The sequence below is a fragment of the Hylobates moloch genome, unplaced genomic scaffold (assembly GCF_009828535.3).
Source record: "Hylobates moloch isolate HMO894 unplaced genomic scaffold, HMol_V3 SCAFFOLD_1, whole genome shotgun sequence".
NCBI classification, from domain to species: Eukaryota; Metazoa; Chordata; class Mammalia; order Primates; family Hylobatidae; genus Hylobates; species Hylobates moloch.
The window spans coordinates 215371771-215443421 of record NW_026652276.1 but is presented as its reverse complement, the minus strand read 5'-3'; the positions used below and the strand labels follow the sequence as shown (position 1 = coordinate 215443421).

The 71651-nt window shown below is 44.1% G+C and overlaps 1 protein-coding gene, 1 long non-coding RNA gene and 1 pseudogene across 5 annotated transcripts in view; 2 read left to right on the top strand and 1 right to left on the bottom strand.

Moving 5' to 3' along the window:
- Positions 1–24796: 24796 nt before the first annotated feature.
- Positions 24797–25322, bottom strand: LOC116811662 (suppressyn-like; annotated as a pseudogene).
- Positions 25323–33934: 8612 nt separating this feature from the next.
- On the top strand, positions 33935–50925 carry AKR1B1 (aldo-keto reductase family 1 member B). 2 transcript variants are annotated; one of them, XM_032761795.2, is made up of 10 exons: positions 33935–34052; positions 41447–41614; positions 42302–42418; positions 43378–43455; positions 44063–44185; positions 44698–44804; positions 45129–45210; positions 45807–45890; positions 47859–47941; positions 50504–50925. In XM_032761795.2, the coding sequence occupies exons 5-10, from the start codon at positions 44066–44068 to the stop codon at positions 50544–50546; spliced, it is 519 nt and encodes a 172-aa protein (XP_032617686.1). In that variant the 5' UTR covers positions 33935–34052; positions 41447–41614; positions 42302–42418; positions 43378–43455; positions 44063–44065; the 3' UTR covers positions 50547–50925. The 2 variants fall into 2 exon arrangements, with proteins under 2 accessions (XP_032617686.1, XP_032617685.1); XM_032761794.2 differs by lacking the exon at positions 33935–34052 and adding an exon at positions 34059–34177.
- A 10192-nt stretch (positions 50926–61117) lies between these two features.
- The window catches only part of LOC131382983 (uncharacterized), a 17300-nt gene continuing 6766 nt past the window's right edge, over positions 61118–71651 (top strand). For all 3 annotated transcript variants that reach the window (XR_009212626.1, XR_009212630.1, XR_009212628.1), the window contains exon 1: positions 61118–61222. This is a non-coding gene — a long non-coding RNA (uncharacterized LOC131382983). The remainder of the gene's footprint in view (positions 61223–71651) is intronic.

Sequence of the window (71651 nt, the reverse complement as noted above, 5' to 3'; positions counted from 1 at the left end):
GTATAAATCTCATTGTAATTATTTACTTCTTTAATAGTATAGTCAAGGGTTGCTTCCAGCAGTGGTATGGCTGCTGGGTTAGATTGGCATAGCTCCAACAAAGTAAGGTAGTTATATGGAGTTTGTTCTCTCCTATTAAGCGGTTTAACAATACAACTTATGTAATAGGTTAGCATCCAAGCAAGACCCATGCAATCATTGGGGTGTACACTTTCAGCTAAACCTTGAATGGCTGCTGATGCTGCATTTAATTCATAAATGTAAGGAGTAGGAAGGTGGCAGTGGCACTTAGGTTCTACAAAGTCTGGTATGAAATTCCAGCCTCTGCCAGCCTGCATGGGCCAGTCTGCTTTAGTTAATTCCTGAAAGAAATTGGTGAAGTGGGTCTGAGAGCTGTAGGTGGTGAAGATGAGGCTGAAACTGAAGAGGAAAGAGGGCAAGACAGGATACATGAGGGTGATGGAGATTCTGGAGAGGCTAAATCCTTATGCTGGGAGTGCACTACAGCTCTCAGTCTGCAAATGGGTAATCAAATAACGCTCTTAAGAAGCAGACAGTGTAATTTGTAATTTGCCTGCAAGGGGTGTGTTTACTTGCATTAGTCTCATTTGTCTGTTTACAGTCTCTCTGGTGGCAATGTAAGTAACAAGACAGCAAAGTCACTATGATGGCTAGTATGAGGTGAATGAGAAAGGTGATAAGACCAGTTGAGAAGTGACACAAATTTGTAGCCATTTTAATGTCTTAAGTGGGTATGGTATTTAATTATTTCGGTGATGACTAGAAGTGATGTTTTTTTTGGGGGCGGTTTTGAGACAGTCTCACTCTGTCGCCCAGGCTGGAGTCCAGTGACGTGATCTTGGCTCACTGCAACGTCTGCCTCCTGGATTCCAATGATTCTCCTGCCTCAGCCTCCCGAGTAGCTGGGATTACAAGTGCCCGCCACCATAGTCAGCTAATTTTTGTATTTTTAGTAGAGACGGGGTTTCACTATATAGGTCAGGCTGGTCTCAAACTCTGGACCTCAAGTGATCTGTCTGCCTCAGCCTCCCAAAGTGCTGAGATTATAGATGTGAGCCACCGAACCTGGCTGAAGTGATGTTGAAGTTAAAAATATTAGGTTAGTCTCAAGTAAAATTGGATTGAATTGAAGCATGCCTTCACTTATTCTTACGGAAAATATTAATGCATGACTAGAAGAAAACAGTGTAACAATACTGCAGAAAGTGTGATAACATGTCTAAGTTTAGTGAAAATTTGGAGACAGGTTGAAGATTTTGTGTAATTGTGATTCTCCTCTGTTTCCTGTAATCCAATAAGTGTTTCTGTGTCCATTGGCCACAATATCCTGTTGGGAGATAGTGTTGTTATTTAGTTTAGTGCTTGCCTTGTAAGGTATAATATTTGCATTATGTCCTTCCTTATCTTTTGTGACCATTAAGGTCAGTTGATTAAGATATAAGTGGGAGCTGCTTTTGTTAAGTCTTTCTCTTTGATTTAAATGGAAACATGCCAGGTTAAAGCTTATTGGAATGCACTCATTTTGTCTAAGGTTTTTAATTCTCTTTAGTAGTCCATTCAATCTTTCTCTATATCCCACTGCTGTTGGATTATAGGGTAGGTAATATTCCATTGTATATCTCATTGATCTGCCAATGCTTTTGTTGTCCTTAATGTAAGATGAGTTCCCTGATCATGTTCAGTTATTTTAGGGGTTCTATTGTAGCTGCCCAATTTTCTAAGGATGTGATGGCTTATTTAGCAGGTGGGTGGCTAGCTGCTATTGCTGCACCAATTCCTGTATATGTATCCATCATTGTTACTGCATATTTTTGTGGATAGGAGTGATTTAATGGTGCTATAAAATCTATCTGTAAGCAGAAATTAAAGACATCAGGTTTATATTACCATATATCTATGAATTTAGCATATCTATATTTGTCTAGGATAGTTTTACATTGCTCACAATTAGCTTTTGCCTTTTTAATTTGGTGCCATGTTACTTTTTGATTTCTGCCTATTAGCCACCTATACATTGACTATGTGCTTAAATGTCCTTTTTGCTTGGGTAATTGTAGGAGTGTTTGTGGAATGGTGTCTGGTGTCTGTCTAATTTTAAAGTCATACCTTGTTTCATTATAGTTATTAGGGGTACTTAAGGTATCTCCTATTCACTAGCTGATTTTTCTCCTGAATTGTGGAGGTGTAATGAATGTCTCCCTGAGTTGTCTGGATTTCTGTGTAGTTTTAATTTGGGTATGTTTTGAATGTCAATGATTATGTTTCTTGTTAATGCACCTGCCTGTTTGTTAAATTTTGTGGACTCTGAATTAGCTTTTTGGTGTGCTGAAACATGTGCCACAAATATCTTAATTCTGCTTGATAATTCATGCAGTTGCTCCCAGTAAGATTTGGACCATATACCTTTACCATTAATTTTGAAATTATTTTGTCTTCATTTATGTGGCTGCAGGGCTATGCCCACAAGTCTGTAAAAATGTAAATTTTCTTTTGATTTTTGGAGTGCCTGACTGCTAGAACAGCTGTAATTAGTTCTGCCGAGAGTGACTGACCTGCCTCTTTCAAGACTGGTTGGTCCTGAGGTCTGAGTGTTGCTGCTGTCCATTGAGCCTGGCCTTGGGTCACAGAGGCCTTTTTGTCTATAAACCAGGTGTTGGGTAAGACGTTTGACTAGCCTGGGCCCCATTTTCCTATATTAGCATAAATTATACCTACTCTCGGAATAAATTTCGGCACATCTATTTCAGTGTTGTGAGTTTCCTCAGTGAGGAGACCTGGTTGACCCCTAAAGCCTGTGTCTCCATCCTGGATATACCATTTCCATATGAACAGCTTTGGATCAATTGGATACCTGTCAATTTTTTTATTTTTCAGGACTCAGTTTTATCCCTTGAAGGAGAGGCATATGGTATCTAATGGTAATATTGCTGTTGCCAGTCAGAGGCTCAGTGTTTTTGAGGGCTTCGTATTTAAGCCACACACACACACACACACACACACACACACACACACACACACACACACAACACACACACACACACACACACACACACACACACACACACACACACATATATATTGTTTTTTTGAGAGACAGTCTTGCTCTGTCGCCAGGCTGGAGTGCAGTGGCATCATCTCAGCTCACTGCAACCTCTGCCTCCCAGGTTCAAGCGATTCTCCTCCCTCAGCCTCCTGAGTAGCTAGGACTGCAGGTGCGTGCCACTACGCCCAGCTAACTTTTATATTTTTAGTAGAGGTGAGATTTCACCATGTTGGCCAGGATGGTCTCAATCTCTTGGCCTTGTGATCTGCCCACCTTGGTGTCCCAAAGTGCTGGGATTACAGGTGTGAGCCACTGCCCCTGGCCCCATATATATTTTTCAAATGGGCTGTATTTATTGTTAGAATATGGAAACTTTGTTGTCCAAAATCTGGCCAGTAGGATTTAGAATCTGATTTCTTTGTCTATAATGACCATGTTCCATGTTCATTGCTTGTTAAAATTTCCAACCTAAGTTCCGAATCTGGAGATGGATAATGTCATGTTTGGAATGTGGTGATATAGTCTTTGAGTGTTTCAAGTGCTTGTGTTTGTTCTTGTCCCCATGTGAAGTCTTGGGATTTCCTGATTATCTTTTTGATTTTAGGAGGATGTTTAGGTAAGTTACAGGCTGTCTCTAGTATCCAAGGAAACCTACTAGTCTATGCTTCCTGTTTATTTTTTGGTGCCCTATGGGCTTTTGATCCATCTATCGCTGTGGTCAGAATTTTTATCCCTTCTGATAACCACTGTACTCCTAAAACTTTGCAGTTGGTGTCTTGATTTGTAGTTGTATCTATAATAAGCATCCATCTCAGTGATCTCAAGTGTGTTGAGATTTGTTTTGGGTAAGTTTTTTTCTTGGTATTGTTTGCCATTGTAATGTCATCTATGTACAATATTATTAGTGATGTGTATTTTGATTGATGTATGTGTGATAATAAAATGGAGTGAGCTGTTATTGGACTATTTAAATATCCTTGTGCTAATCTTTTAAATTGGTATTATTTGCCTTCCCAGGTAAAAGTAATATATTCCTGGTCTTCTTGGTCTACTGGTGTGGCAAACAACATGTCTGACCTGTCTATGGTTACAGAGTATTTGCCATTATAGTTAGTGATCTTATTTATTTATTTTTGAGATGAAGTCTCGCTCTGTCGCTGAAGTCTCACTCTGTCACCCAGGCTGGAGTGCAATGGCATGATCTTGGCTCACTGCAACCTCCACCTCCCAAGTTCAAGTGATTCTTTTGCCTCAGCCTCCTCAATAGCTGGGATTACAGGCATGTGCCACTGAGAGGTGAAGCCAGCTGGACTTCCTGGGTCGAGTGGGGACTTGCAGAACTTTTCTGTCTTACAAGGGGTTTGTAAAATGCACCAATCAGTGCTCTGTAGAAACACACCAATCAGCACTCTGTAGCTAGCTAGAGGTTTGTAAAATGGACCAATCAGCATTCTGTAAAATGGACCAGTCAGCACCCTGTAAAATGGACCAATCAGCACTTTGTAAAATGGACCAATCAGCAGGACATGGGTAGGGACAAATAAGGGAATAAAAGGTGGCCACCCCAGCCAGCAGCAGCAAACCACTCAGGTCCCCTTCCACACTGTGGAAGATTTGTTCTTTCACTCTTCACAGTAAATCTTGCTGATGCTCACTCTTTGGGTCCGTGCCACCTTTAAGAGCTGTAACATTCACTGCGAATGTCCACAGCTTCATTCTTGAAGTCAGTGAGACCACGAACCCACTGGAAGGAACCAACTCCGGACACATCTTGGGGGCTCGTCTGGGATATTGTCACGTGGTGAGTACCATCAGACCCCTTTCACTTGCTCTTCTTCCTATTTTTCCTTAGAATTCGGGGGCTAAACACCAGGCACCTGTCAGCCAGTTAAAAGCGACTAGCACAGCTGCCAGACTAAAGACACGGGTGTCAGGCTTTCTGGGAAAGGGCTTTCTAACAACCCTCGACTCTTCAGAATTGGGAGCTTTGTTTTGCCTGGAACCAGCTTCCACTTTTCCTGTACTTCCAGGCTGAGCCAAGGGTCAACAGAGAGAAAAGCCATTCAGCTATGGGGTTCCGATAAAAAGTTGGTTGATCCTGCAGCCATGAGCGGAAGTCTCAAAGTTATGTCGCCCAAGCGATACTCACCCATCCATCCCATCTATCCTGACCCTTGCATCCTGGGTCCTAATGCCTGTCAGACAAACTTTCTCCCACCTCTCTTCTCCAAGACTAGTCCTGCTTCTAAAAACCACTCCCTGTCTCTGGCGCTTTTCTAGTTTCTCCTTTAAGAATGATTTCTAGTATAAATTTCGAGACTCTCTTCCTTTCTTTAGGCACCCAGGCTCACCAATCAGTCAGATATAATTTTGGCCCAAAGCCCCGTCATGGGGGAGACTATCTGGAATTTTAGGATCCCTCCTCAGAGGGATGCATTTCTGTGCCTGATAGTGTTATGGTGTTCCATTATCCCATAAATGGCGGAGCCAGTCTGCATCTGTGGTCTGTCTTTAGCAAAAATCTATTCTTAGTGTTTGTAATTCTGCTCTGGTGTATTCTTGTCCTGAGGTCTGCCATTTCCATCATTACAATCTGTAACTCTTTTTCTAGTTATCATAGGTCTTGACTTATAGATCCCACCTCCAACTGGGATTATCAGGTTCTCCTAGGTCCTCTGGATGGAGGTCCTTAAGACACAGGCCTTCCTCCTTAAAAGTTTCATCTGAAAGGGATTGACTTTTCCTTAGAATTCTGTGAGCTAGCTCTTTGCCTTTGTGTTGACCCCTGTCTATCTGTAAGATACTTTGCATTAAAAGTGCAGGGATTTCTTCACTGGGGCTCTGGTAATTAAAAGCTGAATAATTTTTGGGTCCCTCAAGTCTGACTGTATGTCCTCAGAGGATCATACAGAGAGTCTTTTCCTGGCTTCCAACTCTGTTGGGTACCAAGGATCCTCAACACTGGGCACTGCATTTGGGCAACAAGCCCTTCAGCATGCTTGCTTAAGTTTCTTTCCTAGGACCCACATTATGCAATATTGGTAGCTATTTTACATAGTTTCTCAATAATACATATTTCAGTTTCCCACTTGAACCAGATATATGAATGCAGGTTATGTAATAATTGACTTTCTTTGGGCCAAATTAAATATTTGTTTTGCTAACCATCATCTCATAAATTGAGACCCTACTTGGTATGAGCCTTTCTGGCTCCACCAACTTCCCAGCTTGGCATCAGTCAAGACCTTGTCAGCTGTCATTATCTTCATGACCTGGGCAAGGTCCCCTGTCACCCATGGTTTTCCTCAGGGAGACAGATTTTCAAGGTGAAGAGAGATTATCTCTTCTTAGAGAGGGTGGCAGTTTGTTTTGCCAAATGGCATGATTTCCAATTTCAGTTTAAGTGGGGACTTCAGCCTTAAAATCAACTAACTATGCCAATTATGCCAAGTAAGACAACTGTGCCCATTGTGCCCAGTAAGCCAACTGCATCGATTTTGTCCTGAGCTGTGCAAGGTTAGAAATAACCAGGTCCACACATGTTTGTGTCTTTCCGCAGTGTTAGACTTTTATTGATGCTATTTCAATCACAAAATCCACAAGCTACATGGAGTTCTCAAGGAGGCAATTCTCCTTAGTACTTCCCATTGACTTGTAGTCAGAGCTGTGGGCACACAGACTCAAGCCACTTCACAATCAGTCAACATTACACACCATATATAATTTTATACTTAATCAATATATAAATGTTATAGGTTAAACATCCCACAACAAACAGTAACAGTTATCATTAAGAGGAAAAAGAGATAGGAGAAAGAGTAACAAGCCAGTGCACAGAGAACTAAGAAGACAAAAGGAGTCCTGGTCTGGGCCAGGTGGTCCATTGGTCTTGCAAGGAAGAGTCTTTGAGGTGGCAGAGTCTTTGGGGTCAGATGCCAAGTTCTTATCACGAGTGACGGCAAGATGGTGCCAGTTAAGACGGCAGTTTTGAGATGCTGAAGAGCTAATCTTTGATAGTCATAGCTTCCTCTGGTGAGAACTGATAGTGGAAGAGTGTCCTTATCTGGTTGGATGCAGTCTTTATTTTTTATTTGTTTATTAAATGAAACATCTTATCTTTGTTGGCAAAGTACCCTGTGAAATATAAAATGGAGTCTTCTCCTAAAATGGAATTAGTTATGTCAAGGGTGCTCTATACAATATTTCTACTACTTTAAGAGAAGGGCATATCCCCAAAATAACACCAAAATAATCTATTGATCCTACTGATAAGACAACGCTATCTCTGTGACGTCTTATTAGCATCTTAGAGGGAAAGGTCAACATGAAGAAATGTATTGAGATTTTTGAAGTCTGGTTTAAGGCAGGTCTCTCAGTAGAAGAGGGAGGAAGGGTTGGAGCTTGATTAAAATTAGATAACCATCATGACATAATAGATTAGAACTGGTAGATGCAGCAAGGCAAAGATTTTGAGGAGAGGGTTCAAGGAATCTTGAAGTGTAAACTAAACTAACATTTGATGCCTTATATAGTTTCTCAATAATATATATTTCAGTTTCCCACTTTAACCAGCCATATGAATGCAGGTTATGTAATAATTGACTTTTTGGGGGCTAAATTAAATATTTGTTTTGCTAACCAAACTCTTCTGTTGAAGAGTTAATGAGTCATTTAGGAAGTTCCAAGGATCAACAATAAAGTTATCAGCAATTTTTAATTTCTTGGGCAAGAATTTCCTAAAGGAGTTTGGTAATGAAGAAAGCAAACTTATGTTCACGTAAGCTGTGAGATGTGGATAGTTTCAGTTCTCATTGTGGTTTTCATTTAAAAAAAAGAAAAGAAAAAGAAAGAAACAGCCTGGATGTGGTGGCTGTAATCCCAGCACTTTGGGAGACTGAGGCAGGTGGATTATGAGGTCAGGCATTCGAGACCTGCCTAGCCAACATAGTGGAACCCCGTCTCTACTAAAAATACAAAAATTAGCTGGGTGTGGTGGTGCACTCCTGTAATCCCAGCTATTAAGGAGGCTGAGGCAGGAGAATTGCTTGAACCTGGGAAACAGAGGTTGCAGTGAACAAAGATCACACCACTGCACTCCAGCCTGGGTGACAGAGCAAGACTCCATCTCAAAAAATAAAAATGAAAATAAAAAATAACAGAAAACCACACAATTTTTCATAAAGAAAAAGATGCCTCATACATACACGTTTTTTAAAATTTTGTAGCTGGGTATGGTGGCAAACACATGTGGTCCCAGATACCCTGGAGGCTGAGGTGGGAGGATTGCTTAAGCCCAGGAGGTCAAGGTTGCAGTGAGCTGAGATCATGCCACGGCACTCCAGCCTGGGCAACAGAACAGGATGCTGTCTCCAAAAACAAAACAAGAAAAAAAAAAAAGAAAGAAACAAAGAGAAGAGAAACCACAAAGTTATATTTTTTATATTTATTATATATAAATAATAGAAATTATTTATAAAACTGAATACAAATATATTTATACATATTTACTGAGGAGTGAATGAATTAATTAATTAACAGAAACTCTAGACAGGGAGGAGAAGTTGACTAAGCAGCTACCTCTGTCCCCCAGGCTTCTCCTTCCTCTTTGAGTGCTAATATTTAGCGTCCCCATCACTACCATGTCCAGATTTCCCTGAGTACAGTTTACAATTCTAGCTCAAGTTGAAACAAAAATATCCTTTCTTTTGGATTCCCTTAGCATAGCTAAGCTAGGCAAGAATTTTAGAAATTATTGCTAGCTACTTAGAAAACATTGGGAGAATTGAGCAAAGAAATAGCCCCAACATTCAAACAAAGAGAATGACACCTACAATAACCAATGGTATGTCCACTCACACCAATCAGTGCTGAGTCAACAGAACCATCTATTTACGTGGTGAAAATTCCATCACTGTTTCTTCAGGGCAGCATCGCTGATACTACTCTGCAATGCACACCCTCTGATTTTCTGATGTAATTCCCAGAATATTCCACACCCACAAGAAGAAGTTAAGGCTCCTTTGCTTAGCACTCAAGACCTAAACAATCTGTACCAATTTACCTTTCTGGCCATATTTTCTTCTGCCTTTCCCCGGTACCTTCTTAGATGCTCTCCCCAAACTCTTTGCACAGTGTTACTCAAGAGCTAGGACAAATAGGACCCCTCTGTGAAAACTGTCCCCTTCCACCCCCATGCCCCAGTGTCCCCATTGAAGCGATAATCTCCAGTGTGATGGTATTTGGAGGTAGGGCCTTGGGGGTATTAAAAGGTCTAAAACTTAGACACATAAAAAATTTGAAGAGTTTATTTGAACAAGCAGCAATTCATGAATTGGGCAGCACCAAACCCCAAGCAGTTCAGGGCTCTACCAAGAGATCACAAGGGGAAACTTTTGTGAGGTGTTTATAGAAGCAAGACAAAGAAAATATTTGATTGATTGAAGTGGAAAATCCCTAGTTAGAGGATAGTTGGCAGTTTCTGATTGGCAAAGTTGCTAGTTGGAGGTTAGCTGGTAATCTCCAATTAGTTGAGTTTTGTTTTACTATTTACACTGAGTTAGGCTTCAGTTTGCTGATGTAGAAACTCAGGGTGGTAGAGCTGTCTCAGCCTAATGGCCTCCCAAGTAATTATTTTAATGGGGAGGTAATCATGTTTAGATGAGGTAATGAGGGTCATTATGGGACTGTCATTATGGGACTAGTGGCCTTATAAGAAGAGATACCAGAGAGCTTGTTCTTTTTGTTTCTCTCAGTTACGGGAAGATATAGTGAGAAGGTGGCCATCTGCAAGGCAGGAAGAGAACCCTCACTGGCACTGGACCATGCTGACATGTTGATCTTGAACTTCTAGCCTTCAGCACTGTGAGAAATACAAGAGCTGATTAATACATGAGGCTAACTCTGCACTTTTGCTCTAAGCCAGGGTGTAAGTTCGTTGAGGCCCAGGAGGCGGGTACATGGTGCAATACATGTTAGTTGAACTACATTGACTTGACTTGGTTTGGTTTCATTTAGCTTTATGAAGCCTGCCACTTTGCACACTCCTATGGTATTGCTGTACTTTTAACCCTTGTGGCACCTTTTAAAAATTGCATTTACAAGGATGAAGTGATGTATTTAAAAAGTGGAGGAAGAATAAGAACATTTTAAAAGTTTAAGTTCCATGAGAACTACTCCGTATCAAAGTTGTGCTCCTCTTGCTTCTGGTTTCCAGACAGGAGATAAGTAGAATCTTATTTTAAAATAGGTATTTTTAAATACTCCATTTTTCACCTAATGAAGTACACCTACCTCCCTACCTACAGACAGTTTATCCTGGATGTGAGAAATTGATCCAAGGAAGGAGAGCAGATTCCATTTTATGTGCCTTGAGATCCTTGAAGGCTCTTTCTCCTTTTCTTTCAGATAGCTAGGACTGAGGGGTGCATGTCAGACAATGGGGAGCCTTCCAAAACTGGCCGGGGTTTCTTATTGTGAAAAAATGATTTTTACCGTGTCTCTTATTCCCCCATCCTCTTTTAGGAACCCTTGACTGTTTGCCTGGCCAGGGTGATCAGACATCACCTGGGGCTGTGGAGGAAACTGATCAAATATTGAGTTGATCAGATATTGAGGATGGGGGTTTCTTGCACAACTAGGTAGAGCTGTTTGCTAGAACTGGATTTTACAAGGAAGTGCACAGATGGGCCTAGTAGACGATTTAGAAGCCTGACTGAAGTTTGGCCAAGCAAAGAATCCTTGTCAATTTCCATAACATGCTGCCTTTTGTTATCAGTGAAACTTTATTTTATTTTATTTATTTTATTGAGACAGAATCTCAGGCTGGAGTGCAGTGGCACAATCATGGCTCACTGCAGCCTCAACCTGCAGGCTCAGTCTTTTTTTTTTTTCTTTCAGAGGTGGGGTCTCACTCTGTTGCCCAGGCTGGTCTTGAACGCCTATGCTCAAGTGATCCTCCTGCCTCAGCCTCCAGATGTGCTGGGATTACAGGCATGAGCCACCATGCCCGGCCTGAACTTAATTTTAGCTGGGCAGGTGCTGCCAAGTGCGATCATGAAGCAGCTTAATGTAGGAGATGGATGTGTGAATAAAATAAATAAGGAGAGAAAAAGAAGATACAAAATCAGTGCCAATGTCTAGACTTTACAGATGTAATGATTATCTAGTTATGTATCTCATAAGAGCAACCAGGTATATGTGGAGAAAGATCCTCGTTATCTTCCTTAATATCAATGTAATTGATTTGGGATGATGCCAAAGGTTCCAGTTTCCTTTAACAATGCACTCTGGAGCTGCTATCCACAATTACTTGTCCCAAAGGGTTTTTTTTTTTTTTTTTTTTTTTTTTTTTTTTACAATAATGATGTTGGCCTCACTTTGCAAATTTTGATTTTCAAGGTCTAAGGCCATGAACCCCCCCATCTGTCCTTAGGCAGCCAGCTTTGTTCTGTATGGAAAGTTATGACTCACACAGAAAGCCTTCCTGTGGGTGAAAAGGAATGTGTCGCGGATTTCAGTGGAACAGTGGGGCCAGAGCTTGATTTTGGATGTCAGAAGACCTGCATTTGAATTCCAACTCTGCTTTTTACTGCCTGTAAGAAGTAACTTTTTCGAGCTTCATCTTTATCATCAACAAAGTGAGCAATATAAAGACTAACTCCAAGGGGTCAGGTGAAGGCTTAAGAAGACAATGTATGTGAACTGCTCGTTGTAACTCTACAGTGTTTTAAGAAGCTAAGTTTTTGGAATGTATTATATGTTGAAAGTAATGTGGATTTTAGACCTGTCTACTTAGGTTACTTAATCTTTTTTAAGCCTAAACATTTTCATGTGCTAAAGATCAGACAGAGAGAGACGGAGACAGAGCTATTATAACCTACTTTTGTAGGTTCTTATGTGGATTAAGAAGGATAATATATGAACAGTGTCTGGCAAAAATCCCAGCAATGAATGGGCTTCCATCTCCTTATAAAATTACAACTCTTTATTAAATTAATAAACCATTAGTTACTTGAATTTTTAAATAAGAAATGGAAGAGTTGCCCACACCCAAGTTCTATCAAATCATATCCACATTCATCTTCCACTGTTATCCATCACTGTCATTTCTTCCGGCTCAATACAGTTTCTCTTCTTGAGTCCTTCTTGGCCCATCAAGGACCTGTAACTGTGAAACACTGGGCCCTCAAGCTAGTATCACAAAAAAGCTCTAGAGATTAATGGCTGACAGATTTGTATTCTCATGACTACCTGACACTCAAGACTATTACATAGCTAACAAAGCCTCTTTCTGAAGATTTCATGAAAGAAGAAACACATTTTTGTTCTAGGCACTTAGGTGAAACAGGCAAAGAAAGAAATTCTAAATTCATCACATATGCATGGCTCCCTCACCACGGGGCTTCTCTATGTATAGATCATATAACCCATCCTACTTAAGGTGTAGATCAGTTAGTATTGTCACACTCTCCAACCAGTTTCAAGCTCTTGGGAAAGAATTCTCTAGTTGGCAATGAGATAAGGTGAAAAGCAAAGGAGCTTTCTAAAGTCATTCAATCTTGGCTCCATTCCCTGAGTAGCTCTGTATGGTCTTGGGCAAGCTACTGAACCCTTCTGGGCCTTAAATATCTCATCTCTACGGTAGCAACCATGCCCACCTTTCAGGATATCAAGAGGACTACAGAAACCTGGATGGAAATAGGCTGCATGGAGGAGGCAATTTCACAAAACACCTCCTCCATTTTAGAACATCTTTGTCCAGACACTAAAGGTGGAGAGAAGAGTGCATCACTTATGCTTCAGTGGTGATGTGTATGTGACACTCCTGTGATGAGATCAGCCCCTTCATCCAAGCTGACCCCTTGTGACTGCTCTTCCTCAGGGTCTGGAACTGTCCACACAGCCTGGAGGTTTTGTGTGGAGTCTCTAGACTCAGACTACCTCACTACCTGTCACCTTGCCATATGAAACACTTAGCATATTGCCTTTCATGCAAATCATTTTGTGAGACCTCTCTGCTACATTTCTCTAGATTCTACTTTACCCCCATAAAGTACATTCTGCTCTTGGGAAAATCGTTATAAGATAACATCAATTCTCTTTCATCCAGCTCCTCGCTTACTCTTCTCTGGGGGTGGTGGAGTGTTTTCTCTGATTAAATCAGAAAAAGGAATTGTGTGTACTTGGCACAGCCTCTTTAGGATCTGCTCACTCTCTCTCTCTGAGAAAGAATGCTATCTTCAGATTGCACATACTTTCCACCCAGGTGACCTACCTCTGAGAGGGAATCACAGTGGTCCAGTTTCACCTGACACTAGTGGGCACATTCATTCCAGGGGGGCATTTGGTGGAGTCTATTGACAAAGATCAGATTACCTTCTGCAATTCAACCTTGTCAGAAACCAAGCTGATATTTTGATCTTCATTTGCCTGATGTCTGTTACTCAATTTATTATCATTTCAAGAAAGGAAGAGAAGTCCAGCTCAACTTCCAGTAGAGGGTGATAAATACATATTGACTATTAATTTTATGTTTGGTTTTCCAGAGATTTCCATGCATATGAACTTACATTATATTTTGCCTAACATGAAATGAGTGTTCTTTTGTCAAACAAGCTCTGGTACTTGTAAAATAGAGAAATACTAACAGCGTGAATTTAACCAGTTTTGTATCTACCTTTCATCCATTTGTACAGTCACACCTCATTTCATGACGCTTCACTTTATTATTGCAGTTCACAGATTGCATTTTTACAAACCGAAGTTTCGTGGCAGCCTTGAGTCAAGTAAGTCTACTGGTGCCATTATTCCAACGGCAAGTACTCACTTGAGTATCTGTGTCACATTTTGGTGATTCTCACAATATTTCAAACTTTTTCATCATTATTATATCTGTTATCATTATCTCTGATCAGTGATCTTTTATGTTATTATTATAATTGTTTTGGGATTCCATGAACCGTGTCCATATAAGAGGGCAAACTTAATCGATAAATGTTGTGTGTTCTGCTCCACTGACCAGCCATTCCCCCATCTTTCTTCCTCTTCTTGGGCCTCCCTACTCCCTGAGACATAAGAATATTAAAATTAGGCCAATTGATAACCCTACAGTGACTTCTAAGTGTTCAAATGAAAGGAAGAGTCTCGCATCTCTCACTTTAAATCAAAAGCTAAGTCGATTAAGACATGACTAAGCCTAGCAAGGAAAGAATGTCAAAAGCTGAGACAGGCTAAAAGCAAGGTCTCTTGTGCCAAATAGTTAGCCAAGTTGTGAATGCAAAGTTCTTTGAAAAAGTTCTTGAAGGAAATTAAAAGTGCTGCTCCAGTAAACACATAAATGATAAGAAAGCAAAACAGCTTTACTGCTGATATGGAGAAAGTTTTAGTGGTCTGGATGAAAGATCAAACCAGCCACAACATTCTCTTAAGCCAAAGCCTAATCCCAAACAAGGCCCTAACTCTCTTCAATTCTGTGAAGGCTGAGAGAGGTAAGAAACTTGCAAAAGAAAAACTTGAAGCTAACAGAGATTTGTTCAAGAGGTTTAAGCAAGGAAGCCATTTCAGTAATAAAGTACAAGATGAAGCAGCAAGTGCTGATATAGAAGCTGCAGCAAGTTAGAGAATCTAGCTAAGATCATTGATGGAGGTGGCCACACTAAACAAAAGATTTTCAGTGTAGATGAAACAACTTTATATAGGAAGAAGATGCCATCTAGAACTCTTCATAGCTAGACAGGACAAGTCAATGCCTGGCTTCAAAACTTCAAAGGACAGGCTGACTCTCTTGTTAGGAGTGAATGCAGCTGGTGACTTTAAGTTGAAGCCTATGCTCATGGGTCATTCTGAAAATCCTAGGGCCCTAAAGAATTATGCAAAATCTGCTCAGCCTGCTCAGTCAATGAAACAACAAATCTGTTTACAGCATGGTTCACAGCATGAATATTTTAAAACCACTGTTGAAAACTACTGCCCAGAACAACAACAACAAAAAGATCCTTTTCAAAATAGTACTGCTCATTGACAATGTACCTGGTCAACCAAGAGCTCTGATGGAGATACAAAAAGATTCATGTATTTTTTTTCTCGTCTGCTAACACAACATTCATTCTGCAGCTCATGGATCAAGGTGTAATATCAACTTTCAATTCTTATTATTTAAGAAATACATTTTGTAAGGCTATAGCTGCCATAGATAGCTATTTTCTGACGGGTCTGACCAAAATAAGTTGAAAACCTTCTGGAAAGGAATCACCATTACAGATGTCATTAAGAACATTCATGCTTCATGGGAGGAAATCAAAATATCAACATTAGCAGGAGTTTGGAAGAAGATGATTCCAACCCTCAGGGATGACTGAGGGGTTCAAGACTTTAGTGGCGAAAGTCACTGCAGATATGGCAGAAACAGCAAGAGAACTAGAATTAGACATGAAGCCTGTAGATGTGACTGAACTGCTGCAGTCTTACGAGAAAATGTGGGCCGGACGCAGTGGCTCACGCTTGTAATCCCAGCACTTTGGGAGGCCGAGGTGGGCGGATCACGAGGTCAGGAGATCGAGACCATCCTGGCTAGTACAGTGAAACCCCATCTCTACTAAAAATACAAAAAATTAGCCGGGCGTGGTGGCGGGCGCCTGTAGTCCCAGCTACTTGGAGAGGCTGAGGCAGGAGAATGGCGTGAACCCGGGAGGCAGAGCTTGCAGTGAGCCGAGATCACGCCACTGCACTCCAGCCTGGGTGACAGAGCGAGACTCCGTCTCAACAAAAAAAAAAAAACGAAAATGTGAATGGATATAGAGTTGCTTCCTGTGGATGAGCAAAGAAAGTGCTTTTTTGAGATGTAATCTACTCCTAGTGAGGATGCCCTCAATATTGTTGAAATGACAATGGATTTAGGTAGAGTATTATATAAACTTAGTTGATAAAGCACTGGCAGGGTTTGAGAGGACTGGCTTCAATTTTGAAAAAAGTTCTACTGTGGGTAAAATGCTGTCAAACAGCACTGCATGCTATAGAGTAGTCTTTTGTGATAGGAAGAGTCAATCAATGCAGTAAACTTCACTTTGTTCTTATTATAAGTAATTGCCACAGCCACCCCGACATTCAGCAACCACTACCCTGATCAGGCAGCAGCCATCAACATGAAGGCAAGAGCAAAAAGATTATGACTTGCTGAAGGCTCATATGATGGTTTAGCATTTTTTTTTAGCAATAAGGTATTTTTAAATTAAGGTAGATACATTGTTTCTTAGACACAATGCTATTGTACAATTATATTATATAATGTATATTGTATAATATAATGTAAACAACTTTTGGGCCAGGCATGGTGGCTCACACCTGTAATCCCAGCACTTTGGGAGGCCAAGACGGGTGGATCACGAGGTCAGGAGATCGAGACCATCTTGGCTAACATGGTGAAACCCCGTTTCTACTAAAAATACAAAAAATTAGCCGGGCGCGGAGGCGGGCGCCTGTAGTCCCAGCTACTTGGGAGGCTGAGGCAGGAGAATGGCGTGAACCCGGGAGGCGGAGGTTGGAGCGAGGATTGCCCCCCTGACTTCCAGCCTGGGCAACAGAGCAAGACTCCGTCTAAAAAAAAAAAAAAAAAAAAACTTTTATTTACACTGGGAAACCAAAGAAGTCATGTGACTTGATTTATCATGATAGTTGTTTTATTAATGTGGTCTGCAGTCAAGCCCACTATATCTCTGAGATATGCCTGTACTTCTTAAGTGCTTGGAATAATTCCTGGTATAGATTAACAGAACCAGTTCTAAAGCCAGGCTGCCTGACTCTCACATCTACTCAAGCCCTGTAGGTCTTGTTTCCTTAACTACAAAACTGGTGCAATAATACTTACCTATGGGTTATAATGATGCATAAGTGAGATAACGTGTGCAGAGTTTATGGTAATCCTTCAAACGTTAGGGTCAGTTTCAGCTGTAATACAGACCCCAAAAGAGTAACATTAATACGATGAGAGTTTTTTTTTTTTTTTTTCTATCTCGAAAAAGGAGATTGGAGGAAGGCAAGTCTGACATGGCAGCTGCATCCTTTAACAGAATCTAGGCTCTATGAAAGAAAATAAATTTTCTTTCTGAGGAATGGTAGCCCCCTTTAATGATCAGGCCCAGGGAAGAATTGAAATGCAACAGCAGTAACGTCTCACTCCCCCTTGAGCTAGATAATTACCTCTTGAAGCCACTTGCTACGTGGGCTCTGGACTAACTGATGCCAAATAGCCATAAAATACCATATGCTGGAAGGGCGTGGTGGCTCAAACCTGCAATCCCAGCACTTTGGGAGGCTAAGGTGGGCAGATTACCTGAGGTTGGGAGTTCGAGACCAGCCTGACCAACGTGGAGAAACCCCATCTTTACCAAAAATACAAAATTAGCCAGGCGTGGTGGTGCATGCCTGTAATCCCAGCTACTCACGAGGCTGAGGCAAGAGAATCACTTGAACCCGGGAGGTGGAGGTTGTAGTGAGATGAGATCATGCCATTGCACTCCAGCCTGGGCAACAAGAGCGAAACTCAGTCTCAAAAAAAAAAAAAAAAACAAACAAACAAACAAACAAACAAAAAAAACAAAAAAAAACAAAAAAAAACTACCATATGCTGGACATCACAGCTCATACCCTATAGTTTGACAATGCATAAGCCAGTCACCAGCCGGTGTTATCTCTGTAAACCAATAAGAATTCCAGTTAAACAACATTTTTATCAGGGTACTCCTCATCCCCCTTTGCCTTTAATACCCTGCTTGTAACAAAGGCTAAATGAGCATTCCCCAAGGCAACTTGAAGTGTGTCCCAGGCAGTTGTCCTCAACCTTTGCCCAAATAAATTATCTACATTAATTTTTGCCTTAGTTTCTTTCTTTAGGTTGATATCTCTTTCTATTCTGCTGCTTTAACCATGCTGTCTCATAATCCCAGCTGGCTGCTTGAGCTCCAGCCATTACATCCACATTCCAGGCAGTAGAAAAGAAGAAGTGGCAGAGAAGGGCTGAAACAACCCTTTACTGATTTCTTGGCTTACCAATGTTCTCTTAGAAAACTCAGTTCCCCTTGCTCGGTTGGCATTAGAGTAGATTTCTCAACTATAATTTTACTTCCTCGAAAACTTACTAGGAATTTTTCTGCACTGATCATCAGAACTAAGTATAGAGTTTCATGAAACATTTCCCCCCAAGCTGTATTACAGATATTTACTAACAGTCTTACAATTCGACTTTTAAATAGGAAGCTTACGTAAGCATTTAGCCACAGGTATCTATGACAAGTTATGTATGTGTATGTGAGTGTGTGTGTGTGTGCGTCTGTGTATGTGGAGAGACAAAGAGAGAGGCATGTTGCAGTCTATGGACTTATAGTGTGTACTTTTAGCATGTACATTTTATAGAGGATGCTCTCTAATAATCTTAACCTTTTTGGGTCAGAAACCCACTCTAGGATCTGAAAGAAAGCTTAGAACTCTTCTCTGGGAGAATGTACATGAAAACATACACCCCAAATTATAGTCATAATGGATTTTTATTGCATTGGAAATGTATTTCTTTCACACAAATTATAGAAAAAAATATTTACAAGAATTTGTGACACTAATAAATGTTCAAGCTTGGCAAATGGTTTTAACAATGGTCTTTCCTCTTCTCTCAACAAAAGAGAAAAGTGCTTGAAGTTCAATTTTGTGCCTCCAGAAGGCCTCTGCACAGTCAGTTTCTTAAAGTCTGCTCTCATTTCTTGACAAAAAACCTCTCAAAAAATGGTGATTCAAAGCCCTGATTCTGATGAAACTGATGACTCTCACAACAGTAAACAAGACTTCTTTCAAGATTTCCGCAGAGTACTTGAAATTTTTTAATGAAATGCGAGGCCTCCTCACTCCCTCCCCGGTCCCCAGGCATTCTCCACCCCATCATCCTGTTTTAACTCTTTCGATGTTGAAATCACTCTATGAAATCATTGTATTTGTTTGGTTGATAAATGTATTACTTTGCTTAGCATTTATCTGTCTCTGCCACTAGAATGGAAGTTCCCCTGAGGCCATGCTATAGCCCAATGCCTGCAGCTGTGTGCAGAGTTATTTGTATTCCCGTGAGGATCATCACTCACTGGCCAGCTGGAGCCCATTGCACAGGCTACCGAGAGGCAACTGGGCTCATCTCTCCTTGACTCCAGGTTCAGAGAAGCCAGCAGTGCTGTATGAAATCATATTGGAACCTGAGTCAAGAGGAAAAAACATGCACCCCTATATACAGTTATCAAAATATCCTCTCATGTGGTAAACCAAGTGGAAAAAACTAAGTGCTATGATAAAGAACAAAAACAGGCTGGGCATGGTGGCTCATGCCTGTAATCCCAGCACTTTGGGAGGCCAAGGTGGGTGGATCACCTGAGGTCAGGAGTTCAAGACCAGCCTGGCCAACAATGGTGAAACTCCAACTCTACTGAAAATACAAAAATTAGCGGGGTGTGGTGGCACACGTCTGTAATCCCAGCTACTCAGGAGGCTGAGGCATGAGAATTTCTTAAACCTGGGAGGCAGACGTTGCAGTGAGCTGAGATGGTGCCACTGCACTCCAACCTGGGTGACAGAGCAAGAACCTGTCTCAAAACAAAACAAAAAAAAAAAAAAAGAAAAGAAAAGAAAAAAGAAAAACCATGATTAGCCAGGCACAGTGGCACATACCTGTAGTCTTGGCTACTGGGAACGTTGAGGCAGGTGTATGGCTTGAGCCCAGGATTTCTAGGCCAGCCTGGGCAACAAAGCAAGACCCCATCTCTTAAAAAAATTAAAAAACCAAACAGAAAACCATGATTATGTATAAAGCCCTGCATAAGTAAATTAGAGATATGTAGAAATATAAATTTGCCCAATTCAATCTGTTCCCATGCCACTGTCAACTCTCATAAAACCCCCTGTTGGGTGACTCAAAAGCCACTAAGACTGAGGAGCCCCGGGCTGACTGGAAACAACTGTTGCCATTGCACAATCATGCGGGTCCAAAAACACAAACAGCAGCCCATCTTTAGTCCATGTTTTATATTTTGTTTGTCATGGATTTTTTTGCATTGATTTTGATTTTTTAGACTATTGCATTAAAACCTTAGTCATTATGATTACTGAGATTGTCCAAGCCCCAGTCTTGGCACTGAATGTCAGACAGCTTAAAATAGGCCACTGTGGGAGCATTAATCCCCTGGAAACTGGCAAGGGCTGCTAATCAGGACTCCACTCCACCCGTCCCAGAGAACTGGTTGTTGAACTTTATTTATCAACAGACCACTGCCAACAATCCTCATTGTCAACATTCCTTATACCTTACCTTCTATCTCTTCTCTGAGTGTCCATTTCCTGTTCTTGCTGTAACTGATAACATGCATTCCCTTGTGGACATTGCTTCACCTGCTGTTCTCTTAAGAATTGGCTTGCTTTTCTTTGTCCATCCTCATACCAATGATCCTAAAAGTAAGGTAGATATTCTGTTTGGATATTGCAGCTCTTGGCCTATTTTTTGTCAATATCCCAGGTACTTTGAAGTACTCAGCATCAAAACTATAGACGCTACTATTATTTTAATGACCTTAAGGTCACACTCATTCATCAGAGATTTTATCGCTTTTCGCTACGAATTTTGTAATCATTCTTGGGGACTTACCTTATCCATATAATTCTCTGTGACTTTGTTATCTCAGTTAATTTACCCCCTCAATTGTTAAGAACTTTTCCTCTCTTTACTGTCATTACAAACAAATCTACTACCATTGAGTCTCAAATTTAAGCATCATATTCTGACCAGTACCTCTTACTTTTCCATCTTATTCCCTGTAACACTCATACTTTATCAATTCTTTGACACCATTAAGATCTCTGATCCACTAATCTTATCTCATTTTACTGTCCGTCACCATCTTCCCGGACAATCAACTTCTTCTTGTCCCTCTTTATCCAGTTAAGATGCTGTAATTGATCCCAGCAGTTACTCCTTACATTTATGTTTAACTGGCAAATGGATCTCTTTCTGTTTCCATCAATAAAGAGGATCAGAGACAGTCTGCATTCAGATAGAACAGACAATAGTATGGTTTTACAGCTTCATCCAAAGGCTAGGTTAGCTCTCTTACCTATTGTCAGAGTTCAAAGATATCTAGACTATCCGGACATCCCACATTGATCCATCATGTTAATAACATCATGCTAGTTGGATTATATGAGCAAGAAATGGGTAGCACACTGGACACTTTGGTAAGAAACATACTCCAGAGGGGTGAAATAAATCCTATTAAGACTCAGGATGTATGTCACACCAGTAAAACCTTTAGGAGTCCAGTGGTTGGGACATTCTGGGACATTTTCCCCAAGTACAAGAAAGGATAAATTGTTGCATCTCCCTATCTAAATCTAACTGTCATAGATGAAGATGGAAGTATAGCTCTTGGTAGTTCTCTTCAAGCCCTGGTGGCAGCATATTTCACACTTGCGAATACTGCTCAAACCCATATCCTAGATGTCACCAAGGCAGCCAGCTTTGGGTGAGGCCCAGTGGAAGAAAGAGCTCAGCAGCCAGATAAGGTTGTAATGTGAGCAGCCCTGCTGCTCAGGCCGCATAACCCAGCAGACCCTATGGTATCAGTTTCAGAGTATCAGTGGTGGGAAAGGATGTGTGTAGAACTTATAGAAAGCCTCAATTGGGAGAATCACAATGAAGACCTAGGACTCTGGAGCAAGTCCATGCCATCAGCAGCACATAATTTAATGTCTTTTGAAAAACAACTTTTGGTGTGCTACCAGACCCAGACAGAGGCAGAGTACCTGATCATAGGACAGAGGTGACAATGTAGCCACAATTTACATCATGTCCTGGGTTCTATCAGACCCCCCAAGTCCATAGGTTGGGTAGGCTCAGTAACAATGCATCCAAAGCAGAAGTGTATATCCAAGATCAAGCATAAGCAAAACCAGAGGGCACAAGTAAGCCATGTGAGCAGGTGACTCAGAGCCATGTCATCCACTGTTGCACCAGCACCTCTCCATCGCTTCACCCAAGTGGTAGTGTGGGGGATCCCTTATAACTAGGTAATGGAGGAGGAAAAAGCCTGAGCTTGGTTTCTGAGTTGGTGAATTAGTTATGGGGGTGCAAGTCAAAAATGGATGGCAGCTACATGATGGCCCACTTGGGAATAACTTTGGAAGACAATGCCAAGGTGAAGTCCTCCCAATCAACAGAGCTTCAGGTGGTGCTGCACTTTGTCATCAACTCATGGGCAGTGGCCAATGTCTTGGCCAGTCTCTAGAAAGAAAGCTTCATATAATTGGAGATTTTTTTTTTTTTTTTGAGCTCACTCTGTTGCCCAGGCTGGAGTTCAGTGGCACGATCTCGGCTCACTGCAACTTCCGCCTCCCGGGTTCAAGAGATTCTCCTGCCTCAGCCTCCCGAGTAGCTGGGACTACAAGCTCCCACCACCACACCCAGGTAATTTTTTATATTTTTAGTAGAGATGGGGGTTTCACCATATTGGCCAAGCTGGTCTCGAACTCCTGACCTTGTAGTCTGCCCACCTCAGCTTCCCAAAGTGCTGGGATTACAGGTGTGAGCCACTGCGCCCAGCCTGGAGACTTTTATTCGCTTCATCTCTGTAATCCTAGGGCCAAAAATAGTTCCTGTTGATATTAAATAGTGAATGCTTGTGGGATGAATGAATGAAGTTACTGAATAATTGAATGAATGCACCTCTTCCATAAAGGTGCCAAACTTGCTAATACCACAGGCTCCTCACCTGTGCACAGAAATCTTTTCTTCTAGGAGGTTTGCTTAGCAAAGTAATTTTTCACCATCTCAAAGGTAGCCATGGCCCTAGTAGTTTCCAAAAGTTGCTCCCAATATTAGAATGCTTCATGAAAGGCATGGATCTGGCCATCAAAGAGGAAAACAGGAGCTGGTGGCCAGAAAGTGCAAGGTTCTAATATTGGTTGGAACCCCGAGAGCTTGCCGACAAACAACACAAGGCAGTGGGGAGCAACACGCTGTTTTAATGAGCGCCTGGGTGCAGATGGGCTGAGGCCTAAAATGATGTCAGCCCCAAATGAGGATGGGGCAGAGGTTTTATAGTCTCCTGTAAACAGGAAGTGTCCCAGTCTGATGTAACTGCTACATGGTACCCCCACGGCCTCTCTCTCGGTCTTCAAGGGGTACGTGTCTTCTGGCCAGCTCTCTTCCTGCTTCTGCTATCTTGCTGACGCACACTGCTGGTGCAGGTGACCTTGTGCCTTGGCACTGGACCTGAGAAGGGAGGAGTTATTCATTCCCCCAAGCTTTCAGGACCCAGGGAAAGTCTTTCATTCCTGTCTATTTGGTTACAGAAAAAGGGAAAAGGGATGACTTTTTAAATAACTACTTCAGGTGTGACATAGAGGGTGGTGTGGGTACCTCGGAAAAAAGAAAATCTTAATTTTGGGGGTATTCCTAAGAGACGGGTTGGTATCCATTGTGTTGTTGTAGCAGGATTGTCTGGTGGTTAACTATAGTTTCAACAAGACTTTTAATGGCTTTTATCATCAGTGGGGTAAATACAGGGGAGAAACAGGAGGAACCCAATGATGAAGATTACTGTCCCTACCAGCATTTTAAATCCTTCTAAATTAGAGAACCACACTCCTAGGTTTGTCGGTTCCCATCCCTTCCAGGTTTGGACTGGTACATGGGCTACTTTTCTGATGTTTGAAGCGATTTCTAGAACTGCTTTTCTGTTATCCTCTATGTTAAGACAACAATTGGAGATATTAAACTTACCACAGACCCCACCTTCTTCTGCTAACAAGTGGTCTAGTGTTAGCCTGTTTTGATAAATTGCCACGCACATTTGGTTTTGTTGTTGCACGACCATTTCCAGGGCTGAGGCCGTTTGGTTAGTGTTTATTTCTAGAACAGCCTGTAGTCTAATTATTCTATTTAGCAAATATATGGGAGTGTGATAACCCTATGAACCATCCTCAACCCAAGTGGCTGGACCATAATATTCAATGATCTGTTGCGGAGGCGCCTCATCCTCTTGCCATCTTTGGCTTCGTCCTACCTTCAAGGATCGTTTTTCTTTGTTTAGGTTATCATACACAGGGACTTCAAGGGTGTTGCCCACCTGCTTTGGAAGTAAAAAGAATCCGGGTTTAATTGTTCCTAGAAAGAAAGTACATTGCCAGTGATAAGGTGGCCACAAGTAAGCCCGGGTTCCACATATCCAAAGGAATCCATCAGGGGCAATCAATTGTAGGCTGGTGTTCATAAGATTGTTCCATCATGCACTTAGGCGGGGGTATGCGGCATAAGGGTTAGTGGTGTTTGTACAGTTCCAGCCCCTTTTGGATGAGACATGATTGAGGTAGCTTAAGTTAGAAGGAGACCAGGCTCTGTGGAGTAATCTTTACCACCACTCTGCTGCGGAGGTGTTGACTGTTAGGGTTTGGTGACAGGGACTTTCACGTACGGCACAATGGGTTTTATTAGTCCACTTGCGGGATATGCACACCGTCCCTCTTACCGGGTTGGTAAGTGTCCAGGACTGCAGGCATTCCTGAGGCGTGAAAGTGAGGCTGGAGTTTTGGGATGCTAGTAAGTAAGGGAGAATGTCTATCGCATACCATGGCCACTGTTCACTCATACGAACTCCCCCCCACCGCATACCCAGCAATTGCACACATTCATGGTAAGCATGATGCGTTCTCCTAGATCTACAAACAGGTTTTTTCCTGGCTTGGGAAGGGATAGGCTTGCTTGTAGTTTTGTATAAAGGGGTGGAAATACCACGGGTGATTTTTTGGGGGCGGGCGTTGTTGATTTTGGCCTTTGCTTTGGCTACAATCTGTTCTCTCTTCATGTCCTCTAGCATTTGAGTGTTTACTCCCCATTGTCCAATTTTGGTGAAGCAAAGCCACTGCTTACCTTTTACACATATAGCCCCATTACGACTGCCAGATACTCCTAGATTTTTCACTTTATAATAACTTTTCCCTGATTCAACACATTCCTTGACTAAGGTTTCATAACAGGATTTTCTATATGATTATGGTAAGTAAAGGACTGTTGCATTTTTCCTCCATAGTGGAAAGACTGATAACACTCACAGCAGCTTGGAGGGGCTGCTGTGGACGGCAGGGTAGCTACTGACAGTATTAGGATTGTGGTGAGGGTTATTCCTGTATTAAGACCTTTGGTTGGAAGTGAGGCACAGCAAGCGGTTGGGTAGATACAGGCCATCTCTGGAAGCAGGTGATTAGTCTTCCTCGCTTTTAGGCTTTCTAGGGGGTTTTTGGCTTTAAGAACATTTTTTGGGTTAATTTAAGCTTGGTAGGAGAAATTGGCCTGGAGGACCACTTAGCTGTTAATGTTTTAGAGGAAGAAATAGCCTTGGGGGTGAGCTTGACCCTGGTGCGATGGATCCAGTGGCGAAGTCTAGGACTCTCCTTGCAGTTGGTGTACTGAGTACCACAGTGTAGGAGTCTGTCCACTTCAGTTGTAGCTTTTTGCGAGGGTCAGGTTGGCAGATAAACACATCTGTGCCTGCAAGACAGTTATGTTGAGAAGACAAGGAGGTGTCGACAGGGAGAGGCATGGTCTCATTTACTGCTTCACGAATGAAAATCCAGCGTCTAGATTAAGGAGAGGAGGTAATTCCCGAGTGGCTGAGAGTCTGGGAAAGGGGGAGGCTCCAAGACAAAAGTTCAGCCACACATGATTTCAAAGGGACTATAAAAAGAGGGTGGCTTTGGTGTTGCGTGGAGTCTCATGAGGGTGAAAGGGAGGTTTTTTGTACATGACTGGCAGGCTTCTAGAGCCAGCTTGGTGAGTTGGGCTTTAAGGACAGAGTTAACTTTTTCAATTTTGCCTGAAGATTGAGGCCTGTAGGGTGTGTGGAGAACCCATTTTATACCTAAGGATGTAGAGATGCCTTGGGTAATTTGACTGATAAAGGTGGGCCTGTTATTGGACTTGATGGATGTTGGGAGTCTGAAACGGGAAATTAGATGCATGATGAGAGTTTGTGTGATGATACTTGCCCTTCTGAAGTTGTTGGGAATGCTTCTACCCCCCCAGAGAAAGTACAGACAAAGACTAGAAGATAGCAGAGCCCGTTTTTTGGGCAGCATGTGAGTGAAGTCTACTTGCCAATCTTGCCTGGGTACCTGGCCCTGGGCTTGTTATTGATTTCTAGTTTTATTCCATTGTGGTCAGAGAAGAAAGTTGATATAATTTCAATTTTATTTATTTATTTATTTATTTATTTATTTATTTATTTATTTATTTATTTATATGTTTGTTTGTTTTATAGTAACAGGGTCTCATTCTGTCACCCAGGCTGGTTGGAGTACAGTGATGCAATCATAGTTCACTGCGGCCTTGAACTCCCGGGCTCAAGTGATCCTCCTACCTCAGCCTCCGGAGTAGCTGGGACCAGAAGAATGTGCCATCAGCCCCAGCTAATATTTTTTTCTTTTTGGTAGAGACAGGATCTTACTATTTTGCCTAGGCTGGTCTTGAACTCCTGGGCTCAAGCAATCCTCCTGCCTTAGCCTCCCAAAGTGATGGGATTACAGGCCTGAAGCACTGCACCCGGCCTTTAAAAAAATTTTTAGAATCTTATTTTGTGTCCTAACATATACTGGAGAATGTTCCATGTCCTGACAAAAGTAATGTGTATTCTGCAACTGTTGGGTAAAATACTCTGTAAATATTTGTTAGGTCTACTGAGTCTATAGTGCAATTTAAATTTGATGTTGCTTAATTGTTTTTCTGTCTAGATGAATCTGTCCAATACCAAGAATGGGATTGGAAGTCCTCAGCTATCATTCTGTTGGAGTATATCTCTCCCTTTCAATCTAATAATGTTTGCTTTATATATCTAGGTGTTCCAGTGTTAGGTGCACATACATTTGCAATTGTTATATTCTTTTGCTAAATTGATTCCTTTATTATTACATAATATTTTTCTTTTTAGCTTTTTATTTGAATTATGTTTTGTCTGACATATCTACTCCTGCTCATTTTTCTGTTTCCTTTTGAGTAGAGTATCTTTTTCAGTCACTTTCTATGTGCATCTTTGCAGGTTAAATGAGTTTCTTGTAGGAAGCATATAGTTGTGTCCTCTTTCTTTTAATTAACTCAGCTAGTCTATATTTCTTAAATGAGAAATTTAATCCATTTACATTCAAGGTTATTATTGATAGTTGAGGACTTACTCCCGTCATTATTAATCATTTTCTGGTTGTTTTGTATATCCTTTGTTCTTTATTTCCTTGCTTATTATTTATTTTTGTGGTTGGGTGGTTTTATGTAGAGATAGGTTTGATTTCCCTTTTTCCTTTGTGTATCAGCCCTACCAATGAGTTTTATAGTTTTACGTGTTTTCATGATGGTGATTAGGGTCTTTTCACCTCTAGATGTATGACTCCCTTGAGCATTTTTGTAAGGCTGCTCTAGTGGTGATAAATTCCGTTAATTTTTGCTTGCCTGTGAAAGATTTTATTTCTTCTTCATTTCTGAAATGTGGATTTGCTGGGTATAATATTTTTGAGTGGTCGTTTTTTCTTTCAGTATTTTGAATATATCACCCCTTTTTCTTCTGGCCTGTAAAGTTTCTGCTGAGAAATCCACTGTTAGTCTAGTGGGGATTCTGTTACATGTCATCTGATGCTTTTCTCTTGCTGTTTTTAGAATTATTTCTTTGCCTTTGTCTTTTGACAATTTGACTATAATATGCCTCAGAGAGGCGTATCAACCTGTTTGGGTTTACTCTATTTGTGATTCTTTGAGCTTTCTGAATCAGTATATCAGTCTCTCTCCCAACACTTGGGAAGTTTTCAGGTTTTATTTTATTAAATATGCTTTTTTTTTTTAGATGGAGTTTCACTCTGTTGCCCAGGCGAGTGCAGTAGCATGATCTCAGCTCATTGCAACCTCTACTTCCCAGGTTCAAGTGATTCTCCTGCCCCAGCCTCCCAAGTAGCTGGGATTACGGGTGCCCACCATCATGCCTGGTTAATTTTTGTATTTTTAGTAGAGACAGGGTTTCACTATGTTGGCCTGGCTGGTCTCAAACTCCTGACCTCAAGAAATCTACCTGCCTCGGCCTCCCAAAGTGCTGGGATTACAGGCATGAGCCACCGCGCCTGGACTTATTTCATTAAATAAGTTTTCTATATCATTTCCTTTATACTCTCCTTCTGTAATGCCATAATGCAAATATTTGTTTGCTTAATGGTGCTTCATGACTCCTGTATGCCTCCTTTATTCTTTTTATCTCTTTTGTTGGTTTGCTTGTTTTATTTCAAATGACCTATCTTTTAAGTTCAGAAATTCTTTCTTGTGCTTGATCTCATCTGTCATTGAAACTCTCAGTTGTATTTTTATTTTATTCATTGAATTCTTTAGCTCTAGGATTTCTGTTTGGTTCTTCTCATTGTTGAATTTGTTATTCAAATCATAAATTGTTTTCCTAATTTTGTTGAGTTTTCTATCTTTATTTTCTTTTATTTCATTGAGTTTCTTTAAGATTATTATTTTGAATTCTTTTACTGGCATTTTGAGCATTTCCTTATTATTGCAGTTTGTTACTGGAGAATTACTGTGTTCCTTTGGAAGTATTATGTTTCCTTGCTTCTTCTTGTTTGATGTGTCCCTACACTGATTTCACACATTTGGTGGAACAGTCACTCCTTCCAATTTCATGGAGTAGGTTTTATAGGGAAAGACTTATTCTCATAGATCAGTCTTGGGTAGTAGGTTCAGTGCAGTGTGTTGGCTTTGTTTCTAGGTGCATGCAGTAGTGTAGCACCTGCACAGTTTCTTCAACTGTAATCTATCCTCACAATGTTTGTGAGTATCTCAGTGTCCTAGGCTGAGAGATTTTGTGGCAGTGGCAGTGCAGCTTTGCCATGGTGGGCTTGCCAGGCCTTTCTCATGTCTGAGTGCATGTGTGGCCACACTGGATTGGCCAACTTTGGGTCTGGCTCACTGTGATTTAGTGCCATGGGGCTGTTTCCCAAGCCTGGGGGTCAGGTGTGTGGCTGCTTTGATGGCTCGCCTGCTTACCTTCTAAGGATTGCCTATGGGGCTATCTCCCAGGCCCAAGATATGAGTGCATGGCTGCTTGGCTGCCTGGAAGTGCATTTGCCAGGGCAATCCACAAGGCCATTTCTCAGGTATGGGATGCAGCCACACACCTTCTTAGCTGGCCTGGGTGCATGACTGCTGGGGGTGGCAAACAGGGCTGTTTCTCAAGCATCGATTGCACATGCAGGTCCTTTGGGCAGGTCAGCAGCATGTCCGTGGTAGGGGTGTGGTCCCATGCTGCTACTGTGTCTTAGGCCCTGGGCATGGGCACACAGCTGCTCTGTGGGCCCATGGTATGTCAGCTGTTAGGTGGATCAAGGACCTCCCTCACTTGGGAGAGGGTGTGCAGCAGTTTAGCTGGCTTAAGGGTAGGCTGTCCTCGGACAGGACTCTTCCTCCAATTGTGAAACCAGAAAGTGTAGGTTGGTTTCACTGCTGTGCAGGACCAGAGTCACAGGCAATTCTGGGCCCAGAATCCATGCAGCTGGAGTTGTGGGATTCAGCCACCTGTGTGGGCTTCACACAGCTACTCAGTCAGCTTCTCAAGTTTCTCCAAGCCCTGGTTGTGAATGTGAGGCCATCCAAGGGTGTGTTCATGGAGGGAGTAGGTGCTACAGGCCTGTTTTTCAGGCCCTGTACATCTGCATATGGCCACTCTGCTGGCCTGGGGGCAGGCATGTCACCTGTTTGATGGGCTAGGGACCTCTCCTGCTTGAGGGAGGACACACAGCCATTTGGCTGGCTTAAAGGAAGGTTCACCCTGGGTGAGACTGTCGGACTGTTCCTCCAGCTGTATTGCAGATGACAGGGGTTGGTTTCACTGTGGTGCAGGACCAGAGTCATAGCCAATCCTGGGCCCAGTCTTTGTGCAGTTGGCCCACATGTGGGCTTGGTGGAATGAAGATGGAGCCCCAGTGCTGGAGAAGTGCAATGGTTAGGCCCCCAGAAGAAGGCACAGTCCAGAGATGGCTCTAATCTCAAGATAGCACCATGCTGCAGCAGCTTGGCTCACTAAGGGAAGGGCGTGTACACACCCTGTGCTCCTAATCCGGAGTGATACAGCTATATGGATTCCCAGAAGCTCTTCAAACTGGCACAGGGCTTGCAAGGACTGCGGGATTATTTTGTAATGAGGACTGGAGTCATTTACAGTGGCAATGGAGACTGGTGAGGTTCTTTTAACTTTTCCCTACAAGGGGACTTCCCTCCTGTCTCTGGGCTGATGCAATTGTGGCAGACAAGACGGGGCTACAGACACCATGTGCCTCCATGGTACTCTCTTGGGCTTCCAATTACTACAAGTTCCCCTCTACTCCCCCATTGCACTTTAATGTTCTCTTTTCATAATTCCAGTTAAATATTAGCGGTTTACTCATTCCCTTGGTCCTTTCTTATGGCAGGGACAAGAACTAGGCATTTCTAGTCAGCCTTCTTCCTGACGTCACTCATTCCAAAATTCTTAGTGTGAGTCACAGTTTAAAAATTTGAAAGCTACTGGTAGTGGTTAAGAGTTTGAGTGCTATATTCCTAGGTTTAAATATTGACCCTAACATTTACTTAATGTGAGATCTTAGCAATTTTTCTCACTTCTCTGCATCTGTTTCTTCACGTGTAACATGGATTGATCACAGTATCCATGAAAGGGGTGGTTATGAAGATTAAATGATTTAATGTACATAATGCTCATAGAATGGTGCTGAACATATACAAAGCTCAATAGACATATAAGCAGCAGCAGCAGCAGCACCTTCATATAACATATGCCAAGTGCTGAACCATAATACAGTGTCTGAACCATAATAAAGACTCAGTAGTGGTTTGTCGTTGTAGAAGAGACTTCTGGTGCTCACCATATCCATTCACTTCTGTTTTCTGGCACACAGGAGGATGACACTTCCCCATCCCATTGAAGATAGACCTGGTTGGGCTCTACCACCAGATCTGGTCAAAGGATTATAGGTAGAAGTGATGTATGCCACTTCCAGGCCTGAGCAATTGATTGCTCATTTGAGACTCTTAGGTTCTCTTTTGCCTTCCTAATCCAAACCCTGAAGCCTTGGGTTGGGACAGCAGGGAAACAACGTGGTGCGACCTCTATAGCTTGAGTCCTTGAGTGACAATGTAAACAGAGCCTACTGTCACCCTCAGCTCCACCAGCTTGTGTTGGACATGTAGCATGTAACCTTTGTTTGTTTATAGAAGCTTTATTGATGTATAATTTACATACCATATGATTTACCTTTTAAAATATACAATTGGGTGGTTTTTTTGTATATTCAAACTTGTACCAGATCTCGCAGGGCCTTGAATGCCAGGCTTAGGAGTTTAAGTTTTATCCTATGGGAATTGGACAGTTCATAAGAAGAGAAGTTGTCTTTTAATTCAAAATGTGTTCATTAAGGAAATAATCTGACAAAGAGTATTCCCCATTTCCTTCTGGCTTCTTCCTAAATTTCCTAAATGTTATAGGTTGTATTTTCCTTCTTAGCATCATTTCATAGCTATATGACTTTGTTTTGTACTTTCACCTTAACATTACCTCATATACATTTTTCTCTGTGTCTTTATCATCTTTACTTTTGATGGCTACACCTTATCTCTTGCTATTGTTGGATATTTACAGTTTTACTTTATGTATACAGCATTTTAAAAATACATACACCTATGTGTATATCTGTGCACAGGCCTGGGACTAAGGGGAGGCAAGTGCCAAGGACATAAATGTAAGGAAGCTCCTACCTTCTGGCATGAAAATTTGTACCTGTGTACCTCATTTGTCTTACCTTGGTCCCAGCCCAGCCCTATACCTAGTGTGTGTGTGTGTGTGTGTGTGTGTGTGTGTGTGTGTGTGTGTTTTCCTTTTAAATTATTTCCTTAGGAAAAATTCCCATGATGGAAGATTACTGGTTCAGAGCATGTTAAGATTCCAATTACTAGAGTGTTTCTCAGGAGGACTCCACTGAAGGTTTTTTTTCCCCTTTTCAAACAAAATTTTGATATGTATACTTATCAAAAGATGGGAGAAAATCTTGAGATCAAAAATTTTGGTATGTGTACATTTTACAAAGATTACAGAGGCAATAGTGGATGTTAGGGGGCTATCACAATAGCATGTCCCAACTAGAGTGCTATTGTTGCTATAGAAATTCCACTGATACAACTTTTCACATTTGCATGCCCCAGCCAAAATATTCTGGGTTTATTTATTTATTTTAGAGACAGGGTCTTGCTATGTTGTCTAGGCTGGTCTCTAACTCCTGGGCTCAAGCAATCATCCCACCTCAGCCTCCTGAGAAGCTGAGACTACAGATATCACTCCAGCTTTAGACACAGTTATACCTTTGTGCAATCAAGCTGTATACTCAATTATTATCAAAACAACAACAAAGCCTCTGATATTGAGTCCATGTCCCTAACAGATGACCCTTCCGTGTGTACCAACCTGGCCACTCAAGGTGTATCATTTTCACAAGCGATGAACTCTTTGGATTTGGACCCAGGAGGTTCAATTGGCAGAGCAACCTCCAAGTCAAGAGGACTCTCATGGAGGAAGGAACTTGCTGTTTTACACAAAGGAAGTTCCCAGCTTTAGGCTCAAGTTCAAATTCTATTACTTGGGGACAAATGAATTTGCCCAATAGCAACAATTTTTACAAAAGTTACATGGAAACATACCTGGGCTAGTCTGTTCTGTATAAATTTTTCCAGGAGGGAGCACTTTTAAAGAAAGCACTAAATGGAAAATCACCGGCATGGACTTTAGAGAGGCCTGGTGCTTGAGTCATTACCAGGCAGATGGAGTTCCCAATCTTGCAATAATTAGGGGAAAGATCGGAGGGTGATGGAGCAGAAAGAGCAGTTGGGGTGAGGTAGAGTATCATGAAGAGAGGTTGTCGGAAAGAAACCAAAATTGTCTTCAAGGATCTTCAAGTGACTTTTCTTAGGCTATCTTGGAAAAATGTGTGTTTCTACCTGCCAATTAGGGCTGATCAATTTATTATTTTATACCTTCTAATTTGAAATACTGGAAGCTACACTATTAGAGTCAACTTTTTCTTCTGTGGTTTTCTGTCTGTTCACTTTTCTTCCTCTAGAGAGTTTTGCTAAGTTACTGTACTGGAACTTACTGCTTTGATAGAGTCTCACTTTCCAAAGACTGATGAAATTTGTCTTACTGATTCTGAATGGACAGTCTTACTTTCCAAATTCTTCTGAGAGTTCTGGATCAAGCCCATCAAGGCTTTCTAACCTCAAGAACATCAAAGGATGCTGGCTTTTGGTGGAAGGCTTGCTGAACGACACCTAGTATGCACAGACACAGCTAACACCTAGAGTGGACTGCAAAGATAGCTCTAGAAGGCTACAAAAAGTCTGGGCAAACCCATATTTTGTGAAGGTGCTTTGCAAAAAGATTGCAAGCCATTTTTCTGGCATGCACCTTTGTCTAAGAACAGAGTGCGGTAAACTATACGTGTAGTCAGTGTGATTCACATAGATTAAGGACAAGGTATTCGTCAAATTCCCAAAGAGTATCAAACTGGGGTTGGACAATAGACAAAGGCATTCTTCTGGGCTCTTAATGAAACCAAAACTTATTTCTAGTCTATGTATTTATGGGATGCCTGTTATTTTCGCTAAAGCATTCGCTTTCCCACGAGATACAGCAGCTGAGGAACTCTTTTCTGCCACGCGGGACGCGGGCGAGCGACGGGGGCGGAAAGAATCCGCTGCCACTAGGACCTGGCGGAAGAAGCATCCCCGCCGACCCCGGGGGAAGGCTGCCGCGGCACCTCCCTCGCAACCAATCAGAAGGCTCCTTCGCGTAGCGGCGCGCCAACCGCAGGCGCCCTTTCTGCCGACCTCACGGGCTATTTAAAGGTACGCGCCGCGGCCAAGGCCGCACCGTACTGGGCGGGGGTCTGGGGAGCGCGGCAGCCATGGCCGGCCATCTCGTGCTCAACAACGGCGCCAAGATGCCCATCCTGGGGTTGGGTACCTGGAAGGTAGGTGCTTGGGAGGACGCGGGCCGGGGGCTCGCCTCACACTCTCCGCGCGGCCTTTGTCGGCGAGGGACCCGGAGTGACCCTGAGCAGCCCGCGCCGCGGACGCCCGGCGTGCTGGGAGCCACGCGCGGGCTTGCAGGGCCCCCAGCGGGCTGGGGTCGGCCCTGCGGAGACCGGGGGCCTTGGCTCCCGGGGCTGGCCTTGGGCGTCAGGGCAGGCATCCTGCGAGTGCGGTTTGGGAGCAGCTCACGGGAGCCCCCGCCCCACCGCGGGCAACCCTTGATGGGCGGCCCACCAGTCCGCATTTGGGGTCCAAGCGGGCGCCCCAAGCGGCACAACGCGAGAGGGAGGCGGGGAAAGTGGGCTTCGCAGACCGGTGGACCTCGGGCGCAGACAGGGACGTGGAGCCGTCGGCGAGGTGTGGGAGCGCAACCCCAGCCTCCTTCCCCTCGAGGCACCTGTGGCCCGGTTGCCTTACTTGGAAGTAGTTTGTCTCAATCGTTTCGGTTCTTGCCCTCCCTCGGGAATAAGCATCTCAACCCCATAGAGGGCAGAGAATTAAATTAGGTGGCGCGAGTTTGCCCGGACCCAGCTGTTAACAAGGCGCAGTGCGGAGCTCCTCGGCCAGGCGCCGCCTCGGGGTGCCCTGGGTCTGGAACTCGGGAGAAAATCTGGGCACCCCGTAGCCAGTTGATAATTCAGCAGGCGCCAAGGTTAGCATTTTCCCTGGAAAACCTCAACACCACACAGCGTCCCCGAGAAGTGCCTAGCCGGATGAAAATGACAATAGGACATGAAACATCATAGGATATGAAAAATGATAATATCATATGAAAAACCAAAAGTAATAGCCTGATTATCTGAAAATTGAGCAACAAAGGTAGTGGTATGGGAGCTGAGGCAAAACCCAGTATTTTTAACCTACTTCTAAGTATTGCATATTATATTCTACAGCCATAACCTGGGTTTCTCTCTCTGTTTCTGTTTTTGTTGTTTGCTTGTTTGTTGGTGACAGGGTCTCATTGCCCAAGCTGGGGTGCACTGGCACAATCATGGTTAATTGCAGCCTGGAACTCCTGGGCTCAAGTGATCCTCCTGCCTCAGCACTGTGGGTAGCTGGGACTACAGGCCCTCACCACCACACCTGGCTAATCTTTTTTCTTCCCCCCAGAGACAGTCTCCCCTTGTTGCTTAGGATGATCTCCAATTCCTGGGCTCAAAGCACTCCTCCCACCTTGCCTCCCAAAGCTACAGGTGTGAACCATCTGGCACGCCCACGTCCCAGGTTTTTCTCTTAAAATTTGAATATGGGCCTGGGCGTTGGATATTTACACACAGACAAGGGAAGAAAACAACAGAAAGGACTGAGTGAACTGTGAGATGTTTGAAATAGGACAGAAGAGTTTACCTGTACCCTAAAACCTGCTGTTGAAAATTAGTAAATATAAGGTAAGAAAAAGGTCATTTGCATCAGGGAGAGTGTTTCCTGGCCAGAATGATCAGGGTACATGATTTGTTTCCTCCAAAAACTCCAGTGGTGTCTCCAAGGGTGTAATTGAATTACAACCATGACACTAAGATAATTTCCGTTTGTTGCATGTTATCCTCTTGGAATGGATGCAGAAGGATGCTTTCTTGGCAATAGCAAATACTGTCTAAGCATGATGCAGCGCACAGATATATACATGTATCTGGAATAAAAATTACTTAACAGTACTTAACCTATGTGGGCTGCATTTCTCTATTTTTTTCTATTCCATTTTTCTAAAAATTATTGTCATACCTCTAGAAGCTAGTTTTGTGACCCATCATTTGAAAATCATTACTCTAGGGTAAATAAAGAGTAAAAGTTTATTTATTTTTTTTTTTTGAGACGGGCTCACTGTCACCCAGGCTGGAGTGCAGTGTCATGATCATGGTTCACTGTAGCCTTAACCTCTTGGGCTCAAGTGGTCCTCATACCTCAGCCTCCCAAGTAGCTGGGACCACAGGTGTGTGCCACCACACTTGGGTAGTTTGTTTTTAATTTTTTGTAAAGACAGGTCTCCCTATGTTGTCCAGGCTGAGGAGTAAAAGTTTATGAAAGAGAGTTTCAAATTATTCACTTGAGCACTCAACGCCCCAAAAAGCTGTGTATTTGTTTAAGATAACATCACATCATAACATCTGTACATTTAGGTTATGCATTCCAGTAGACAGAGTTCATTGAGAACTTGGATAATGTCTGCTTCATTCATTACTATTTCTAGCACTTCTCACAGTGCCTGGCAAATATAGTAGTAGGTATCCAAAAGTTATGTGTTGAATTCATATGAAGAAGTAAAACGACTTTAGAGATAGCTGTACGATGAAAACGCCCACTCGTATTTCTGTGGATGAGGAGATCAGGTTGGTGTAGAATTGTACGGTGGGGGCAGCGGGGAATGATGGGTCAAACTAATGGTATAAGGATGGACTTGGAATCAACTTCCTTTTTTTTTTTTTAAAGACTTAAAACCTTTCCCTTGGGCCGGGCGCGGTGGCTCATGCCTGTAACCCCAGCACTTTGGGAGGCAGAGGCGGGCAGATCATGAGGTCAGGAGATCGAGACCATCCTGGCTAACACGGTGAAACCCCATCTCTACTAAAAATACAAAAAATTAGCCCGGCATGGTGGCATGCACCTGTAGTCCCAGCTACTCGGGAGGCTGAGGCAGGAGAATCGCTTGAACCCCAGAGGTGGAGGTTGCAGTGAGCCGAGATCCCGCCACTGCACTACAGCCTGGGCAATGGAGCAAGACTCCATCTAAAAAAATAACAAAACAAAAAAACCTTTCCCTTGTATGTGTGTATGTATTCTTTCACAGATGCTCAACAAAAGATGTGATCCTTTGCCTGTCTTTGTGACAGCTGGAAGAGGCCTTGCAGGCAGGTGCAGTTCCTTATTCTCCTGGGTCTTCCCATGCCGTAGCGGCTGTGTTGTACCTTTCAGACCCTCAGCAGGGCTCTGGTAGTCTCTACTCTTGAAGGTCCTCAAACTCCATTCTCTCCTCAGGTGAGGGTTTCCGGCAGGTGGGGAGACCATCTCTGCCCCAGACCCATGTGGCTTGGACAGGGTTTCTTTCTGGCAGGCTTGCCTTCTGCATTGGATAGTAAACAAGGCCACTGGCCAGGCATGGTGGCTTACACCTGTAATCCCAGCACTTTGGAAGCCCAAGGCGGGTGGATCCCCTGAGGTCAGGAGTTCGAGTCCAGCTGGCCAACATGGTGAAACCCCATCTCTACTAAAAATACAAAAATTAGCCCAGCATGGTGGTGGGCGCCTGTAATCCCAGCTGCTTGGGAGGCTGAGGCAGGAGAATTGCTTGAATACAGAAGGCGGAGGTTGCAATGATCTGAGATTGCGCCACTGCACTCCAGCCTAGGCGACAAGAGCAAAAAAAAAAACTCCATCTCAGAAACAACAACAACAAAAACCCATCATAGCATTGTAAAGCCAGGAAGCTTTTAAAACAGAGATGATGTCTGGTGCCCGCCAGTGTCTTGTTACTGATAGTGTTTTTAATCTAGTTGAAAAATTGTTGGAGGTAAAAGTCATTGTAAGTCTCCTATGTATGCTCACAGAATACTCCTAGGGCTGAAGGTACAACTGTGTTTCTCCATCTTTTGCCATGATCACTACCTCTCTCCCACCTAGAAGCCTCATGAGACTTTTTTTCCCCCTAATTTGCCCCAAAATAAAATTGTAATATCACCGATAGTACTGTACTTCTGCTTATGGCCAGTAGCCTTCTAGAGGGTCACAAGCCATTCTATAAGCTGAGGGGTTTTTTTGCCCCAAAGAACTAATTTTTGTCTCTTTGGGGACAGTAGCACCCACTTTGAGAATGCATGAGGTAAAAGAAAATGTGCCAGGAAAGACTTGCCCCACCTTCCCCAAGTAGGGTAAGCTTGTGATGGCCCAAGATCCTTGGATGGGGTGAGGGTTGAGGCGCTGTGGGCATGGAGGTAACACAGGAGCCGGATTTACTGTTCACTTCCCTGGTGTCTCGAAAGCCCCCATCTCCTCCTCTTCAAGACAAAAGACATTTAAATAAGCCCTGCCCCTACAGGGTCAGTCCTGGTCCGTCCACATCTCAACTAGTTGGAAACAGCAGTGTCTTAGAATTTGGGACAAATTGATTAAAATAGAACAGGAGGAAGTTAATTTCTGCTGCCAAACCTGATTCTGAGTGATCGTTTCCTGTTCCTTGCTCCAGGATTATCCGCACACCATTCTCATACTTCCTACTCAAGACGGTTTCTTTACCCAAAGTGAAGTTTCCTTTGCCCCCTCCCCCTATACTTTCATTTCAGTAGTAACACCTGCTAACTAGGGAACATTTCAAAAACGAAAAGAGTTCCCTCTTCCCAGAGGTCCCCGTGGTTAATATTGCAAAATACCCAATCTCTGAGATACTTTGGTTTTACCGTAAACACTGTCCTGTGACCGTCTTCCTGTTTAGCACTGTGGTTTGCCTTTTGACTTGCAGAGGGAAGAGAGGGAGGGATATCTTGAAGTAACTAGCAAGACCTGTAAGCAAAAGGGAAGAGGACTGGGTTTTAAAAGGAGTGTTGTGTGTATCTGTGTAGGAGGGAGACACTGATTTTAGTTATCAGTGTCTCAGAGTTGGTATTAGCTGGCTGGTGTTATCAAAGGAGGAAGTAGGACCCCTGTCTTGAAGTGGTGGTGGAGGACTCAAGGGCAGAGGCTTCTCACTGCTATCACTTGGTGCCATCAGCCCAGAGCATTGCAAAGTCACTGTCCAACGTAGAGCTTTGCAGAGCCAGAAGTTCCAGGAGGAATGGGCATGCATGGCTTTGCCCATCAAGGGCACACAGATTAGTGGCAGGATCGGGTTAGAAACATGTAGGATTTGTATGATTGAGCTGTAATTGGAGTGTTTCATATACTGCGTTTCTACAGCTCTCATCAGTGGTGGCTGTGCCCGGACGCCACCCAGCATGTTTTCATAGTTTGCCTTCTTTTTAGAAGTCAATCTGGACCCCTCCTTCTGTTTGCATTTTCTCTTTGTTGACATGGAACGGGGAGATGTTGTCATCCTGTGTTGGCATTCCCAAGTTTAGTGAATGGTTTCTCACCATAGCTTAAGTTGGTTGCTTCATTTTTCATAAGGCAAATTAATTTCTCTCAGAGAAGGGCTGTACATGGAGATCATTAACATAGAATGTGGTTGTGGATCCTCGTACATTTTCATTGCAGAGGTGACTTTTTCCCTCTAGCACCTTTGATCAGCCTCCCAGTACACTTGTCTCCAGCAAATGGCACATATCCAAGGAATGATCAGCAGCTTCTTCGTGACCTCTTGCAGTCATTGCTGTCCTTTACTTTTCTAGAAAAACCTCTCATAACTTTTTTTTCATTTCATGCCAATTGTTTGGCAACCTTGATTATCCTAGTCTGTGCTCTTTTGGTTCCAAAGAACTGAAAAACCACTTTAATCTTAAGCAGGAAAAAAAAAAATGTGTGTTTGGGGTGGGGATTGATAGACTTCCCAAACAACAGCTGCTGACATTAGGTGTCTCAGATTCAGGGTTGTAAATGTTGTCACCAGGATTCGGCCTCCCTCTGCTTTCCTCCAGCAGCTCCAGGCTGACATTCTCCCAGCTCAGTGACCCCAGCAGAACCAGGGCTGGTCTTAGTGGTTCCAATTCAAGTGCAAAGATTGAGTCCCATGGCCTGGGTTGAGTCATGTTCCTGTCCCCGCACCAGTTGCATGGCAGGCGGTGCGTGGCTAGGCCGAGCCTGTGGAGTGTGCCCTCAGCAGCTCCTCAGAGAAAAATCAATCAAGGCACTATCAAGCCTGGAGAAAGTTCAGTGTGTCCCGAGCAGTTTCCTGCCTGGGCCCCAGTTGTTCTCTCTGGGGTAGGGATGTCCTCCGCTCTCCCTGCCCTCATCAGTGGTAGCTGTGCCCGGACACCACTCAGAGCCTGTGGTAAGGCATTCTTTCTGGAAATTGAGATTCTCTGTTCCTTCAACCATGCAGAGTGGGGAAGGCTGCAAGAGCAGCTTCTGAGGTCCTCCAGTCAAATAAGAGGTCACCAGGTCTTCTGAAGGGTCCCCTCTTAACCTACACCTTCGATGAGCATCCCCACCCTGCCTCGCTGGTCCCTCTGAGGTGGAGAGTGAGCTCCATGCTAACAGGCTCTGGTAATGGGCTTGTTCAGCTGGGCCCCTTTCTTCCTCAAAGCCTGTTGAAAATAGCTGATGTCAAAACACAGATGTCTGCAGCTGCTATGGCCCTGGGGGTTTTTCTTTTGTTTCTACACCAGCTCTCCAAAGGAATGTGCTCTGTTCATTCAACAGCCCCCACTGCACACGTTTATTGCTCAGCTCTGTGATCATAGCAGGATAGTGAAAGTTGGGGGATACGTGTCCATGCAGCCTGTCTGGGTACCAGTGAAGCGCGATGCAATGTAGGCACTTCCTTCTCCTCAGTAGCCAGGCTCCCCACAGCTGTTCTGGTCACTCAGATGGTCAGGTGGCTTGGCCATGGACACCCATTTAGTCATTTTGCCGGGTCAGCCACTAACCATTTGGTGATCTTCCATGATCCACATTCCCCCTCGTTTCCCTTTAACTCATTTTTCTCTGCTAATATCTCTGAGGGGCCATCTCCCGTGTCTCCACCCCTTGAAGCAGATCCTCATACAGTGAGAACTGACACATGGGCTTTTGAATAAACATCAGTGATGTGCTTGACTTCATGATAATCTCCCAGAACCGCTTGAAAACAAGCGAATGCCGGTATCAGAAGCCATGCATGAAAAGAGAGTGTAAGGGGCAGGCATTTGCTGGCTGAACTGGGGAGCCAAATGGGAATTGGGGTCCATAGGACATCTATTTTTGAAATATTTTGAGATATTTGAAGGAAATCGTTTCCCTTACTATCTCAGCATTCAGAGTGTGGGGAAATGTTTTTAATACAGTGGTTTGCAAATCAGTGGATGCGAAGAAGCAAGTAAATATGCTTCAGCATATCTTTTAAAAGTGATCTGACCTGAGCTTAAGTGGCTGTCAGATTCTCCTACAGGGCAATGCTGTGTGGCCTTTCACTTCCATCCCCCGCGTCTGAGGTTGGTAGTCCAGAATGCTGCTGAGGAAGTGCACCTGGTCTGTCTTTGCTGAACAAAGTGGCAGGCTGGTCAGCAGGGTTCGGCGGCTGCCACTGCCCCTCCTTGCTGTGCAAACTCTGCATTCTGTGGGGCTCACGTCCTTTCTCCTTTCAGTCCCCTCCAGGGCAGGTGACTGAGGCCGTGAAGGTGGCCATTGACGTTGGGTACCGCCACATCGACTGTGCCCATGTGTACCAGAATGAGAATGAGGTGGGGGTGGCCATTCAGGAGAAGCTCAGGGAGCAGGTGGTGAAGCGTGAGGAGCTCTTCATCGTCAGCAAGGTATTGTTCCACGATGGGGCTGGAAGGGGCTCTCGGTCCCATCATCTGTTGATGTGTCAGCCCAAAGCCAAGTCCACACTCAATACAGCTACACTTTTCACTGATGGGCGATTCTTCCAGGGGAAACGTGTCACCCACGGCCATACAGGGCTCCAGAGCTTGCCCATCCTTGGCTCTCTGTTGAACCGTCATTCCATCTGGGCCCATTGCTTAGAGTCCCGCGCTGATGAGGCTGAGGTTGTGGATTGGCCCTCCCTCTCCAGGGAGTCACTTTCAAGGATGGAACTTGGTTCCCATCTGCAAACTGAATCTCCACTGCTGGCCACTGTCTTTGACCTGAGATACTGATGCACAAAGGACATGAGGCAGGAGGATGGGGCTGGCTCCACAAACACCAGCCCAGGGGGAAAGATTCGAGAGTTCTTGCTTAGGCCTAGGGCAGGCTGGCCAATCTGTCCATTCCATTTTGTGTCCTCTGTTTGGTCCTTGTAAGAGGTCACTGTGACCTGGTCATCCTGCCTGCCTTTGGAAAGTTAGGATCCAGTACACAGTGGAAATGCCCTCACAACCATTCACAGCATCATGGTGAAACAAATGGGTTTTGGGGAGAGGAGACTGCTCTGTCTTTCCAGCCAGGAAGCTGCCTTGTGGCCGGCAATGATGACATGTGCCCTCTCGCTGGCTTAGCTGTGGTGCACGTACCATGAGAAGGGCCTGGTGAAAGGAGCCTGCCAGAAGACACTCAGCGACCTGAAGCTGGACTACCTGGACCTCTACCTTATTCACTGGCCGACTGGCTTTAAGGTATGGGATGCCTGGTGCAACCTGTGGTGTGTTTTGAGCTCCCTTAGCAGGTTATTTGTGGGTGACTTTCTGTTCTTGCTGCTCAAGGTATAGCCAGTGGACCATCAGCACTGGCATCACCTGTGAGCATCTTAGAAATCACAGTCTCGGGCCCCACCCAGGCCATTTGAATCCGCACCAGCGGTGACTCATATGCACACTTCGAAGTTTGAGGAGCACTGCTGTTTGCCAGTTGGTAGTTGTGCAATTTAAAACTGTCAGCAAACACGGCTGCTGTCCGTAGTGCACACAGCCATGAGGCACGGTCAGCCCTGGCCCTCCGCTCCAGGCACGTGCACACACACACACCCCACACACACGAGTCCCTACCCATGTTCTACATGCATACCCTATCCTGGGGAGGCCCGGTAAATATTTGCAATCTGGTTCTTTGCACAAGAAGAACTTGAGAGTTATTTTGTCTTTTGCCTTTTTTCTAGCCACTGCCTCAGTTTTCTGCTGTGAGCCAGGTTCAAAGTGTGGGTTTAGCTTTATCCCATAGCCCTGTTTTATTGCACCACAGCATGTCAGGGCTGAAGGGACTTGACTTTTATCTTTTGATTTTAGGGATAAGCTGGGGAGGCTGGGCCAGCTGGTAGTTTTATAGGCCAGTGACCCGCCAGGCCTTGGGCCCTGTGAGTCCTGGTCTTGAGTCCTTCCTGTATCCACACATTGCAGTCAGTGGCGGGGCTAATCTCTGTGGCCAAGTAATGTCCATGTCTCCATCTGACAGTCTCGGCTCCAGCCCGTTTGATAAAGAAGTGTTGGCTATCTGCCTATTTCCTTTTCACAGTGGCACACAGATTTTCCCTAGCCAGCTGTGGTGGTTTAGAATTGTTTTAGATGCCAGCTTCCCCCAGCAGGTCTGTGAAGGACTATTACTGATTGTTTTGTTTGTTCGTTTTTTATTGTAATGACAGCCTGGGAAGGAATTTTTTCCATTGGATGAGTCGGGAAATGTGGTTCCCAGTGACACCAACATTCTGGACACGTGGGCGGTAAGACAGCCCCTGGTTGGACCTTGTTTTCTTGACTGGTTCTCTCTTCTTCTTAGGAGCAATCTGCCTGCCATTTCTCCCATTGCATTTTGTTATTCTGTCCCTGTTGTTTGTTCTTCTTTTTTCTTTTTTTTGGGGGGGGCGGGGTCTCCCTCTGATGCCCAGGCTGGAGTGCAGTGGCACAATCTCGGCTCACTGCAAGCTCCACCTCCTGGGTTCACGCCATTCTCCTGCCTCAGCCTCCTGAGTAGCTGGGACTACAGGTGCCCGCCACCACGCCCAGCTAATTTTTTTGTATTTTTAGTAGAGACGGGGTTTCACCGTGTTAGCCAGGATGGTCTCGATCTCCTGACCTCGTGATTCGCCCGCCTCAGCCTCCCAAAGTGCTGGGATTACAGGCATGAGCCACCGTGCCCAGCCTGTTTGCTCTTCTTATCTCATTAAAGCCAGCCTGGCTTTCATCTCACTGTCTCTTAGCTTCTGAAAGGTCTAATTCACTGGCACTGAAGAGTGAGGGCAGGACCTGTTAAACTGGTGCAAACGACACTTCTGATCCTGTCCTTTCTGGGCTCGTTTATGCACCACACAGACACTCTTTTCTCTGTAGGCCATGGAAGAGCTGGTGGATGAAGGGCTGGTGAAAGCTATTGGCATCTCCAACTTCAACCATCTCCAGGTGGAGACGATCTTAAACAAACCTGGCTTGAAGTATAAGCCTGCAGTTAACCAGGTAAACATCCCCCAAGGACACTGGCATTGCAACGATGCTGTTTTACTGTCTGATGCTGGTAGGGATTTCTCATCCACCTCACCCAGCAAGTGGCCAGGAGGCAGCTCCTGGGCGTTGGCAGAGTCCTGAGTTGTGATTCAGCATGACACAGCACATCTGGGAGAGGAAACTTACAGGAAAGAAAGGGTTTGAGCCTGGCTTGTGACGATTTGGGGTCTGACAAAGAGGCAGCCATGAGATCCTTAGACCTGTGATAGTTGATAAGTGGCTAAAGCCAAGAAAAGCCTCTAGGGCCCATGAGAACATCTATAATAAGATGATAATAATAATATAATAACACCAAGGATACTACCTGGGAACTGTAGGAAGTTACAGCTTATCTGGGATATAGTGTTTGTTATACATAGTTTTCTGTATGCGGTAGGGAGGGACTTTAGCATAGGAAGCTTCATCTGTGTCACATCAGCGTGTAGCCACAGTGCTCCCATCAGCTCTTGTTTTTGCATTTGCAGATTGAGTGCCACCCATACCTCACTCAGGAGAAGTTAATCCAGTACTGCCAGTCCAAAGGCATCGTGGTGACCGCCTACAGCCCCCTTGGCTCTCCTGACAGGCCCTGGTGAGCTTCCCACAGGCTCATGTTCCCGTGTCACTTGGTGAAGATTAGAAATGACTAAAAAGAACAATTCAGCCTCAAGGAAGATGTTTCTGGGGCTGATCTGCAAAACTTCCCCTGAGCCTCTTGCTGGTTTTCCTGGAAGGGTTGGAGTTTCTAGTAGCAAGACACCTGCTCTTTTTCCAAAGGTTGAGGGTTCTTAACCCAGCTCTGAGGAGGAGACTGGTGGCTGCTCTCTGAGGTCAATGGGAGGATTAGGGTTGGGGTTTCTGGCTGCTGTGAGTGGTGGCCGTGATGATTTGACTTGGACCGTCTTTCTTTCCTCAGGGCCAAGCCCGAGGACCCTTCCCTCCTGGAGGATCCCAGAATCAAGGCAATCGCAGCCAAGCACAATAAAACTACAGCCCAGGTACAGCCACTTCAGGTGTTTCTGACCGTGCACAACTCCCTGCATTCCTGATGGTCCTGTTAGCCAAGAGGAGGAAGTGACTGAGCCTGTTATACCCTCACAGGAAGTGTGGTTAGGGGTCCTCAAGTACAGAGTGGAAAGGGCACAGATGGGAGCTTTAGAAGACTCTGGCATGGGCTCTTAGAGTAATAGTGCCTGCCCCCACTACTGCAAGGGTGACTGCCACGAGGGCCAGCACTTGTTCGATGATGTGGAAGCTCATCTGTACAAATGTAAGAGCTCTTAGCCGTGCAGGGAATGTTTTCTCCTGAGTGGTAGTGTGCGTTCCTGTGCAGTGGAGGGCCTCTCTGTGGTCTCATGATATGCCTGAGACACTGAAGCGTGTGTCACAGTGGCTAGCACAGGACTCTGGAGTCAGATCTGGACCTGAATGCGTCGCCTACCTGTTGCTAGCTGTGACCTGACATCTTGGAGCCCCTCTCTGATCACCTGTGGAGTTCGAGCATGTCCTTCTGCAGATTGTGTGTGTGAGAGACTGAGATGATGGTGCGAGTGCCTGGCATGTATACACACTCACTGTCTCCCTGGCCTCACAGGTCCTGATCCGGTTCCCCATGCAGAGGAACTTGGTGGTGATCCCCAAGTCTGTGACACCAGAACGCATTGCTGAGAACTTTAAGGTGAGATCTTGGCTGGTCAGGCCTGGCCATCCTCCGTGGAGTGAGGGATTGGGGAGGCATCTCATCCTGTCCCTAGAGTGTCATCTGTGGGATCCCCACCATCCTCTCTTCTGAGGCCAGGGAGCTGTGGCCAGCAAGCCATAGATTGAGACAGACACCTCACCAGTGGAGCCATGTGCAGGGGCAGGCCTTTGGGCCTCCAGGACCCCGTGCTGTGCACGCACACACCTACACCTTTGCTCAGGCCCTTCGGCCACACCGAGAAGCTACCCGGAGAGAATCTCGCTCTTGAGCTTCACGGCCTGGACCTGCCCTGCACTGGAGCTCTGTTAGTTACCAGCTGCATAACCTTGGGCAAGTCACTTAACTGCTCGATGCCTCAGCTTCCCTATCTAAAATAACATCCATTTTGAGGGTTGTTAGGAAGATTAAGTGATGCATCAAAGCACTTCACATGGTGTTTAATACCTTAGTAAGTGATTGAAAAATGTTGCTGTGCTGATAAGTCCAGGGACTGCAAAGGACCCTCTGGGCCATTTAGCCCACTCACCAGCTCTGCAAGGAGTTTGTGTGATGATGGGCAGAGCCTAGACGTGTGTCAGGGCACTGGGGAAGCCCTCAGTGTAGCAGCTGGAGCAGCTCAGGCTACCTGGCGCCACCTCCCTCCCCGCCTGCCCTTGCAGCATTGGTGGTGGGGGGTGGGGAGGGGAACGCGCCCAAAGGAAGGCAGCTCAGGGCAGTCCTGATGGCCCAAGAGCCTCTGTTCTCACTGAGCAAAGTGGCTCTGCCAGGGATGCTCTGTCTTTATCCAAGATCTGTGCCGAGCGCAGCACAGCAATGGGCCTGGGGCTCTTGGGCAGGCCCCAGCTCAGGTGAGCAGCTGATTTTGCCCAATTCCACTGCTCAGAGGCTGTGGCCGTAGTGCCTGCCACCTGTCACGTATGAGACAGGGATGAGAGTGATCCCTGAAGAGGGAAGTGGAGCTTATTGTTTAGTAGAGGAGACATTTTTCTTCTTACGTACAGGTAGATGTTCTAAGTACACAAAATGGCAAAACAGTGGCCACTGAGGGAAAGGCATATCCCACCAGAGATGCATCGTTTGTTTCGTATTTCATTTTTTAAGGAATTAGGAAAGAAAAAATAAATGATTAATCTCAAAATGCTAACCTAATTATTTTATTTTTGCATCTTACTGTGTAGCTTTTGCACATTTTTCTGTGATCATAATCACAGAGCCTGTAGCAGACTCTCTTTCTGCACATTCTGTGATCATCTGAAGCTAAGAGCCCTTCGGCTCTGGGAGTGTGTGTCAGCCTCTTGTGGGTCTCACCCAGTGGTGCCTGCCTGCCTCCCTCCCAGCCTGCATGCCAGCTGAGTTCTGTACCGTCTGCTGCCTTCATGCAGGTGGTTCTCTTCTCCCAGTATACCTTTCTTGCCCTCTCTGTCAAAACCTTATACTTCTTAGGCCATGTCAAATACCATCTCCTCTTCGGCTGTGGTGGTTCAGTTTCCCAGCTGGAATCCATTTGGAATACCTCTGCCCTTCCTGTGCTCTGTTGAGTGTCTTATACAGTGTGTGATTAGTTATTTGTATTACAGTTGTAGAAATACCTCTACCCTTTGTTTGCTTCATAAAATAGAGGCAAAGACACATCTTACCCATGATTATATTCCTCACTGCAGCTTATCACAATAGAAGTGCTCAGTAGTGTTTTTTGAAATGAAATAAAATGTATCATTTCCCTGGGAGGTTCTGGAAAGGAAGGACTGTTGCCATCGTTCCATATATTATCTAGCCCAACATGCACATTTCCTGAATACTAATATATCAGCTTTTTCTAAGTTCAGTTTATCTTATTGCTCCTCTCTGCTCAAAGCCATGGAAGACATCTCCTGGGTCCTGCACAGTATTTTGTCTTTTATTTTTATTTGCAGAGCTTACTGGATTTTTTTGTTTGTTTCTTAGGTCTTTGACTTTGAACTGAGCAGCCAGGATATGACCACCTTACTCAGCTACAACAGGAACTGGAGGGTCTGTGCCTTGTTGAGGTGAGTGAGCCCCAGCGTGAGGAGCAGTCCCCAGGAGGTCCTCAGATGCTGCAGAGCAAGAGTGATCTCTGCAGGCCTCGGCGCCCATGTGCTCCCGTCACAGCTGTTCTTGCTTTGCACATTACCTTGCTTTCTCAGCCACATGACTGCATCAGCTGAACTGCATGGAGCCAAGATGCCAAGAGATCCGCTCTTGATATCTGCTTCCAACCCTGGGGCATTGTTGGCCTGGCCTGAAGTAACTACATATTTTGGCTTTCCATTTAATTTTTAAATCCTAGTGGTTCATCTGAAACTAGGTGATCCCAGGTGACCCTGGATCAAACTCTGAAAGAATTTGTCTGTGACTTTTTGTCTTAATGACCCTAATGAAAGGGGTTTGGTTGGGAGCCCCTGGGGCTGGGGTTTGAGACAGTCCCAGCTCTGACCCTGGTAAGCCACATGGCTCTGAAGCAGGCCCTCCCTCTGAGCAGCAGGCACCTCAGTTCCTCCAGCCACACATCCTCTGGTTCTGTTTCCTCTGCGTGGTAGTTTGGAAGGAGCTGCCTAGGAAGGTTTTCTGTGGGGTTTTCTCTTTTCCTACCTTTACATTACAATAACTAGGCGACACATGTAACTCACTTTCTACTTTCAAGAAGGAACTTTTCATTTTGCAGTGGAGACTGAGACCCTGTTTCTCTCTCACCACCCTTATTCTCGTCTGAGCTCTGTTTCCATACTCTCTCCTTTAGTACTTCCTCTTCTGAGCAAAATTTGAACATTCCCTAAGACGGGGTGGGCTACCAGCTTTCCCTTTCCAGTGTCTGTCCCCTCTCCCTCCCCGGAGTTTGCACTGCTGGTGGCTTCAGCCACCGCCCCAGGCAGATGTTTGCCCAGTCTGCGTCCTGGACAATAACTCTGCCCTGCTTCAGGCATGTGCGTGCCTGGCAAGCCTGCTGCTGCCACACTGTGGCCTCACACTCAAAATAGGCCGCAAACAGAGCATGTCACAGGCAGCCCCAGGCCAGCACCCTTTCAGACATCTCTGTTAATGCTACTTAGCCCTAGACATTAAAATCATTTTTGGATCTAGTGGACAAGGAGGAGAGGAGTGAATCAGTCACCAAGCTACATTCGTTCTCCTTTCAGAATCTCTCCCATTCATCTGTCTTCCTTTTGCCCTCCCACTTGAGACAGTGGATTGAAGCTCTCAGGGCTGAGGAACCACAGTGGTTTTCTCATTGCTCCCTTTGCAGTTAGACTCGTCTGCCCTCCAGTATTGTGCTAGAAACCTGTGTTCGATTATCCTGTTGCGTGGCGGTGAGTGGGAGGAAGAGGCTAGCCCTGACATGCCCAGGTCTCCTAGGGAGTTTTCTCTAACTAAACACACGCCACCTCTCTGGCAGATAATGCTTTACTGAGCCTGACCTGCTGATGTCAGTGTCACTCTCTTTGGGTATACAAAAAAAAGGCAGACCATGGAGAAATTTTGAATAAGAGTTACAGACTGTAAGCACCCAACTCAGATTACATAACTCTGGCCTTGCATGAGCTGCCCAGCCATCTGTCCAGCGTTCCTGCCTTTATGTTCCTAGCACAGCCATTGGCCCTACTAGATGGACAGTGAGTGAGCCTTGACAAACACATCTGCACCTGTGCTCCCTGCCCTGTTTCCGTATAAAATCTCCGACCGTTGATTGGGCTCACTTCAGCCCCAACTGCTACAAGGAGGCTTCCTCCATCCTCAGAGCTCTTGCCGTTGCTTCTCTTATCCTTTGAGATTCAGTCACATACAGACTTTTAACATCCCTTTTTTTTGAAATGGGCTCTTACTCTGTCACCCAGGCTGGAATGTAATGGCATGATCACAACTCACTGCAGCCTTGACCTCCTGGGCTCAAACCATCCTCCCACCTTAGCCTCCCAAGTAGCTGGGGCTATAGGCATGCACCACCATGCCTGGTTAATTTAAAAATTTTTTTTATTAAGATGGAAATCTTGCCGTGTTGTCCAGGCTAGTCCCAAACCCCTAGCCTCAAGTGATCCTCTCGCTTCAGCCTGGGATTACAGGCGTGAGCCACTATGTCTGGCCTACCTTCTCATATTATTACACAAGATGTTTAAGACCACAAGATGCTGTCTGGTCCTGCCAGCTAGACTGAGTTACTGGAAGGCAGAAATCGTGTTGCCGTCCTGCACAGCCCAGGCACAGTGCTGGGCACAATATTACACCCTCTTATTGTTTAAGACCACAAGATGCTTTCTGGTCCTGCCAGCTAGACTGAGTTACTGGGAGGCAGAAATCGTGTTGCCGTCCTGCATGGCCCAGGCACAGTGCTGGGCACATGGGGAGGGTGGTGTCCCTCACATGTGTGCTGCTTGATGACAGTAGTGGTAGAGGGGTCTGGAGGGTGACTGGCTTCCCCCAGCTGCAGAACCATCATCTGCACACTCAGAACTAACTAGTTGCCTCTGAGGTTCTATTTTATTTCTTCAATGAGACACATGATTTCTCTGTTGGGAGATAGGTATGGTCAAAATCACCTCTTCAAAAAGCAACTGTTTTCTCCTTTCTCCTGACAGCTGTACCTCCCACAAGGATTACCCCTTCCATGAAGAGTTTTGAAGCTGTGGATGCCTGCTCGTCCCTAAAAGTGACCTATACCTGTGTTTCCTGCCTCATTTTTTTCCTTGCAAATGTAGTATGGCCTGTGTCACTCAGCAGTAGGACAGCAACCTGTAGAGTGGCCAGCGAGGGAGTGTCTAGCTTGATGTTGGATCTCAAGAGCCCTGTCAGTAGAGTAGGAGTCTCTTCCAGTTTGCTTTGCCCTTCTTTCTACCCTGCTGGGGAAAGTACAACCTGAATACCCTTTTCTGACCAAAGAGAAGCAAAATCTACCAGGTTAAAATAGTGCTACTAACAGTTGAGTTTTGACTGCTTGGAACTGTAATTCTTTCAGCAAGACTTCTCTTTGCCTCAAATAAAAAGTGCTTTTGTGAGCTTGGTTTTGTGAGCTTTGGTTTGGTTTTTTAAAACAATAGCAACCTTCTATCTCACTTTCAACCATCACTCTCCAGATATACCCATAAAGCAGGCTGGTCAGTGATGCAAAAGGAGTGAGGACTTGACTTTTCTACAAGTCTTCAACTATAAGTTGGGGGCCCCTCACCCCAGTACTTTACCCATTTAGCTTTAGGGTTGTGGGTCTCATCCTGGCTGCACACTGGGTCACCTTTGGGGGCTTTAAGGCTGGTGATGTCTGGACCTCGCCCTGGAGGCTGATCTGATTGGGCTGTGGCCAGGACAGCAGGAGTGTACAGTCTCTCCAGGTGATTCCAGGGTGCAGCCAAGGCTGAGCCACAGCTTTAGGGTAAGCCCATGTTCGATTCCACAGATTCCTTGGTTGCTCCTACGTGTGAAGGCCAAAGTCGGTGTTTACTAAGCAGCACGACCTGAGAGAAATTGCTTTCCTGAAGCCTGTTGTCTAGACGAGAGGAAAGAAAAGCATAAATAAATGGCTTCCAATTGGATAAGGATGAAATAGGGCTACAAAAGTAAAGGCTTTGAGGCGGAATGCTGTTGCTTGTTTTTGTTACCGTTTCTTTATCCAGAGTTAAGTTGACAAAGGCCAAGAAAGGAATGGAATAGACAAGTGCCGACTCGAAAGTTCATCAAGTTAGGTTGTTTTGTGGCTGGCCTTGTTTATTGGATAATTAGGACCCCCGTGATCAAGTCACATTACCTGCTTTGCAGGTGATCTATGTTTAAGATGCACCTCTAAAGGTATAGTTAATTGGGCAGTGGTGGTTCCTGGCCCTCACCCAGGGCTGGAGGGGCACACCTAGCCCCTCTGCGGCTGGGGTTGAGCCCGGTGGAGAACCCAGAGCCCCACTGCACAGGCTGCCCTTACTACCTGGCAGCCTGGGGCCCGGGTCCCTCGTGGCATCTGCTGATCACAGTGGTCCAGGTTCCCCTGCCGGAGTTAGGCAGGTCACACCTTATCCCAAGTTAAACTGCAGACCTCTTATGTCGCCCTCTGATGATTAAGAGTAGATTTTAGTTTTGTTACAACAGTTATGTCAAATCATCTGACCTGATCCCCACTCTTTCTCCAGCTGGCTTCAACACTGTTTGGAAAAAACTTCAAGGTAGTCACTGGTAAGAGTTTTTAAATCGGTTACCTGCCTTCTAGATCTCTGCTTAGGATAGACTATTATAGCATGACAATTTGAGACAGCCCAAGAGCATAAACAAGATAAAAGGCAAGCTGTGCAACCTCCACTCCCTACTTTCCAGCAGAACCCTCTGATTTTTTCTAAGGACTGCCCCTTAGGAGCCTTGCCTGCAGTGGAAGAGGAGGAAGAGAATTAAGGCATGCCACAAATGACAGGGAGAACAGCTGGTTCTGCATTTTGAAGTGCCAATCGTATTTTCAGCAGTCAGCGGCTCGGGCTGAGGTAAGGCCCGTTTATTGTATGCTGAAAAGTGTGGCTTAGGGAGCAGCAGCTGAGGCTGTGGAGCTCAGTGGAACCAGCTTCATTCCACTAACAATTCATCCAAGGAGTAGTTGGATGCGAGAAGGTCCGTGGATCAAGACAGGTGCTGCTTCATTCACCAATGGAGAGGTCCATTCTTCCTTCCCCTTGTGGAATCAAAACCGGTACACCTTCCTGGGCAGACTCCAGCCCAGCCTCAGGACTGGTGGACTCATCACGATGAATGAAGTCACCCTTCAGAAGGCAAAGTCAGTGGCAGTTATAGAACAATGGTGCTGGCCCAATCTCTGGGGCCAGCATACATTCATGAAATGTCTAGCTGGCAGGACCAGACAGCATCTTGTGGTCTTAAAGATCTTGTGTAATAATATGAGAAGGTAGGCCAGACATAGTGGCTCACGCCTGTAATCCCAGGCTGAAGCGAGAGGATCACTTGAGGCTAGGGGTTTGGGACTAGCCTGGGCAACATAGCAAGATTTCCATCTTAATAAAAATAATTGTTAAATTAACCAGGCATGGTGGTGCATGCCTATAGCCCCAGCTACTTGGAAGGCTAAGGTGGGAGGATGGTTTGAGCCCAGGAGGTCAAGGCTGCAGTGAGTGTGAAGTTGGGGGCACAACATACATTCATGAAACTGGGGTTTTGCCAAAATAATGTTCCAGCCAAAGAGCAGAATTGTTAAGATAATGAGACCAATGGAAATACGGAACTAAATAGTAAGTCACACGGGCAAGTGAGTTCTGCATTGGAAAATATCTGAACAATGCCTCCAGAGACTTGATTTCAAACAGCATCATTTTTCAGGATCTGATTTCAAAGAACGAAGTTTCTCAACACTATGTCCTTTATGTTGATAAAATTGCACAAACTGCTGTAGTGCAATGTCCTTGCTGCTCTCTATCACAGCTTATCACGGGGCTCATTGGCAGGACCCTGGGAGGGTGCCCAGCCAGGAGAAGCACAGTCAGTACTGGATTCAACCCAGGAAGATTTCCCTGGAGGGGCGTTCTGGGAATTCATGGCTCTCTAGGATCCAGCCCCCTAGGTTATACCGAGTCTTTCTGTCCCTTGAAGACAGTGGAAGCAGCTGATGGCTCCTCAGTTCCTCTTATAGCCCCAAATCCCAGTGTACCCTGAGGTGCCAGCTTCTGTTTTCCACACCCTTCTATCCAGTTTCTAGAACTCCACCTGGGCACAGAGTAAACTCTCAGTAATGTCAATTGCATGAATGAGTGAGTGAGTGAACGAAGAGTTTTTCTTATAATGCCTATTAGAACCCCCAAGTTTTGAAATCAGTATATATTAAACCCAAATGCTAGCTGTTCAGTTCTGATCCTGGCCCATAATTCACCAAATGGTGGCCAAGAGTTCTATGACTATAGATTCTTAATTGCATTTCTACTTCGAATTCATTTAATCTATCAGCCTTCATTTCCTCAACCTACAAAATGCCTACCTCATCGTGGTCATGAAGACTGCATGAGATAACGAATGTAAAACCCCCTGTCCCAAGGCCTTGCACACAGCACTCAAAACATGCTAGCCATTATTGTTGATATTGTTAATATCATTATAATCAAATGTTCGTACAACAGAAGCAAACCTATCCAGCTCCTCAAGGCTGGCAGGTGATGCCCTGGGGGCAGAGCTATGCCCTGAGAGGGGCTTTTTCTCTGCAGGAACATCACTCCATCCTCACACAAAGGAAGGGATTCTCCTGACACACTTATCAGTGAGCAGCACACAGTTTTTGTTTCCTACCCCTAGGATTGTATTTCATGGCAAGAAGAAAATACTGCCCATGGGCTTATAAGAGTTATCTGTTTCATACTGATAGGTGGAATCGGAATGTGAGAGAGAAAAGACTATAGAGGTCATCTAATCCACTGTTTCTCTAAGCCAGAGTTTTCAAATTTATTTTTGGCAGCAGACTCCATTCTTCAAAAGAAAATCTACATGGGTCCTCAATATGTAACACAGATACAGGCAGAGCTGCTGTGGTTTCTGTGGGGGAGGAATCTGGGAGCCAAGCCAGCAGCACCCCTTCCTACATTCCCCTCCACCCATGAGGACGCTGGAACAGTTTCAAAGTCTTGGAATCTAATGCTTTGCTTTTTGTTTGTTTTTAATACCTACAAAGATTTATTTCACACAGTTGCTGGTGTTCAGCAATTTTGGAGAAGCTTAGCTGGGTGGTTCAATATAAAGGCTTGACTGGGGCCAGAGGCTCTGATTCCAAGATGGCTCACTCAACCACTGGCAAGTCGGTACTGGGTATTGGCAGAAGCACTCATCTCCTTCTTATGTGTATCTTTCCCTAGAGCTGCCAAAGTGTTCATGACATAGTGGCTGACTCTCTGAATGAGTGATTGAAGAGAGCACAAAGTGGAAGCCACAATGTCTTTCATTATCTAACCTCAGAGGTCACACAGCATCATCTCCACAATAGCCCATTGGTAACAATGGTCAGCCCTAGCCACTGGGGACACCTTGGACGGTGACTACCAAAATTTGCAACCTGAAAACTACACATTGTTTAGAAGGCATTTCAGAAGTAACTGTAAACATGAAAATGATACTTCAAAAGAATATATGTTCAGATTAACAGCAACAAAAACTCTGAGGATCAGAAAGGTGAAGTGACCAACCAAAGCTTGCACTGCAATTTAGTGGCAGAAAGGGGCCTAGAATCTTGGTCTGTGGAAACTAGTCTGTGGCACTGCGTCATAATATTATTACAATGACATTCCATTATAATAAAAATTATAGTAGCTTACACATGTATAAAACTCTATTGACAGGCCAGGCATGGTGGCTCACACCTGTAATCCCAGCACTATAGGAGGCCAAGGCAGGTGGATCACCAGAGGTCAGGAGTTCAAGACCAGCCTGGCCAACATGGTGAAACCCCTTCTCTACTAAAAATACAAAAATTAGCCGGGCGTGGTGGTGTGCACCTGTAGTCCCAGCTACTCAGGAGGCTGAGGCAGGAGAATCACTTGAACCTGGGAGGTGGAGGTTGCAGTGAGCTGAGATCGCACCACTGCACTCCAATCCTAGTGACAGAGTGAGATGCCATCTCAAAAAAAAATAAGCTTTATTGCCAAGTAATCAAGGTTAACATCAACAGTGATAGGTTATGTTGATAGTATATAGTCATGATATGATGTTAGGAGAATGACACTTGACCTCTATGATCTTCCTTCCAAAAACCAAAACCCTAGTCCAATCATGAGACAAACATCAAATTGCAGTTGAGGGATATTCTACAGTATTCCTCAAAACCATCAAGGTAATCAAAAACAAGGAAAGTTTCAGAAACGGTCACATCCAAGAATAGTGGAAGCAGGATGCGTAATGTAATGTGGATGGGATCTTGGGATGGGAAAAGGACATTGGGTAAAAACTCAGGCAGTCTGCATAAAGCAAGGACTTAAATTAATAACATCAATATTGGTTCATTATACCAAATGTACCATAGCAATATAAGATATTAATTATAGGAAAGTAGATGTGGGATATATGGGCAATCTCTATTCACAATTTTTCTGTAACTCTAAAACTATTCTAAAATAAAATGCCTTAAAAGAAAACTTTATAAGAGTGGTCTTTCTAAACAATAGCCAATATGTCTACCTAGCTTATTTACCTGCTTTTAAAAATGCCTGCACCTTTTTTTAGATCAAGCAGATAAAATTATTAGCAAGGGTACAGATTTAAATGGCAGAATTACTAATCTTGTTCTTGGAGAACACATATTTCTAAGCACATGTGTAACATTTATGTTAATCAGTGATATGCTAGGCCAAAGTGCTGGCCTCAACAAATTTCAATGAACTGATACAGACATATTATTCCTCTGGCCACAATTACATAAAATTATAAAAAAAAACTGCCCTCCACATGAATTTGGAAATTTTGAAATAGATTTACAATCAATTCAAAGGTTAAAGAAGAAAAAAGTAACAGCAAACACTATATATGGCATTTATTAATTACCTAAGGCAATTTAATAGGTATTGATTACCTATTAAAAACCCAAACACAGTTTTAAGAGTTTTACATATTTTTCCATCCTCACAACTCTATGAGGTTGATTCTATTGCTATCCCATTTGTGGATGAAGAAACTGGGACCCACAGAGGATAAAGAACCTTCCCAAGATCATATAACTGGAAAACGGTGGAGCTGGGATATCCACTTGGGCAGTCTGGCTCTGGAGTTCATCCACCAGTTCTGTTGGGCTGCCTCCTACTGTAGAAAACACGTGTGGAATCATAACAACTTTTGGGATGCAGCCAAAGCAGTACTCAGAGGGAAACTTATAGTGTTATGTCCATTAAAGAAGTTGAAAAACTAGTTAAAATTTTTCCTCAAAGAAAATACCAGACCAAGATGGCTTTATAGAAGTGTTGTATGTCACATTCTAGGTACAGACAATACCAATCCTATTCAAGTTCTCCCAGAAAACAGGAAAAGGGGGAATGCTTTCAAACTCATTTTATGCAGCCAACACAATGCTGACACTAAAATTAGACGAGGACAGTTCAAGAAAACTACAGACCCATCTCATCAAAAAATATAGTTGCAAAAGTCCTAAACAAAATAAAGTTAGCCACATCCAACGATGTATAAAAGAGGGATTCATGTGATTTTATCACAGGAATGCAATGTTGATTTAATATTAGAAAATCATGAATGTAATCCATCACATGAAAGAATTAAAGGTACATGTATGTATTCAAGTAGAAAAACATTTGGTAAAATTCAAAATGGTGTTATGATAAAATCTCTTGGCAAAGTAGGAATAGGAGAGAACGTCTTTACCTGGCAGAAGGCATCTGCACGAGTGGATCACAGTGTGTTCTTACAGTGTACAGGCTACAGCTCTATGCTTCTACATAAATGAATCTCAAAAGTACTAAGGAGAATACTAAGGCGGAAGAAAAAGCTAGTCACAGAAAAAAGGCATATAGTAAGAATCCATTTATATGAAATTTACAAGCAGGTAAAACTAAACATTTTTTTAAGGATACAATCACAGATCATACAACTACTAAGAAGATAAAGAGAAGGATTTATTCCAAATTCATGGATGGGAGTTGGAGTGAATCTTGATATTGAAGAGGGATACACAAGGAGTCCTAAAGTACTATTTATTTCTTAACCTGGGTTATGAGAACATGTATGTTTATTTTAATGCTTTAAATGATACACAGAGATGTTGTACACTCTTCTGCATATATGATTTATTTCTACTTTTTTTAAATTAAGACAAGGTCTCACTGTCACCCAGGTTGGAGTACAGTGGCATGATCTCGGCTCACTGCAACCTCTGCCTCTGGGGGCTCAAGCGATCCTCCCATCTCAGCCTCCCAAGTAGCTGGCACTATAGGCACGTGCCACCATGCCCAGCTAATTTATTAATTTTTCGTAGCGATGGGGTCTCCCCATGTTGCCCAGGCTGATCTCAAACTCCTGAGCTCAAGCAATCTGCCTGCCTTGGCCTCCCAAAGTGCTGGAATTACAGGCGTGAGCCACCACACCTGGCCTACATGTGATCTATTTCATAATAAAAAATACATGTTTGCTGAATAAACTATCTCATCTGATCCTTACAACAGTCCTGTGAGACTCGTGTGTCATGATTCTTTGTTTATAGATGATAAACTCAATCAAGAAAACTCATTTGGTATGCCAAATGTCTCACAGCTAGTCAACGGTTTTACCTCCAAACTCTGCGACATTTCTGCTGAATCACATTGGAGCTATTTTTTATGACTACCTCTGCTGCTATCTTAACTCTAGATACAGAAAAATTTGATTGCCCAACTGCCTGTCATTGAGCAAAAGAAGTGAAGTCCTTTCAACAGAGTTATCTTTTCATCTTGTCTCCAATTCTTGGCTTTGAGTGATAAACGGTGTTTGCCAGAGTTGCAAGCCAGGAATAATTTCAGTGGTATTAGAGAGTCAGAGATAAGACAACAGGTTTTGGATGAGAATTATGAGTATCCCAAACTGTTAGAGAGCTGGGACCCAGGGAAAGGAGAGTGAGCCTTAGGGCCCATGGCCAAAGTCAGATAAGGACAGCATGGAGAAAGGACAGGAACGGGCGGTGGGAGGAAAGCAGAAGGAGGCCATTAATACACTCCCACTGCACAGATCCACTCAGGCCTGCAGCAGATACTTCCAGGCCTAAGCCTGGGCATTGAGAATTGCGTGGCCTTCTCTCCCAGTTACCGCAAATCAGCAGGTTGTGACTTTGCCAGGGCTCTCAGAGGCCATATGGTCCCAGCCTTCGTTGTACAGGAGGCATCAGGTGATTTTGTCAAGATCAGCCAGGACTAGAACTCTGCAGATCTTTATCCAATATTCTTTTTCTGTCGGTCACCTACCTCTTAGTCTGAACACATGATTTTGAAAACCCCAGGCCATCCACTCGTGGCCTAATCTGGACTAGAGACCAAATCTGTTTGTTATCCAGTGGGAGGCCATATGGTTCAAACCGTATTTCTGAAAAGGCCTGAATTTCCTCCCTGGGCTGAGGAGGCAAGGAAGGGGTGGTGTAGGTGTCCTCTCTCCCTCCCCTCACCGCCTCAACCAGAGCAAATTCCTTTTTATCTTCTTTGTTGAAATTGTATGTACGATTTTATTTGTGAAAAGGGTTCTGATCCTTTAAAAAACTTTAGAAAACTTAAAATCCATTCCATGGAAAACCAAATTGGATCTCTTGAACTCTCTCTGTCCATTTCCCAGATTTTAGTACCATTCGGTAAGTATTCTTGGAGTCCTAGTTAAATGCCTAGCGTTGTGGCACATGCTAAGGAACGTATAAAAAGAGATTATTTGGCTGGGCGCAGTGGCTCATGCCTGTAATCTCAGCATTTTGGGAGGATAAGGAGGGCAGATCACCTGAGGTCAGGAGTTTGAGACCAGCCTGGTCAACATGGTGAAACCTCGTCTCTATTAAAAATACAAAATTAGCCAGGAGTGGTGGTGGGCACCTGTAATCCCAGCCACTCGGGAGGCTGAGGCAGGAGAATTGCTTGAACTCGGAAGGCGGAGGTTGCCGTGAGCCAAGATTGCACCATTGCACTCCAGTCTGGGCGACAAGACTTTGTCTCAAAAATAACTAACTAACTAAATAAATAAATGAATAAGTAAATAAAGTTGTTCTATTCCCCAAGGTGCAGATCTGCAAATTAGTCATAGGGTACCTCCTTGGAAAAGGGTAGCATTTTCCCTTAGAAACAGCTTTATATATGATGCTTCATGTATGATGTTCCTACCATCCTATTTAATTGCATCTCATTTCTTGGATGTCCCTGCAGAAGGGTTGCAAAAGGATAGTGCAATAAGATCTTGGTCCCTACAACTTGTTAATTTTCTGCCACGAAAGTAGAGTAGATTTCTTTCTATGTGTGTATGGGTAGCTCTAGGTGAAAAACTTTGCATAATTTTCTTTACGGGGAGAAATACGGCAATAATTTCTTCTTTTTCTTCCTCTTTTTTTTTTTTGAGACAGGGTCTTGCTCTGTCACCCAGACTTGAGTGCAGTGATGCAATCATGGCTCACTGCAGCCTCAACTTCCCCAGCTCAAGCAATCCTCCCACCTAAGCCTCCCAAGTACCTGGGACTACAGGTGTGCACAACCATACCCGGCTTTTTTTTTTTTTGTCTTTTTAATGCAGAGTCTCACTATGTGGCCCAGGCTGGGCAATGAAATTTCTTCATGGTGGGGTGAGGGAGGACAGAACAGGCCATTCTAGGTGGGATGTTTCTAAGTTGTGCACAGCATGTGTAAACCCTGTTGGTTCCTGGGACTGTGTGGAGAGCAGATGATATTCCTACCAAAAAGAAGGCAAGTGAAAAGTTAGATAACATGAAGAGTTGAAGGAAGTACGTAGCTCCAACTACTGTGTGGTAGAATTCTTCCCTGACCCCAGCACCTGCCCTCTCGATGTATGTGATTCAAATGCTGCTTGGCTAGAATGGGATATACACCAGCTGGTTTCTGCCTGGTCCCTGGCCTGCCTGCCTCACCAGAACATCCCTGACAGTGCTTAGGCAGTCTGGGCGCACTTGATCTTATAGCAAAGACCGGCCGGCTTCCGAGCACCATGGCCAAACAAAGGGGGCGAAGGAAGAAGCCTCAGTCATCAAGTTCAGCCTGTGTGAACAAAAGGAAGTCCCCATCCACACTCGCCACTCTCCATCCGTAGCATCCTGAGCTTATAGTGTGGTGTATGCTTCCCCCTTCTGGCCACAAATGGTCAACAACGATTTTTGGTAATCCTTGGTGGGAGTCCCTGCTTGCTGCTGGGAAGTGGACCTTCCTAGTAACAGCGACGACAATAATACTGTTGCCAGAGCTATTGATGGAAGTGGTACAATACAATAGGTGCAGTAAAAAGCCCCTTACAAACACTGTCTCATTTAATCCTCAAAGCCAGGGGTCCCCAACCCCTGGGGCCACAGACCGGTACCAGTCCATGGCCTGTTAGGAACGGGGCCGCACAGCGGGAGGCGTGCGATGGGCAAGCGAGCAGAGCTTCATCTGTACTTACAGCCATTCCCCTCTCGCATTACCGCCTGAGCTCCGCTTCCTGTCGGGTCAGCAGCGGCATTAGCGTCTCATAGGAGCATGAACCCTACTGTGAACTGCGCATGCGAGGGATCTAGGCTGCGCGCTCCTTAAGAGAATCTAATGCCTGATGACCTACCACTGACTCCCATCACTCCCAGATGGGACCGCCTAATTGCAGGAAAACAAGCTCAGGGCTCCCACTGATTCTACATTATGGTGAGTTGTATAATTATCTCATTATGTATTAAAATGTAATAATAATATCCCGAAACCACCTCCCCACCCCCAGGTCTGTGGAAAAATTGTTTTCCACAAAACCAGTTCCCGGTGCCAAAAAGGTTGGGGACTGCTGCTCAAAGCAATTTTGTAAGGGATGTATTATTATCCCCACTAAACAGAAGACAAACTAAGACACAGAGCAGTTAAATGACTTGTGCAAAATACGTGCTGATAAACGCAGCAGGGCGGGGGTTCACGCCTAGGTGTGTTAGGCTTCAAAGTCCGCGCTCTGGGCCACTGTGAACATTCCCGTTTCTGACGGGATGTATTCTGGGTGGGGTATCCTCTGTCAACAGAGACATCTGTCAGACCATTCCTGCCCTTTTACTTCCATCAGTCCACATCCTGGCATCTTCCGAGTCATTTTTCCTCTTCACTTCTTGTGCTCCTCAGCAGATCTATGACCATCCCAGCCTCTTTCTTTTCTTCCTGGTCTTTGTGCAGTTTGCCCCCCTCCTGCTTGCTTCAAACATTCACTCTTGTGCAGCAGTTCTTTTCTTTTCTTATTTATTTATTTATTTATTTTTTGAGATAGAGTCTCACTCTGTCGCCCAGGCTGGAGTGCAGTGGCGCTATATTGGCTCACTGCCACCTCCGCTTCCCAGGTTCAAGCGATTCTCTTGCCTCAGCCTTCTGAGTAGCTGGGATTATAGGCACCTGCCACCACACCAGGCTAATTTTTGTAATTCTAGTAGAGATGGGGTTTCGCCATGTTGGCCAGGCTGGTCTTGAACTCCTGACCTCAAGCCATCTGCCCGCCTTGGCCTCCCAAAGTGCTGGGATTACAGGTGTGAGCCACCGTGCATGGCCCATGCAGCAGTTCTTAAACTGGCACCCACAAGAGGTCTGGATTGAATCCGAGAGGTCTGTGAACATGGACATGGAAAATATTACATTCTATTGTGAATATAGAGAACAGAAGCGGGGCCTGTAACTTTGTCACAAATAGAAAGTCACAGCTCTTGCTAAATCCCATTACTATTATTAGGAATATCTCACGATGTCATCTATGTGCATCACTACTTTGAAATTACCAGAGTTATTAAACCTGTCACTACAGCTGTTACTTAGTCATTAATAAAAAGCCTATATATTATCATATTACAAATTTGGTTTTTAAAAATATTGTGATAGCAGTCTTTCAAAACTAAAGAATTTCTTGGTAATCTTGTGCATTTCATTTTATGTACTTAAAAACATTTTTCTTAGAAGGGCTCCAAAAGCTTCCGCAGCTTGCCAAGGGGATCCTGGCATGAAAAATGATTAAAAGAAAACACACTATCTTTGATTTTATGCCAGCTTTGCACCTCCTGAGCCAGCCCATATAATGTAACCGTGACCCCCGGTAAGAGGGTTGCACTTCTCCAAATAGGAGGACCACAGGATTTCTCTTCCAAACAGGGACATTTGAGTGTAGATATAGCGATACTAGCATAACAAGAGTAAACTGGAACATATGGCCACCCCACTCAAATATCAGGTATTCTGGAAACTGAAGAATTAGATAAGAAAATGCCAATGTAATTTATAAGAATCAACATAGAAACACCCTATCTGTGAACACACTACTGATAAAACTAGAGTATCTCCTAAAATCCAACCAGAAAAAAAAAACTAATATGAAATATATCAGCTTCAAGTAAAATAATTGTAGCATATAATAAAATAACAAATACTAGTGTATCACTTGCTATGGATAGACATTGTCTTACAACAGCCCTCTGAGGTTGGTTCTATTATTGTCCTCACTTTAAAAATGAGGAAAACGTGCTCCCATCACACAGCTAGAAAGAGGCTGAGCTGGTAGCAAATCCAAGCACACTGGCTGCTAACTGTGTGCTCTGACCCACTGTCTCTCGTGTGTCTTTGTTAGGAATTTTCATGATCTGAATGGAATCCAGGAAAATCACAGCTGGAATACAAAACATCAGCCCTTATCTCCAGCACTGTACATGGCAGAAACTGCTTTTATTCTAGATGTCTAGATCCAGTTATTTGAAGTAAATTCTCCAGAATGGGGGGAGAAATCTGGAAAGTTTCCATAGAACAGTCGAAATATCCCTTTATAACTCTTGGGTTGTAAGTGATGCTCTCTCCAGATATTAGCCTTTTTCTTTTAGCTGCAACCCCTAGCTCCCACGTCAGAGGCAGCATGGGCCAGTGATTAAGAACCGAGTTTGAAGTTCCAATTCCAGGCACCTGTTTAAGCTGGATGACCTTGACTAAGTCACATAGCTTTTTGCACTGCAGTTTTCTCATCTGTAAAATGGAAATAATGGTAATGGAATGCAAAATGCAAAATGGAAATAACGGTGGTGAGGAGTAAATGAGCTGGGCAAATACACAATAATCAGGAACAATTATTACTATCCTTTTACTCATCTCTATTCTGACAGTTTTGTCTCCAAACTCATCTCTGTTGTCTTATTCTGAGTTCTTCCATGCGTCCTGGCATTTTCAACTTGACTTCTTCAATATTTTTCATCATTTGGTAGCTATCTTTGGGTAACAATTATAACATTTGCTTATACAGCATTTGCCCCAGAACTCGTTTTGCTGATGCAGCATAAACTGACAACTGGAAGTGAGAATGGGGACATGTGATCTCGTGATTATCACACATTCTCAATTTACCCACTCCATAATAGCATTTGCGCCAGAGCTCTTCATTTGCATTTTGCTGAACCAACGTGAATTTTTAGAAGTTCCGAGGTGTCCAGAGAATGCTTCAGTTAGAATTGAGTTGACAAAAAATAGGATAGATCATTTATCACCTCTGTAGAAACAAGATGAATTTCTGTTTACAACTGAAATAAGAAATTACAAAAGATTGTTGGGCCTGACCACATGAAAAATTAAAATAGTGCAAAAGAAAAATAATTCAATACAAAAAGGGAAGCTACAGCCTGGGAGATGTTTACATCAATATAAAAAGGGGTTAATAAATATGCTTTATAAGTCCTATCTTTTAAGAACATCTTTGTTGCATCTCCGCTAAGAAGAAGAGTATCACGACCCAATACAAACTTACATTGAAATAAAAGTTTCATACAAAAAAAAACTTACTATACTCTGTTGATGGGAATATAAATTAGTACAACCCCTGTGGAAAACAGTATGGAGATTTCTCAACTAAAAATAGAGTAACATTCAATCTAGCAATCCCACGACTGGGTATGAGGAAAAGAAATCATTATAAAAAAAACCCTACAATGTAGGGATGTTTTTGATATAATTTTTTTTGAGACGGAGTCTTGCTCTGTCGCCCAGGCTGGAGTGCAGTGGCGCAATCTCGGCTCACTGCAAGCTCCCCCTCCCGGGTTCACGCCATTCTCCTGACTCAGCCTCTCCGAGTAGCTGGGACTACAGGCGCTCGCCACCACGCCCGGCTAATTTTTTCTATTTTTTAGTAGAGACGGGGTTTCACCATGGTCTCGATCTCCTGACCTCATGATCCGCCCGCCTCGGCCTCCCAAAGTGCTGGGATTACAAGCGTGAGCCACCGCGCCCGGCCCCTACACTGTATGTTTATTGCAGCACTATTCACAACAGCAACAATATGAAATCAACCTAAATGCCTATCAATGGATGATTGGATAAAGAAAATGTGGCACGTATAGACAATGGAATACTATTTAGACATAAAAAAAGAATGAAATCATGTATTTGCAGTAACATAGATGGAACTAGAGGTCATTATCTTAAGTAAAATAACTCAGAAACAGAAAGTCAAGTACCACATGCCCTCACTTATAAGTGCAAGCTAAGTAATGTGTACACATGGACACAGAATGGAGTAATAGACACTGGAAACTGGGAAGGGTGGCAGGGTGGGAGGATGAGAGGGGGTAAGGGATGATAAGTTACTTAATGGGTACAATATACACTACTCAGGTGATAGCTACATGAAAAGCCTAGACTTCACCACTATACCATATATCCATTTTAAAAAGATGAACTTTTACCCCTGAAATGTATACAAATTTTTTTAAAAAACACAAAAAATCTTACTATATGCAGAATGCTCTGATATTTCTATTTTATTCTATTCTGTTTTTTTCTTTAATACCAGTCATGAGCCACAATATATTTTATAGTCTACTAATGAAATTATTACATACTTTAAATAAACAGTGATGTCAAGAGCTCTTATAAATACATTATTGGATAAAGAATATATATAGATGCTTCAGATAGGAGTAAAAACAATTTCTGAAATGTGAAAAAATCTCTACTTCAGTACTCACTCAAGATACACAAATGAATAACAATGATAAAAATACAATTTCCATTGATTAAACTAGCAAAAAACTAAAAGTGATGGTGATGTCTGATGCTGATGCAAAGACGGTAAAGGGTTTTCTTTAATACAGTTTTTTACTTATGCCCTCTTTAATTCAAAACACATTTGAGGTGGTTTTATGTACCAACATTGCCAAACAACTAATGGCAGAATCAATGCAATTTTGTTTGAGAAGTAATTTGGTGGTACGTTTGGGAAGCCACAAAAATGTTCATACCCAAAAGTAATTCTACTTCTGGGAATTTGTCCCACTGAAGCAATTCAAAGAAAGAGAAAAAATCTCTATGCATAACTTTTTATATCATTACTTAAATAGCGAAAAACGAGAAACAGTCTAAATAGCCAAGAATAGCACAATATTTAAATAAGCTATACTACATCAACTCAAAATATTTTGTAGCCAATAAAATAATCATGATGACTATAAAGCAACATGAGAAAATCCTCATGCTAACAAATGCAAAAGTTATAAAACAAAACTCTCCATGTGTTTCAGTGACTATAGCTGCATAAAGATTACCCAAAAACTTAATGAGATGAAACAACCATTTATTACGGATCAGAAATTCAGACGGCTTACAGCAGTATGGCTTATCTGGGCCCACAATGTCAGGGGCTGGATTCACATGAGGCTCATTCATTTACGTGTCTGGCAGTTGATGTTGGTCATCTCCTGAGGCCTTAGCTGGCTCTGTTGGCCAGGACACCTCTGTTTGGCTTGGGCTTCCTCAGAACATGGTGGCTGGGTTCCAAGGGCAAAAGACCCCAGCGAGAGAGCCAGGTAGAAGTCAGTTAATCATATATGACCTAGTCTTAGAAATTTTGCAGTGTCATTTCCATTTCCATTCATTGAGTCACAAAGTCTTGTCAGTTTCAAAGGGAAAGAAAAGAGATGCCACCTTATGATGGGAGAGCAACAACTTTCTGGAAAAGCATACAGGACTGGAAATACTGCTATGGCCAGTTTTAGAAAATATAATCTGCCACAATTTTTGATTGGGTTACAACCGCATAAAAATAATGAAAGTATTAGGACTAGAACTGGGAAGAAACATGGAAAAATAAATGACTGATTTAAAAAATTTTTCTATTATTTTGATTATGTTCTTTGGCCAGTAAGTACGTAATTATTAATATAATTATATTGACAAAAAATTAAGCTGACAATACTTCAGAAATTTTCCCTGGGGGTAACCCCAGCTTTTCGCTTTTACTCCTTTATTTATAGAATCCTGCTGTTCTCACTGTTTTTTTTTTTGTTTTTTGGGTGTTTTTGTTTTTGTTTTTGTTTTTCTTGAGACAGGGTCTCATTCCATCACTCAGGCTGGAGTGCTGTCGTATGATCTTGGGTCACTTCAGTCTCAACCTCCCAGGCTCAAGCAGTGATCCTCCCACCTCAGCCTCCCAAGTGGCTGGGACTACAGGTGTGTGCCACACCTGGCTAATTTTGCTTATTTTTTGTAGAGACGGGGTCTCACTATGTTGCCCAGGTTGGTCTCGAACTCCTGGGCTCAAGCGATCCTCCTGCTTCGACATCCTAAACTGTTGGGATTACAGGCATGAGCCATCACACTTGGCCTGTTCTCACCCTTAATTCACTGCATCAGCAACATCCCTCCCATCATCGCGAGATTGGCCTGCAGCAGAGGCCCCAGTGCACTGTGGGCACAAGCCTCATCCATATACGCCGCGCTCCCCAGGCCTTCATAGCACAGGCTCCCCTCCACAGGGGCAGCCTCATTTGCAGAAAACCTCATCTTTTAGTTACTGAAGAATAAAGGGGAAAGGGCACATCTCTGGTCTCATCTATTAATAAACCCTCATCTCCACCTGAGAATTCCTGAGTTCTCACTTGTGGTTGGGTTACAACTGCATAAAAATAATAAAAGTATTAGGATTAGAACTGGGAAGAAACACGGAAAAATAAATGATTGATGTTTTAAATTTTTCTGTTATTTTGATTATGTTCTTTGGCTAGTAAGTACATAATTATTAATAAAATTATATTGACAAATACAATTTCCTTCTTGGAGAGAGAGGTCCTTTTCTGCACAAGGCCAGTCCTACCACCTGTCCTCTTAATCATCCCTCTTCAACTTCTTCCCAAGCTGTCCCACTCAACCATCACACTCAAAAGCCTCCTCTTTTTCCTAGCATCTTTCATCTTTGCTCATTGGCTGGATCTTTTCTCTCTACCTACAGACATATCCAGGTCCTCCATAATCCTGATCATGCAACCCACTCAAAGTGTCATCTGATTTATTATTCTTCACCTAATCCAGTAACAAACTCATCAAAGGAAACGCTCATTCTAGCTGTTTCCATTTCATCTCCCACTCACGCCTCAACACCAGTGGTTTACCTGACAGATTTTCTTCCAAGCACTATGGTCATTTGGCTTCTTGAATGTCATTTTGAAAACCTACTTGTCAAATTGAATGGCCCTTTTTTCATCTTCATCCTCCCTTCCTCTTGCAACTTTAGATTGTGTTGTTCACCATCGTCTTCCTAAACTTCTCTTTCCAAGCTTCCCAGGACCATCTCCCCAGCTCTCCCCTCACCTCCGAGCCCCCTTTCTGCATTTCGCTCTTCCCATCACTGGCTCCTGCAGCCCAGTGTTCTCATAATACTCACATTCTTTAGCTAAGTTCAATGACTCTCATGCTTCTATTACCACTGAATGACTCCTTCATGAAACTGGAAATGTAACACATACTACATCTTGGATGTGCAAGATTATAAGTGCAACTTTTAAATAAGGCCTATCGCTAGTAAAGTTTAATCAGGCCGGATAACTATAAAAGCCCTGGAAGGTGCCTCAGTCTCTCTTGAATTATAGCTCACAGGCTTGCAGCTGGCATGGCCTAGCTCTGCAAGAACAGGCCCCTGGCCTTGCGGGTGCTAGGTCTAGTCTTCTGGGAGGGCCTCTTGCTCTCCAGGGTGATATTCTTGGCTGACCCCTTCCCTGTGCGCTTTATGGCCTCTGATCTTGAACCCCCAGCTGTCTAGCTTGGTCCTGGGGAGGTCCTTGAATGATGGAGCCACATCTTAACTGTCCCTGGCCGCACAGTTCTTACCCCCAGACGCCACCCCATACCCCCTAACTTCGCCCTCTTTTTCCCTTGGAGGGAGCAGTGTTTCTTCTAACGCCATAGCTACCTTCGTCTACATTTTCACCACCAGAGCCTTAAGACAGGGTAGGGAGCCTTCCTGTTGATGAGCTAATCGAGGAAGAGGGAACTGAAGGAATTCAGTGACTCCTCTCTCAGGATAATATCCTGGCTTGAAGACCATTGTCCTGCCATATAATCATATTTTGAATGTCAAAACTTGAATACCAACCTGGCCTTTTTCTAGGCAATCCTTCTCTAACAGGTTCTAATCTCTTCCCAGACATATGGCTGCCTAGGGCAGACTTTACGTAAAGGTCACAGACTCACAAATACAAAAGTGACAAATCGCATGCAATTCCAAATTATTTCTCCAGTTACAATCTTGAATCTCTATCCGCCCTAACCCAATGGCTTTTCCAAGCTCTGGCTTTTAATAGCTAACTGCCCATGAGACGTCTGCAACTCTAAAGCCAAACTCACTATCTTCCTGCTCTTCTTCCAGTCTAAAACCTGCTTTTCTTCCAATGTCTCCAACATCCAAGTTTAAGACCAGATGTTTTTCAAATCCCAGGGCTCCAGCCTTTTATTCCCAGAGATTCTGAGTGGGGCTTAGGAATCTATATCTTTAACAAGTAGGCCAGGTGGTTCCGAGTCTGACAGAAGTGGCATGGGAACCGCATTTGGAAAATGCACTCCAAGCCCTGCAAGGCAAGAACCAGATCTGGAGGAGAGAGCGAACCCCACCTGTGAACTCCCGTCCCTCCCATCATCTTGCTTCATGACGTCACCATTTGCCCATTTGCCTAGTTGAGAAGCCTGGGAGTCCTTCTCTCTCATTGCCCTGCCCTTGACCATTGACTGACCTGTCTTCCAAGTGCTCTTGCATCTGTCCTCCCCTGGATTCCCCCTCCCATCGCCTGATCCAGACCTGTGTCAGTTTTCACTGGAAGGCTACACCGTCCTATTGATGGCTGTCCCAGCCAGGGCAGCCCTGATCTAATCTGCCCACTGCACCAGCTCCTTTAATCACTTCCACTTCAAGGCTCACAGTGGCTGCCATGTTCTTCAGCCCAAATCCTTAACAGCTGAGGCCAAGCCTCCAGCTGAGCCTCACCACCTGCCCTCTTCCCTCACAGAGTCAAACTGTGGACTTGCCATTCCTCCACCATGCCAGGGCCTCTATATCCCCTGTGCCTTGGCTCAGGCTGTGTCCCCCACTTGGGCAACCCAAGTCTGGCACTCCACAGGTACTTCCTCAATGGGGCTCTGGTGAGTAGAGTTTGGGGGATATCCACGATGGCACTACTTTCCTCTCCTCCCACCAGCCCCATGCCACACTCTGAGGTTCACCTGCTCAGCGGGGCTGGGTCCCTAGAAGCCACAGAAGAGCCTAGACTGGCCTCCGAAGTGCCCTATGCCAGGTGGCCAGCTCTGTGTCCTTCCAGCCCTGACACCCTGGGTGATCTTGAGCAAAGATATTCCACCTCGTGGACTTCAGTGCCTTCACCTGAGAATGGAATGTGGATGGAGGGATGAGTTGGAACAGGCAATGCATATGATTTCCACCAGCTCCATTCCCCTGTAATTCTCAGAGTAATTTGGTATTGTTGTTGTTGTTGTTGTTTGTGAGATGGAGTCTCATTCTGTCACCCAGCTGGAGTGCAGTGGTACAATCTCGGCTCGCTGCGACCTCCACCTCCCGGGTTCAAGTGATTCTCCTTCCTCAGTCTCCTGAGTAGCTGGGATTACAGGCACCCACCACCAAACCCAGCTAATTTTTGTATTTTTAGTAGAGACGGGGTTTCACTATGTTGGCCAGGCTGGTCTCGAACTCCTGACCTTGTGATCTGCCTGCCTCAGCCTCCCAAAGTGCTGGGATTACAGGCAAGAGCCACTGCACCCGGCCTTCTCGGAGTAATTTGGATAGCAGCACCAAAGAAGGCTGTATTTAAGCCCTCAGGGAGGTGGCCACTCAGACCTCCATCTCCAATGCCCCACCCTTAGACATGATTTCATGGAAGGTCTGGGGCTGGATTTCATCCCCATCCCAGGAGGGGCAAGAGGACCATGCAGGAAGGGTCTCTGGGAGTGGGGACGCTACTCAGATCTGAGATAAGAGAAAGGGTCCCACCAACTCTTCCCCTCAACCTCAATCTCTGCTGTCATCACCATGGAAATGTACACTCTGGTGGAATGGATTTTTTTTTTTCCTAAGACCTTTGTACTTAGATTCCAACCCTGCCCCAGGGTTTCTGAGGAAAAGTTCCTTTTGGAAAATTCCCACCCAGCCCCAGCTGACCAAAAGGGAGGAAGGATTTTTCCACAAGGTGCTCTGGGTTGGTGTGGGATTTAGAGGCCCCGGCAGCCACTTGTCTGAAGGAACAAGGAGCTGGGCTATACAGAAAGGGAGTCCCGAGCAGGCTGGAGCTGAAGTCAGCCAGGAGGGCTAGAGCTGAGGTCAGCCGGGCGGTGCTTCCCCTCGGACCCCATTCCCCCACTCGGCATGGATACGGGTGGAGTTTTTACTCTCTGACTTGCTCTTCTAGAACTCAGCACTTGGGTTTCAGCTGAATCCTAATTATCCAATATATTAAATCCAGTGATAAGATAAACATTTTTCCACCTCTTTCTATCCCTAAGCCTCTGGTGACTTATTTTTTTTCCCTTTTGATAAGTATTTAAATGTTTTTAAAAATTAAAATATAATTCACCCAATTCACTAAATATGAAATTCATCATTTTAAAGTGCGCAATTCAGTGATACTTAGTGTAGTCACTATTTCCTGTGACTTCCTGTCCTGGTGGCATTTCCCCTGAGACAGAGAGAAAGGGGGCTGGGGCTGGAAGTTTCCCTGACATGTTCCCCGGGTATGCCAAGGCTTCGGTCCTAAAGGTCTGTTCCAGCTCATTGGCACCACCACACCCCTCTCTGGAATTCCTGGGAAAATCC

Bases quoted from the DNA above. Each gene is read 5' to 3' on its own strand.
- AKR1B1 (XM_032761794.2), top strand. From the start codon at position 34,112: ATGGCCGGCCATCTCGTGCTCAACAACGGCGCCAAGATGCCCATCCTG. The intron at 43,456-44,062 runs GTAAGACAGCCC...TTTTCTCTGTAG, and splicing joins ACATTCTGGACACGTGGGCG to GCCATGGAAGAGCTGGTGGA. The intron at 45,211-45,806 runs GTACAGCCACTT...CTGGCCTCACAG, and splicing joins ACAATAAAACTACAGCCCAG to GTCCTGATCCGGTTCCCCAT.